At 38.5% G+C, this 72,089-nt stretch overlaps 1 protein-coding gene across 3 annotated transcripts; it reads right to left on the bottom strand.

Annotated features, from left to right (window-relative positions):
- Positions 1-25,758: 25,758 nt before the first annotated feature.
- Positions 25,759-68,851, bottom strand: GABRA4 (gamma-aminobutyric acid type A receptor subunit alpha4). Of its 3 annotated transcripts, XM_035324826.1 has the most exons (9): positions 68,467-68,851; positions 68,254-68,372; positions 58,815-58,882; positions 56,087-56,307; positions 55,902-55,984; positions 53,990-54,133; positions 52,463-52,615; positions 47,060-47,319; positions 25,759-31,577 (listed from the first exon to the last, which is right to left on the bottom strand). In XM_035324826.1, exons 1-9 carry the CDS (start codon positions 68,547-68,549, stop codon positions 31,044-31,046), a joined length of 1,665 nt encoding a protein of 554 aa, XP_035180717.1. In that variant the 5' UTR covers positions 68,550-68,851; the 3' UTR covers positions 25,759-31,043. The 3 variants fall into 3 exon arrangements, with proteins under 3 accessions (XP_035180717.1, XP_035180720.1, XP_035180719.1); XM_035324829.1 differs by lacking the exons at positions 68,254-68,372; positions 68,467-68,851 and adding an exon at positions 65,876-65,969; XM_035324828.1 differs by lacking the exons at positions 58,815-58,882; positions 68,254-68,372; positions 68,467-68,851 and adding an exon at positions 65,876-66,015.
- Between the last annotated feature and the right edge of the window lie 3,238 nt (positions 68,852-72,089).

Here is a 72,089-nt window from a genome sequence, read left to right as displayed (position 1 = left end):
TTATATATAATTTCAGACAGTTCATCCATAATTTTCAGGCTCCTGAACCTTGAAATAGAAAACTTGCTAAATAGACTGTTCAAAGCTATACTACACTCCATGGTCACGGTTTCACTGTGTACTGAGGAATGAAAAAAGTTTCTAAATAAAGTAAAACTATACAAGGGCATACAATTCTGGAGATATATATATGTATTTAGTTGGTATTCCACTCAGCACTGTATTTTGAAAATTCATAGAGGCGTTGCTAGCTACATTCAAATTTTGTTCAAAAATTTGCAATTTCATCCATTTAAGTTTGGCTATCCTTTAAATATGATAGGCAAAAGCAAGACCATGAAATATCTAAAGTCTGCTGGTAGACACAGATTATTCTTTATCCAAGAGTGTGGTTTTCTTTAAAAGGTCTTATTGGTCTCTACGATCAAGCTGGGTGCTGCCTAACCTAATTTTAGGTGGTTAAGTCCACGTTGTATCTAGATTCAAACCAGTACTGGTGTCCCTTTTGTGAAGTTACCCATCCTTTACAGTGATGTGCTTGCTCCCAAACTGTTTTAGTTTAGCTTAAGATCCTAAGCAAGGAATATTTAAAGATACTACGAGGTGAGTGTTTTACATTGAACATTCAAGCTGAAATTGGCCCAACCACTTCCATGGCACTGACAAAAAAAGCAGCTAGAAGATGGGAGCTCTGAGACAATTTCCCTTTGAAGAAGACAACTGATTTCCAGGAGAAATCAAGGAGAAATACTGCATCTACCAACAGCAGCCTCCTGCCTGGTTTTCAGTTGAGCATTTCATTTGAAGAGCACTTGACTTAGCTATGTAAATTTTCAGGTAAGCTTGAAATACACTCAGCAACTGCACAGCATGCTGAGCCACTGGCTATCCCCAAGAGGGGAAGTGAAATGGAAACAATCAATGTGGTGTAGCTTACGGTTTCACTGAAGTACCAGACTCTTCCACAGATGCTGTGGATATGAAGACCTTGCAAAAACTCAGAAGTCTCTATTAATATATTAAAAAAAAAAAAAAAATCAGTGAAAAGTAGGAGAGGAATTTTTTTTTTTTCTTTCAGCAGCAGAAAGCTGTATTAAGGGCAACAGGATTATCACGGCTGGCATCAAAGAAGCATTCATATACTACATTGTTTTTTGTTTTCCTTTTATTCTCCATTCTCACTTTTCTTCAACCCCTTCCATAAGAAAAATGATCCACACCATTTTCAAGCATGGATTGTGATGCCCACAAAAGCTATCTTTATGGTAACAATTTTCAATGTCTCTTTCACTAGCTCAGTTCTGCATCTGCCTTGAAAAATCTCACCCTTTTCTGTTTTGATGCTTGAAGGATGATCCATTGCCATGATGACAAGGTTACACTCATCTGGAATTGCAGAAACATGAACATATCCATTGCTTAACAAGATGTTTGGAAAAAAAATAAATAAATAATATTCAACTTAAAAATCTAATGTTGACTCAGGTTTAGATGAAGTAGTTTTTCAGTGCATACACTACATGAGCTTGATTGTAGTCCTCCCTTGCATAAACATTAGAGGGTGAAAGCAGATGGCTGTCGTTGGGAAGTGTGGTTATCTTTCTGGGCCTTGTGGCAGAACAAAATCTCAGGTCTAGCAGCCTCATCTTATTGCATTTGATAAGCAATTGCCTTCATAGAGCAGGGAGATGAGCTGCAACCTGGTGAATATCACAGTGTTCTAGCAGTAGTTATACATCACAGCACAGTATCCTACTATTCCAGCCTCATGATGCTTCCAGTCCTCCTAATTTACAGTGGACAGAAGAAAGCCCAAGCCTTCAAAAGTTAGAAAGTGCATTCACAGTGGCAGAGGACCAGCATGTGGTGTGTTGATTAACAACCTTCCTCCCCATGCACCCTTTCACGTTCAGAAAAGTTGAGTTTTGTTTTTTTTTTTCTCAGTTCCTTTCAACTTCTTATTAGCTGGGGATCAGATCAGGGATTTTAGTGAGCAGCAGCTATCATGGTATATTTTAATATCTTTTTACAAGTCAGTAATTGCATTTATTCCACCCTCACCACCAAATCTAGGAGTTATTTTGCTCCTTTTGTTGAAAATGAATACAAAAAGGTGTGAAAAATAAAATGCCATTTTAAATTTACTTTGGATGATATAATGTTCAAGATACAAAGATACTGAGGCTGGTATCTGGATTGTACAGTTTAAACAAATAGACATGAACAAATCCTGAAATACTTGTGAGAAAAAAACACTGTTCAAACATGTGGAAGAAAAAGAAAAAAAAAAAAGAAGAAGAAGAAGAAAGGGATCAGCAAGGTTTAGAAACCCTAACATAGCTGAACATGTGTAATTTCATTTTTCTCTAATCTGTATATTTTATCAAATTCTAATCTATGTTATCTCCAGGCTAAGAGAATGAAAAATCAGATGAGAAAAAAAATGAAACATACTTTTTTTTTTTTTTTTTTTTTTCTCTGTAGGCTTTCTAGAAAGTCTTTTAGTAAGGCTCTGAGTTTAAATGGTTGGAAAAAAAAGCCTTGATTTAAAAATCCAAAGGATCTTGGAAAATGTGTGGAGAGAAAAATATGGTTTAATCTTCAGGTAATGTTAATCTTGAGCAGTTACAGCTCGAGTAGTGTTGCTCACTGTATGAAGGATTTTTAATTGCCAAGGGGGTTCATTCAAACTTTTAGTGTTCTTTATTGTTTCAATGCTTTGTGCCTGTGAAGGGAATTACCCCCACCACCCCAGAGACTCCCCACCTCAGTTTTGTTTCCTGGTTATTTCTCTGTAAGTCTTTTAGGGTTCTCTTCAATAATTGGATTGTCACACATATCATAATATTGCTTAGAAACACTGCCTGAAAAGCCTTTATTCCCTGCATGTGAAAAAAAGCAATAAACATACCTGGAAGACAGGTGCAGTGGCCAACATCAAGAAAAGCAAAGGCTTCAGCACAGACCTTAGTAACAACTACTGCATGTGCAAAGGTTGCACGTGGCCCTTATTTGGCTGACCTGCCACTGAATACTGGGATTGCCAATTGAAAGAGCTAAGTGTTTCAGCAAAGGTTTTAGAGATCTGGGAGATTTAGGAAAAAGTAAGAGGAAAGTAAGAATAATTAAAAAAAAAAAAATGTTTGGGAAAAAAAAAAAAAAGAAAAAAAAAAAGAATTTAAATGGGAAATCCTAGCTTGGAAAAGGAAGAGTACTGTTGACTGACCACATGCTCCAAAAGAAGTACTAAGAAATAAACTGGCTTTTCAGTTGACTGTGGTATGCAATCACTGTTTGTAAGTACCAATAATACGTTAGCTAAATAGACATCATCAGCAAACTGACACTGAATCCCAAGGACAAATCTTTTTCCTCTCCAGACAGTTTTTCTTTGCAGAAATTAATGTCTTATTACAGTAACTCCCTTTGGAATAAAAATGTGCATCATTAAAATCATTTAAAAAGCCCAAACTTTGGATTCTGAAAATGCTTGGTTCCTTGGTGCTCAAGGTTTCATTTTTTCTTCTTACTTCTGCTTTGGGATTGAGAAGATCTTAGTATAGATATGAGAAATGTGAGATTTAGTTTGTGGGAACTGAAATTCTACGAAATCATGTTCTGAGAAGAGTTCAACAAGTTCATCACCTGCAGTCACACCTTATTTGGGCATTAATCATGATTTTGATGACTGCAAACTGTTGACTGTAAGTATTCCCTGAACAATTCAAGTGTGTCCTCTTTGTCACACAGGTTAATAGTAAGTGAGGCACTGACTGTTTTAGTAATCTTCATTCACGTTGTGCAGAATTTCCACAACTGGGGAAGGAAGACCTTTAGCACAAGGAAAAGAGAAGACAAGTAAACTTAGGTGAAAATGAGAAGTATTTTTCATAAGAACATTTTTTCCTACCTTTTGGCAGTGTTTTCAACAATCACCTGCAATTGAGCTATTTGAAAAATGGCAAATTAAAGATAACACATTACAGTTATAGTGGGTTACTGCTTAAATAAATGTGAATGACCACTGGGAACCATTACTGTGTGTAAAATCACCTTATTCCTGCTGCTCTTTATAGCAATAATCTAGATGGACTGTTGATTCACAAACAGCTTAATGAATATACAACATTTCTACAGAGGGATCCATTAATCTAGATGCATTGTCTTTACTGGCAAATAATTTGGTAGGTATGGGCTAGAGCTACAGAGAGACTTATAAACTAATTGTCCTTCTCACTTTATTCTAGAGCATTTGCTTAGTCTGTGGGTAAAAAGGGGTTCCCTGTGCCCCAGACCAGACTTGGATCTAACACATTTCACCTCCCAAGAGGCTGCTCTGAGGTGGCTCTCAGTCCCTCTACCTGACACAGTGATATCAGCCTGCCCACCTTTACCCATCAGACTCAATGAAGTGACTCTCATTTGGCCCCTCTCGGAAAGCAAAGAAGGAATTCAAAATCATCCCACTCCAAAATATCCCAGAGCAATTTCTCCCCACACACACCAAATTATTGGATCCAGGCAGCAGTGATTAAACATTTCTTTTATAGCTTCACAATATGGTTATGAATAAAAAGAAAATGGCAAACACCTTTGAAGTCTTTTCCTGTCTTTTCTCTTAGCACTTGCAGTATTTCACAGCTCAGCAACTAATTAGCATCGTGCTGACAAACAGTGCTGTGAGTCACTGCTAAGAGACAGGGATGGGGAGAAGGCTTCACCCTGGTCAAGACACACACACGCCCCTTCCTCTGCAGCCTGACCACTGGCCAGGGAAAGGGAGGAATCTGACGCAGAAAAAGCATCGTGATTTCTGATTTATTGTCAAGCCACTGCCATGATCACAGCTCTCTCACTGTTTCTCTCCTGTCTTTTGCAATACTTTGCAAGCATGATTTTGGAACCGAAATGATTAAACAACGTAATTAGACATTTATTTTAACTCTGTGGGCCAACGTGTTGGCTGAGGCTTTGCAAATGACGAAAACTGCAGCTGCCATGTTCAGCTTTGGGAGCAGCTCAGCTGCACTGTGTGTCATCACTTCCCATCCTGCTCTCTTGTTTTAATTAGACTCTCTTGCAGGCAACAAATCAGACTGATATTCTTCCTAAGCGCTGCAAGTACCCAGAGCAAACTGTGAATACTAAGGGAAAAACAAAGAGACAAACTAGATGTTTGCGCTCTTTAAGATACCAGAGCTTTGCAAACACAGCCAAAGCCATCAAAATAGCCATGTTCAGAGGGAGATGGCATACTATCACTGTAGTGTTACTCCAGAGTTATTAGGGATAGATACTGCTGGGCTCTCTGTGAGAACAGGTGTGGGTTATCTGAGGCTCCTGGACCAGGTTCTACCTCCACGTTTCTTCCCACTGGCAGGATAATGCCAGTGCATGAGCTATGGTACCTGCCAGGAAAGAAGGGAATAGCAGTAGGGATGTCTTACCCATGCTTCCTTCCATTCAGCACAGTAAGTATCTCAGCTACTTGAATTAAAAATCCCCAAACATCTCACTTTTCACCAAAAGCAAGGACCATATCAATTCCCTATAATGTCAACACAAGAAAGCCATTTGACCTTCTTTAGATGGGACAGGGCCTCTAGAACCTTCAAAAGAAACAGTCCTTGATTTTATTCACCTCCTTCCGCCCCCTAAAATCCCCCCCTAAATTCAAACCCTTAAACCTCTCTTTCTGCTGCAAGCTCCTCCTCTTCTTGAAGAGGAAGCCTTTTAAACTCCTGAGATCTTCCCCACCACCTTTCTGGCAGAACAATCTGAGTAATACATAAATGTCATATTATAGAGTGCCCTTCTTGCGTTTTCTGCTCTCATAACCTGTACTTTCTCCTACTCCCCAGCATGCAAAATGCAACAGAGCATTCTGTGCATGGCTGATCCCCAGAAGGGACTGGGTGGAAGAAACAGCTGTAATAAGTAACAGAAAATAAATATAACTCAGTGCAGAGGGAAAGGCTCAAGCATGCCAGGGCCTTGCATGGCATCTTGGGGTGAAGTCTTGACTACCAGCAATTGCTGATCAGCTGCAGATGTGACCTCAGTGTAGCAGGGAGGAAGGGGCGACACACAGACTCAAAAAAAAAAAAAAAAAAAAAAAAGTATATGAGTATCACAGTACTTGGTTAAACTGCAATACCTGTTTTAATAACAATATACCAATACTGCCAAAGATTCAAGGCACAGACCCCATCACTTATATATATCTGAATGGAACAAATCCAGATATCAAATACATTATCATTCCATGCCAGACTGCAGCACTTATTTATAGCTATGTTATCTAATTATTTAAAGTATTCTAACAGCTACTTTGTTTCAGAAAAACACTTCCAGACGTGATATGAAAAGATCCTTTGCAGCATTCATTCTTTGAAAGAGGTAGAGAAATGTCTCATTTATCTGTTATCTTCTCGTGTTTGTAACTCGGCTAAGAAAGGCACCTTTTCACAAATTAGATTGTTTTGCATGAAGAACTGAACCATTCATACTCTGTATGAGCCATATAGTTACAAGTTAATTACTGAGTAAACTGCACTTTTGAAGGATGATTACAGATGAGACCCTGGGTGTTCATATAGCAAAAGGCTTTAATTTGAAACGATCTTGGTTGGGGAAAACAGCAGAGCAGTAGCTTTACTCCTGAGGATATGGAGACAAGCTGTTGTACTCAGGTAGGTATGCACTGTGACAGGGGAATAGGAAATAAGAGCTAATGAAGATTAGCAAAATACAGTCTATGGGATGTCAGCACCTACTTTTACTGAGTACGGGGCTGCTCATGGGAGTAATATCAATTGCATGATCCTGGCCTTGAAATTGTTAATATTCTAATATAATCTCAATAGAGCATAGGAAGTTGAATAACTATAAATCATTTGACCTGGGGCTGCATGGATCCACAGCTGAATTTGCCATTCTGGATATCCATACAACCTCCTTAGGTGAAGGCAAACAAAATAATTATTCAAGCATTGGGCCAGACTAATACCAACTGCAGTAACATACACTGCTTGAACAACTGCCTGTTGACACACTGAAAAACATATGCGTGTTTGCCAAGGCAGGCAGCTCCTAGGGATTGTGCTTTTCCCTGAATAGCTATCAGCTTGCAGCATGTATCTGCTTTACAAAAAGAGGTTTAAGAAAATGGATTGAACTGCAAACAAAAATAGTACCAAGAGCAGGCAGAGCTCAAACAGCTGCATTGCAGTAGAAGTTTGCTTTGAACATCGTGACAGAAAAAGCTATCCAGCGCATGTTTTCAACAAGAATGCCAGGATGTTGCTAGTTCTTGTACTCCCACTGACTGGGATGACAGAGCAATGAATGTAATTGTCAGGCAGAAAGAAAAAAGCGGATAACACTGCTGAGGTACTTCAAACAAGGGAACATAAAGATTTCTATGATCAGCTTGCATCTGACTAGACGAGAGATGGTACATGGCATGGCGAAGGGGAAGAAAGATCACAGTTACAGGAGCACCAGAGACATACACAGAGCACTGACAGACACACAGGATAAGAGAGATGAAGGCTGGAGTGACACCGCAGAACAGAAAAGTACTGCACAGTAGTGAACATTAAGAGTGAGGAATATCTTACAGAAGAAAAGACAAACAACATAATAACACAAAAGTAGTGAACAACCCATACGGTCTTCGGGTGAAAGTCTAGGGTTCCATGTGTACCTTTCCAAGCACGACTGAGAATGGGGCCCTGTTACAGCTAGATGGAAGGAATCAGTGTTAAGGTGATTATGCTACTTCTGGCCCCAGGGTCTATCAGATCTCTCAGCAGGCATCCCCCACTAATGAAATCAAGCCTGCTGAAAGAGCTTACAGTTTTTTTGTCTTTTTTGAAATGAAGGCTGCAAAGTCAAGTTAACAGCTCTTGATGTGCTGGAAACTACTGATTTGAGCTAAAGGTTAGATGTACTGAAAAAGAGGTAGGCGGGCCCCACAACAGGGCTTATCCAACCCAATTTTTCCCAGCATAATGGTACTCAGCAACCCTCAAAACCTGGAGATGCTCAAATCCCTTTGACAGCCCCCCAGAATCCACAGTGGTACCCTCCTACTCTTCTGTGTGTTTACTTCAACGTATGTAGTTAAAAATCTATCTCCCACCCAAGTCTCAAGAAATCAGCCATTCCTTCACCAACATCTTGAAAAGAGTCTGTTTAAAAAAGGTTTCATCATTTGCATAATTCACTCTGGATGAGATACATTTCAAAGAAGGTAACGTTCACAGGATAAGTGCCAGAAGGAACTCTTCCAGTAACAGACCACCATTTCAGCAGGCAGATGATGTCCCAGAAGAGCTTTCAGCTCAGGTACAACATGCTCCTAGCACAATTATGTAGTTTCTCAATTGGAGGTGGAGCACATACAAGCAATGATCCCTTCCTGTTCAAATCTAAATAGGTATATCTGTATAATTTTATTACTTACAGCCTCTAAAATATTTTGAATTTGTAAATTATCATGCTCTCATTTGTTTTTTAAATCTCCATTTGATTTTTCTGCTGGAAACACAGAAATGAGAAAAACTAATTTTAAACAAGCTGTTCTTATGGAGCTCAACATCCTTTTTTATTATTGGTTTTATTAGAGAACCTGAATTCTCTGCAATTTTTTCTGACCCGTTAGCTTCCTAAAAATTAATGGACCTACTTTATTCATTTCCTTTCCTTCTTACCCTTGTCCAGTTAGTAAATCCTTTTAACAACTGATTAGATTTTGCCAATCAAATTCATTATTATTCTTATCTTTTTTTATGCTGGTTTTTATAATGCTTTAATTCTTCCAAATGTCATCTTTATTTTCTGCCTGTGACTGAAGGTCCGTCCCTTCCTTCCAACTTTGTGTGGTACTTCATGAAGCCACACTACTTACTTCTTTCTTGTTTCATAAAGATGTCACAGCACTCTTAATGATGCTTTCTCCATTATCTTCACCTACAATTTTTAACTCTCAGAAACTATACATGAAGTTCTTCTAATCCGCAGACTGATATTTCAGTCCTTGCCAATGGATAGATACTTTATTCTAATGACTATACTCATATATATTTTTTCAATACGACTCTCCTCTTCTATTGTTCTATTTTTTTTTTTGTTTTGTTTATTTCTCCATCTCCATACTGGTTTAATACAACATTGTAAAGTATTTTTATCTTGACATTATTTACTTAGCACAAACCCTTCTATTTGTTTTAATTCCCTTTCAATAATTAATTCATATTGACTGCTTGTAATTCTCTTTTCCCACTCATCTTCTAACCTCCAAGGTACTTTGCTTAAATCCTCAGGCCTTCTTTGACCATATGAGTGCATACTCTACATACTTCCCCAAATCCTTTCTTTTTTTTTTTTTCACTTAAAAATATCTGGAGACCTTTTCCACGATATTTTGGATCCCAAATCCCTGATCTTTCTCTCTTTCCTCATTATCTTCAAATCATTTTCTGAGCTTCTTAATTCAGTTTTGTCTTCAGCTCAGTTTTCTTCACTCATTGTCTCTCAGTTTATTTTGCAAATTGAACATCTTAATTATAGGCCTACTTTTGTTCTCACAAAACCTAAAGAGAACTGATATGTTAATTCAGTCCAAGGATGTTTTCTATCACCAGATCTTTTATTGTGTTTTCAGTGCGTACCACACTAGCTCTTTATAGAAAGGTATGCCCAATGACAGAAGCAATGAAATACTATTAGGAAATAGGAAGAGGGAAGACCAAAGAACAGATGATTATATGCAAACATCTATCTAATATAATCAACTTTTGGTATCTATTAAGAAGATTTGGCACCTAACCCTAAATAAAGACAACACAGACAACCCTAAATAATACTTCTTATAATAATAAACACAATACTGACAATAAATAAATAAAAATTATGTTTGTATAGCAGTTAAATATGTTTCCAAGAAAATATGATGCTAATTCACCTAACCTCTTCTTGTCCCTTACCCCAGTATATAGTGATGTCAGTAGGCAATTTATAGCCATGACCTAAGCACACCATAGCTGTCTTTTCTGAGCTGACAGGGTCCAGGCTTATTCCACAGTCCCAGACGTTCATACTATTCACATTCATTTTTGACTGTAACACACTGATTCACAGTTAATGCATCTGCAAGTTGTGCTTCTTTGACATCAAGTCTGCCTTACATCACAGCCCTCTCTGTCACCCTACTGCTGGCAATCATTCAGAAAGTTGTGCAGCTGGCAAAATGAGAAGAGCAGGAACTTTTTTAGCTACCTCTTTAGAAGAGAATGGAGGACATCATCTCAATTACCTATATAAGTGATACTGTACCAGTCACACCGCTCTCCACTATGTCACACATATTTATTCAATGAAGTAAAGCTACGCTGCAGCACAGTTAAAAACTATAGGCAATGTTTAGAGCATCATAGTATAAGAAAAGCTTTTTCAAAAAATAACTTTTGATAATAAACAAAATACTCTTTTGGTCTTTTGGTGTACAAATCATATTACCTTTCTATTTTTACCTAAGAAAACTGAACTGACAGACACAGAGTCTGAACATGATTAGATAATGACTAGACAAATAACCCACCAGTCACCAAGTCACACTGTGCAACAGACACTGTAGCAGCAGTCCTTGTAACAAAGATGTAAACAGTAAAGAAAGATAAGAAGCTATATCAAAAATAAAATAAAACAACTAAATTTTGTTATAGTTGTTTTCTAAAATAAAGAAAATAAAACTGATTTTTCCTTAAGAATGAACCTTAAGAATGAAAGATCAATTTTTCCTTAAGAATGAAAGATCACCTAATCCAGGCTTAGGTCTTAGGCAGGATCAAGAACACTAGAACATTTCTAATACAGGTTATTTAAGAAGAAAAGCTGATGCCGAAAACTGCCCAAAGTCCACAGAGGTTCCTATGCTGGAACACAATACCATCCAGCAGGTTTTTCCCAAGTCAAAGGTCTCCCTCACTGTATGAATATCAACTCGTGAGTTTGAGCCACTGTAAAAAAAGTAGAAGAACAAAAGCTAATATGCATACAGAAGATCAAGGGAGATTTAAAGTCATGATAACAAAAACGTGCTTAAAATCACTGAAGTGCACAATGGGGTGGATTGGTGCACACACCACATTCCTGAAGTGGGGCACAGTATTATCACCACTTGAATATTTATTTTTTCCCCAGCCATAGAGACACTGACCATCTTCTCAGTTTTAAGGCCTAACATAGATAAATTTTGAGGGAAAAACATGCATTTGCACCTCACTCAGGCTCAGGCTGCTTCCAAGTTGGAGGGGTTTCTATCTTGCCTCTGGATGTAAAGAATCATGAGGATTGGATACCTTGGAAAACTGGGGCACTTCTTGAAAATGAGATGTTCTGGACTGCAGCGCACTTCCAGCTATCTTCCAAGCTTTTCTACTTGGAGATGACAGACCCTTGGACAAGCCACGAGAAATCAGGAAGGCCCCATGGAATCCCAGCCTTCATCAATGCTGGCATCCACACAAGGCCCTAATGGGATCAGAGCTACTCCACATGGTCTTTCCAATGTCAGAAGGACTTCCACTGCTCAGCAGGAACCTCACCAACAGGCACACTATCAGCGAGCTTTGGGCTCTTTGACACTATAAGCAAAGAGCTGTGAATCCTTTAGAAGATGACAAATATCAAAAAGTAATTTAAATCAGGGTAAGAGTCTGCTTTCAGTTCTGTCCTTGAAGTAACTTGTTTGCTACAGCTACACCTTTTCAATAGTAGCATCCTCACTTTTTAAGTTGTCAGTAGGAGTACAACTTATTTGTTCTCAGCTTTTAAAATGCCTCACATCAGGGATGTTATACAAGGACTGTCTTTATTGGTGACTGCTCAACCAGGAAGTCCCAAAATGAAGAAAGGTATCAAGCTTTTTTTCCTATAATAACTCGAAGTCAACAGCATTTAGGATTAGCTTTTTTTATCCCTTAACATTTCCTGTTCAAGAATCGGGAAAGCTGTTCTCTTTATGTAATTGTTTCCTTAAATTGCTGTTTTCAATTTGCATAATGTATCATTTAAGTAAAGGTAAAGAAGCATTTCATCTTGATAATTTCTGCCAGAGCTGAGATTGCAAAATTGCTTCTTGTTAGAAGGAAATTTTTAAAAAATGCAATCACTGCAACTTTCCAGATGGGAACTAACATATTTTCAGTGTGCTGCAATAGTGTGTTATAGCTATTCAATTCAGACTATGAAATGTTAGCTCCAGCTGAGGTAACTTTTATAGTCCCAGTTCTTTACATTTTATCACATTTCTTGCCATTTCATGGTGGTTGTTGGTTGGTTTGCTTTTTGGTTTTGCCTTTTTTTTTTTTTTTTTATTTTTTTTATTTCCTTGGCTCTTAATTTTATCTTGGATATAGAAAATACTCTAAAAATGTGACTTTCCAAGATATGCTATTTCTCCATTGCTAATTTGCCATTAAAACTGATTTTTTTTTTTCCAGCTTCACCTAAGAATGAAATTATTTAGCCAGAATGCCATTAGACATTTATAGTCCTTACCTCTTCCAAGACATTTTCCATTGTTAAATTCTTGTTCATTACTAATAACAAATATTGATACCTGCAGTACCAAGCATACTGGATATGTTGGATCTATTCAGAAATCCAGAGCTACAAAACACAGAATTCTTCCTAAAAATAAAAAGTTTACACCTGATGTGAAATTAGACTACTTTCACCTTCTATGGAATTAGTCTTTCATTGCCAGAAATATCACTGTCATTATATTGAACAGTATCAGGGAGTTCAAAAATCTGGCAAGTGATCTATAATTATATATTTTTTGTATGGGTTTATTTTCAAATTTATCTGAGGTTCTGACTCAGCCAAGCATATAAGATATTTTTTCTGTTTAAAGTCCATGCCTACATGCCTAAACTTTGGTTCAGTCCTGCTCAATACCAGCCATAACCTTCAACTATTAAAAAATTAAAAAAAAATAAATAAAAAAAAATCAGTACATTACAAGCAACAAAAAACATACCGATGATACTGGCTTACACACAATCCTATTCCTTGACTCTAAACAAACTACAACTCTAGTCCATGGCTATCTACCAGAAAGGAAGAAAACACCATTACTCAAGCTGAAGCTCTTCACCTGGGTATGACTATATCAGGAATCATTCTTGTTTACCTGATATCTCCTCATGATCTCTTCGCACCTCAAGGTGGGCAGGATACAGAGTCGTATTGTCTCTGTAGAGCTGTCCAAAGACTTGTGCAAATGGTCAACAGAGTAGAACAATTGTGCTTAATTCAGGTGTCTTCCTGTTACTACATTTTGAATGTTATCTTTCTCCACCACTTTCTCTATCACCAGCACTATAAATGTGAGTGTGCAAGGTGATGCAACCCTTCACTTGAAATTCTTTCATTAGAATTAATTAAAACATGGCATGCACTTCCCTACCAGTGGCTATTTTACCAATATATTTTTATCAGAACTGAACAAAACTCCTTTTTTTTTTTCTCACAGAAAATTTGAAAACCTTGGTTTTGATTATATATAAACCTATTTCAGTGTTTTTCTGTTTCTAGGTAAACTTCTTTAATGCAGAAGAAACCTAAACATTATAATGGACATTATATAAACATTATAATCTGTAATAATTTCATTTTGATACCATCTTTCTTGGTCAAAGCAAGCTCTATGAAACATCCAAGATCTAAACTCCAGTGGTTCCCTTACATTTAATGACAATAACATGGACTCAGGAGACCTGCAAGAAGATCTGCAAGAAGACAGTGATATCAACCACCTGGACACAGGGGCCAGAAGGATTGCCTGTTTGCTGTCAGACCTGAAAGACTCTGAGTGCAGAGCATATCCAGAATGCATATGCTTCAGCCATGTGGCTGATGATTCATGGAGCTATCACTTTATCTCAGTCCCGGTGGAATAATTTGAGTTACGTCTGAGGTGATTTATTTGTATGCTACCATTTGGATGTGATCACAGGCTGTGAAGATCACATGTGATGGCACCAGCAGGATCATTTATATGTGATGCCTGAGATGCTAAATGGCTTTACTGAGGAATGCCTTACGGTTATTTCCTAGACAAAAATAAATAAATAAACATTTGCAAAAGAACAAATTGCAGTACTACACATCATTTCATATTGAAATACAGTTATTAAAGCCACCCTATGTCATTAATAGTAGTTAAGTTTGCCCTTCAGCTAGAACTGTTATAACCCTGTGGGATAGTCCTATGTAGGTACTTTTTAAAAAGTCTCCTTTCAACAAGCACAGTTTGCATAATCCCTCCATACATTCACAATTCAATTCAAAGAAGCTCTTTTGCTGCTTTTACCCCCTTAATGACTAGGTAAAATTACTGTCCGTTAATTAAGGAACATGAGGAGTCTTCTGTGCCCTGCTGTAGCCTGGTGCACCTATGCTACTGGGCTAAACCTGCCCAGGACTTTTGCCTGTTGCTGAGATCAGCTGCCATGAGACTGAGTAACACCATTAACTTCTCTTGCCTTCCAGTGAAGGAAGGTATTGAGAAAGCTCCCATCAGTAACTCCTTAACTGTGTCCTGGAACCACCTGGTTAACTGGGGCGAGCCAAAACCACTCCAGAAACTAAGTTAGGCATTAAATTTTTAGTACAGATGTAATCAGAAAGAAACAAAATCAAGAAAGAAACAAATCTATGCCTTTGTTTTGCTGTCCAAAAACCGTACTGCAAAGTGTAACTACTGTACTGGAGGATGCCAACAAAAGCTCTTAAGTGAATATGTAAGTTGGGTTTTTCTCTTCCACACCAGGTATCTGAGAGAGGTTTATATAGCTGCCTGAACAACTTATGAATAAAGTCATTTTTGACAAAATAAACATTAAAAAAATGTTCTTGAATTTATTCATAACTCTGAAAACTCTTCATAAATGATATTTACTTCACAGACAATTTCAGTCCTGATTAACTAGAGCATCCTTCTTCAGGAGAGCACTTGAACACACCCTCAAGTCCCATTGAAGTCAATTATTAGGTTAGTTGAGGGAATCAGTTATGAAGAGAGATCTAGGAGGAACATTGGACAAAAGAAAGAAGGAATTGAAAAGCAGAGCAGGAAAGAAATAGAAAGAGTACGTGGAACAAAGGCTAAGAACAAAAAAAAATTTGGTGGGGGGGTCTTTGAGATTAAACCTCTTGGCCTTGTACTACTATACTTTTTGTACTTTGTCTATGGTGGGACTCTGCACCTTATTTTTCAGTAGCTCTAGCACAAAAATATCTTCTGTACTTTTCTCTTTTCTTCATGACTCCCATAAAGTGTTTTTTTTTTATTCTATGCAAGTTTCCCTATAAAATCTTTAAATAAACATGTTAATAACACAATACAAATCTATTTGTGACCTGAATTAACTCCTTGTGAATGCACCTAATTTAAAGACATTAATGTGATATGTATTAACTGAATATTGAGAAAAGGAAATGATATCTACTAGGGAAATACAGCAGCAATGCATTTGCAAGGACATAACAAGTACTCTTGGTGAAGATCCATGACACCAAATTAAGCACATGATTAAGTAATGATTTGGTTGATTTGCTCAATTTAACACACCCTGATCCTATGATAATGGAAGTAAGATATGCTCGCATTATATAATTTACTCAATGAATTTGACTTTCATGTGAACAAAGTAATAATAAATCATGCTGCATGAAACAAGGCCATTTCACCCAAGGGAACACTCAGACATTCCCACAGCTCTTGCTTTGAGCACCTGCAACCTATCACTGCCACAGAACATTTCTGCCCATCTGATCGAATAATCAGACCACAGCATAGGCTGGGACAGAGGCTAGATACCTAACCAAGGATCTAGTTTGGAGCTCAGTGCAAGTCTTCACATACACAATTTAAACATTTTAACAAGACCTGTATTCCACAACATACTTGTGAGAAAAAAAAAAAAAAAAAAAAAAAAAAGACAAAATTAGTGACACCAAAACCAATGTTGCCAACTGCATTTGTTCAGAGAATTGTGTTAGTCCTGCACAGCTCTTGCAGATTTGTCTCTGACAAAAGCAGATCTCTCCTCTTCCTGAGAGCATTTATATAAGTCCATTGTTTTTCCATTCCCACCAAGCACTTCAGTAACTACGGCATGTACTTGCTGGCTAAGTGTTCAAGATGTACATACAGAATGTCAACAGAAATTTCTGTGTCTAAGTTTTGATGTACCTAATTACTAGGCTTTGCCTACAGATGACTTGGAGAGAAATTTGGACAATACGTTAAGACTGGCTATTTCCAAGCCTTCCTCAGCAGACAGACATGTATTTCACCAGATTTCAGAATCTGCTAACCACTTTCTCTCCCCATCACCACCTGCAATAGCAATTTGGTCATTTATGCTCATGTGATTTTTATTCATCATGACACAAAGAAGCCTAATAACTCATATTTTAAAGTGCAGCTCATTGAAAACAACCTATAAAAATAAGGGCAAAATAAACCACACTTTAAAAAAAAAAAAGAAAAAAAAAAAAGAAAAAAAAATGAAAAAAGAAAAAGCAGATACAGTGATTTGCAAGTGGTCACAAGTTTTGTATCACTAAAAGCAAACAATAAGTAAACATTTTCATAAGCATCAATACTGACAACTTAGCTAATCTAGTTAAGTGGATATTATTATGTAGCCGCCTGGTCCAATTACATTAAATCCTTTATAATAGGCTGGGTAAAAGGACAACATTTACTGAAATTTTAGCAGATAATAAAAGAGTAAAGGATCTAACTGTCTAGGGTGCAATCAATTCATTTTACTACAGGAAGACTAGATAAAAGTCAAGTGAATGAAAATTGCAATTTAAGAATAAGTAAAATCCATTAAGAACACTGGGAATTTGGGCTTTCACATGAAATTGTAGGAATTGACATCTAAAAATCTGCATCCCTATGTTTCTCAGCTAAGTATTCCTGTCAGGAATTAGGTTTTCAAGATACGCGAAATCTTTCTGAGGTTCACAGTTTCTACTGCATAGCCTGACAGCACCTTAAAAAATAATAAAAATAATAATAAAAAAAAAATCACTGAAGCCACTTGCTCTTGCAAGTTTGCCTGTACCTGTGCGACTCAGCCACTGCCAAAAAGATGACTCTGAAACACTCATACCTTCTGCATGGCTGCAGGTATTAGATCAGCAGAAGGCTCAGTGTTTTCCTTTATTCCTCCCCTTGGCCAAGACCCTCCGATCAGAGCTACACACTTTCAAAAGCAGTCAGTACTGTAACAACCTTCAGAAAGCACGGCAGGAGGCACCTTATCAAAGCTGAAGATGCTGATAGGATCCCAGGCTCTTGAAAACACAGAATAAGAGGCTCCTAGTTAGAAAAGTGGAGCAGACATGCCATTCCTTACTTGTAAAGCTACATTTATGAACAGTTATGATCTTTTCTCAAATTCACAGATAAAAGTTATCAGATTTGCTCTGCAAAAGTGATACTTATTTCAATGTTATATGCTGAAGTGAAAGCATACTAAAAAGTGGTTTTAGGGCTAATTCCAGAAGGAGCAACTCACAGACAACAGAGTGCTTGAAGAGGCTGTGAGCCACATGGAGAGCATGGAATCAGACCTCCTCCCACGTGCTGGTCAGGGTCCTGCTTCTGCAGCCCCAAGGAATCCCACTTTCCCAACCTGCAGCTCTCAATGTACCAAGAGCCTACACACACCATCTCCAAGGCACCACACTGCTTCATAGCCCACGATGAATCACATAATAAAGGTGCAATGATGTTTAGAAGAGCTGGAAATTTAGAGAAACCACAAGCACAATTGCATGGAGAAAAAATAAAAAATAATAAAAAAAATGCTGCATTGCAGTAGCAAAAATTATTTGTTATTATGACTATTATTATTATTAGGAAAAAGATAGTGCTCCTGTATCTAGTTCTATGTCTATACAACCTACGTAAGGCTTAACCCTGAAGGTTACCTTTTCAGTTGATTTCAGTCTACTTCTTATATTGAAATAGGCCATAAGCTGCTTTTATCAGCTGCTATCTTAACAGCATTGAGGGCTGAATCCAGCAATATACACAGGAACTCTAGGCCCACGTTCCTCATACAACGTTACCTGATTCCTGGCTCCCTGTGTGTGTTCCTCAAACAAGGGATCCAGAAACACTGTGAAAAATGTATTTGAATCACACACCTTTGCTCATTCATGATCCAGGATAAACTCCTAAAGCAAAACACTTTCCAGTATGCTTCAAGGGACCCCATGAGCTTCTCCTTTGCTGTAACAGACTAGTGGTTATGGTTAATCCATGGAAGCTGGGAACATGCATCAACATGCACATTGTAAATTGGGCAGGAGTCTTTGAAGGTCTTTTATGGACAAGACCTCTAACCATTAGCCTATAAAGAAAAGGACATAAGAAGTACCTCTGTCTGCAATCAGTTAAAGGAAGACAAAAAAGAAAAAAAAAAAAAAAGTAGATACAACACTGGGAAGAACCAAGTTGTTCATGCTGTTTTGGCATGCTCTCTTAATGTTGTGCATGACACTTCAGAGTGAGGAGCTCTTTATTCAGCTTCTTGTCTTGTCATATGAAAAAGAGAATACTTCAATACATTTTTAATGAATTTTCTGTAGTTAGAAGTGAAATTTTCTCAGCTCAGAAAGTAAAAATCTCCACAGACCAAGCAGAAAATGTCATATAGGAAACATAGCCAAAATTTAAATAAATACCACGGAATAAGCTTGGATACATTTCCCATCTTAGAACGCCTTTGGCATCTTGTTCCAGCAGTTTCATGCCTGCTGGTTTTCCAGAGAGATTCCTTTCAAAACATCCCTCAGGGCAGCGGTGTAATTCCAGTCCAAAAGCTTTCATCAGCGTTAAAGCCAGCTCAGCAATACAGGGAAGTCCTCCACTCCTCTTAAAGGCTACACTTCAGCCTCACTTTCCAACAAAGTGAACCTTATACAATATTATTAAATAATTTCTCAATGTCTTGCTGGCTTTACCACATCAGCTCCTGTCTTCATCACCTAGTAACATCCAGCTGCAACCAGCTCTTTCCTGCTCTCACACTAGGATGGCTCCTGCACTCCCCCCTGAACTTCTCCAGACTACTCAGCTGTGCTCTCTTCCTTGGTGAAGTCAATACAACTGCCTGTCTCTCTGATTCTTCCTCACATAAGCTATGAAAAGCCACGTGGTTCACATCTGCCCTATTCCCAGGCATTCATTCACTTATATCTGCAGCTGTTGTCTGGTTGGTGTCTTGGACAACTCTGGTCATCTCACATGAGCTAACACGCTGAGCTGGTTTTACTTTTATATTGCAGGTCAGAGTTTGCTCAATAGATGAAGTGATATTCAAGATCTGAGACCAGGAAATTTATTATGTTAATGGCATACTTACACATCTCTTCTTCAGGACTGTTCCAACAAAGCATCCCAGAACACGTCTGTGAGACCAAGTCCTGCAGAAAGGAAGGAGGAAAAGAGCAGAGAAGAGTAGCAGGCAAAAAAACAGAGCCTGACTCCCCCAACTTAGTCCCAAGCTGTGGTTTTTCCTTTATGAGGATTGGGTTCTACGTACAAAAGTAGAACATTTTAATGGGAATTGAGAGCACCCACTTCCAGCTCAGCCTCAGGTGTTTCACAGGCCTGTAGACAGACCACTCGCATAGTAAACCCAGGCTCAACTCCCTTCTTCAAACCAGACCAAAAACTTAGAAGTCTCACATGCCTGCCTATCAGGAATGGACCCCAGTGCTCTCAAGAAACATGAATCACACTCTAGCCATGCACTTGTAGGCATTCACAGCTGTGAATAACTAATTTAGGAGGTGCTTTAAACCAGCCCAGAGGAAAGTTCCCAATTGCTTTCAGGCTGCATACTGAATTCCTTTTACACTGTCAGGAGCTAGAGCTCTGATTTGCATAAGATCTGATCCCATCACCCTCTGAAGCCAGCAGCAACTTTCCAGGGATGCTAAACAGGCCTTAGAAGTAGCCTGACAGCAGAATCACCTGCCAAATCAATACAAGTGCCATTAATAAAACATGTGATGTGGGGTAGCATCATGCCTAGCATTAGCATTAAACGGCAGCAGCAGCCCAAACAACAAGTTTATGCATCAGGCTTAAAAAGTACACCCACAGAAGCCAGGAGAAAGGGATGCAGAATATCCCAAATCTAAGAAATAACTGTGGTTGTCAAACACAGCAGATTTCTTGGTGTCAAAATCTGTCCCTGAAGCAAGCAGCAATTACAGCACTTTGCAGCACTGTAAGCCATTCTGACAGCTCTCATCTCAGCCTGCAAAAATAGATTTGATGTTCCTGACCACCCTTAAGCAAAAGCAATAAGGGTGCCCCAACTCTCTGCCCTGCACAGGCCACTGCACATACTGAAATGATTTCTCCATACATCTTTCTCCCTACACATATTTATTGCTAGGTATTTTTCAACCCTCACTGAAACACAGTTTCTGCAAGTCTACGTCTGCCTTCTGATGCATGGGAGCTGTATCAGGCCCAAGCACAGAATATTAGAAAAATCACTTTAGGTCGTGTAATGAAGCAGAGCAGCTGACAACTGGATTGCTGGCAGGTAAGACAAGGAGTAAGGGCTGTTAGAGCACCTCACAGAAAGAAAGGAGAGAAAAAGAGGGCACCACTACCATGAGTATTATTTGTTTCTGTTGCTGTGAGAGAGGCAAGGTAATTTGTTTAGCTCTCAGTTGATTAACCCGGTGAGATATCTTGACAACAATACATCAGTAAATTGGTGTGCCATCCTAAGAAATTATACAACAAATTATCATTCATCCTATTACTGATGAAACCCATCCCTTTATCTGTCCATTAGGTTGACTGACACATTAACTAACATCAACATCCCAGCACTAGCTGCGGGAGGATCTGTACGAAAGAAGTTTGATATGGCTTCTCCTCTTCCTGCTGCAGGCCACAATTAGAAAGACAACTGTTTAAGAACTCTCACAATTGTATTTTATTTGACATCAGCAATATACACTGGAGTATAATAGGAACAATTTTTGCACAATCTTTCTTGCAAGATGGATTTATTTTCCAAATACATAGATGTTCATTATACAGGAAGGTAACAGTTAAGCTGCACAATAGCAAAACAAGTTGACAGCTACCAAACCACCTTTTCAGGGTTTTTTTTTAGTATAGTCAGGTGACCAGCATTTAATATATGCATTCAAATAATTTAGTTAACCTCTGATTCTTCCAATCTTCCAGCCACATTGTTCCATGCAACAAAAATGTGCACAAAGAATAATGTAAAAGAACTCAACTCCAAGGCTTCCCTTGTTTTGATTTCCTTTCTGTTTTTCCCCAGGTATGGATCAATACAAAGGGATACACATCAGAATTTGGCATGGCACAAACTCTGGCAACATGCATCTAGGACAGTCACATATTGCAGAAGTAATAAATTATTGAAAGAAAAGTTAGGGGATTTGGGTCTTCCCTAAGTGGGTGTTAAAGAAGCATCTCTACTATGCTGCTTTAGTGGGTATTTTCTGCATGCCACAGATTTTACAGAAAACAAATAAAATACTTCAAAAAGCTTCATATTTTTCACTGGGAATATTTCTTACAATGGTCAAAGATTAAATGCAAATGCTTTGGTTGCAATGGACAGGGCTTCACAGGAAAAGAGTTTACAGTTCATTAAAATACCAGTAAATAATGGCTTTTTTCATTTTTTTTTTTTTTTTTCAACTTAAAAATGATAGACAGCTATAGCACCTGCTGTAGCCACAGTAGAAATTCCCCTTTTCTTTTGGTTCCTCAGCTGGTACAGCCATTACATTTTGAATTATTTACCAGCACAGAAATTAACACTTCCCAGCCTGCCCCCCTGGCCAACAGGATTTGAGAATGCAGGAGAACGTGTGGCCCCACATTGTTTATTAGATTAACAAATTTTAGCAGCGAGGAGGAGGAGTCTTCAAGGCAACGCTTCCCAACAAACCCCACAGCTCTCCCTCCCCATGTTCATGGTCTCCCCGGTGTTCTGGAGCATCCTGGCAGCTACTGGTCCCCTGCTCATACCCAAACTCAGCAAAATGCGTAACAGTCTCTAGGCTCAGCTGTTCTTCCCCAGCACAGGGATACCTTCTCCTGCTGAACAGACAGCTTTACCAGGACTAAGTTCAGACCTATTAGACCCCAGTCCCCACTCAGCAAGGCCATTACTGGCTGTGTTTGCTGCCTTCCCCAAATTTGCGAAAGAGCCTGTGATCTCCACGTGTGAAGAATCTTATTTTTTAAAAACATAAATAAGACAGCAGGTGGACAGCAGGGGGGAGTCAGCTCAGTTATTTTCTTCACAAATACACAGCATAATGGGGAATTTAAAAAAAGTAAGAGTCAAAGAGAAAGCAACTTTTGCAATGTTTAAGCTACAGGACAACTGATGGGGCAAAATAACTATGCCTTTAAAAACTGGAGATGCTATTTTGCTTTTGAGGAAGCCCATGTGCTGCTAGCATGGGCTTCAGAAGCAGAGCTTGTACAGCTGGACTTTTTTTTCCTAAGCCACTGCAGGACCAGGAAAACAAGTACAGAAACCATGGATATGTACCAAGCAGCTGCACTAGGCATGCCCATTTTCATGTCAGCCCCACTACTCTCCATATCAGATCATTTAGCAGATGTGCAAGGAGAAGACGAGTGCAGGACGCCTTGAGCCTCCTCTGGGATGTTCAGTGCTGTTAAAGACAGTATCAGCTGTGCTGAGCTGAATTAGGAGCTTCAGCTCCAGTCTGCCCTATTGGTTACTCCAAGACAGCATTTTCCATCCTGCCCCCCGTACTCTGAGGGCCCCAATTCACCACAGTATGGCTTGGAGGTACAGCAAGATGGGTGCATCTCAGCTGGCAGTCACTGATAGCTCAAATCCTTCTAGTCTTCCAGCCACAGCATCAGAAACCTTAGGACAGATTAAGTGTGCTGATCTGCAGGCAGGATTTGCAGCTGGTGTTGAATTCCACATCACACTCAGCCTATGCCTAAGCTACCCGCTTAGGAAGGAGTTTAGGGGGCACTTTCATTGGTGGCTTAAGCCAGCATAAGATCTGCATCATCTCTAAAAGAGGAAGTTTCACTCTCCTTCATCCCTTTTCTGACCACAGGTTCCTACCTTTCCCCACATCAGCAACATCAGAGCTCTCAAGCAGCCAAATAATGGGTTACAAACTCATCTTTTCCTTTCATAGGATCCATGCTATACATGTGCCAAGGATATACATTTGGATTGGATATACATTTTCCAACTACTATAAATGCAGCCACAGCCCACAAGCTGTTGTACTGACCGCATGATCAGAAATGCTCAGCACTATAAAGCTTCCCATGAATTTAGGTATATGAAGTCTTTAGATTTTCTAGGGAGGTGACACTTCCAAAAACTGGCTGTCACTGTAATGAAAGCTTTTGTTGTGATTTTTTTCCCCTCCTTCTGTAATTGAGTTAAACCAGAGGCAGGAATCTCTCTATTTGGTCTCTTAAACATAAATCAAGTTAAACAGTAGAAGTTTCAAATTGCTTCATTACTGAAAATGAAATATTTGGAGTCCCCAAAAGATAAAGAATGTTATTGTTTTCATTTTTGGTTGAGAAATTTTCTAAATCAGAGTGAAGCAGGAATATTTAATAAAACTCAATCTTTTTCCCTTACTATTCTGCTTCTTAATTCTTCCTGGCTATGAAAATATGCATTTTAATGAAAACAACTTCAATGGAACATAAATGTATCTAAGAAAATATTAGCAACTTGTTTTCTTTATTACTTTCTCATTTTACTTATAATAAAGAAATAATTATTTCTAAGCTGTTTCCTGCCAGATGCTGCTCTAGTACCTCTAATAGGACATATCTTAAAATAACTGCTTGGTAGCAAGAAACTAAATTTTTCATCCTTGCTGATGTTTTCCCTTCTCTTCCTTTTCTCTCTCTTTAAAAAACTTGATTGACTCAAGCTCTTTCATAAATTCTGGCCTTCATGCATTTTTTGTCCATTATCTGTCATTGATGCAATTGGCAAAATCACCTTTGTAGAGGAAAAAAAACGACCACATAGGGCACCTAAGGTTCAAGGAAGGCTGTGAGCCTCTGCTTTAATGCCAGAGGAGGCAGAGGTGGTTTCCACAGCTGTGGTTTCACAATAACTTGAATCTACCCCAAAATATAATCCCAGCCTCCTCACCACCTCCTTTGTACCAGCACTAGCACAGTGAGACAGATCAGAGAACTGATTCAGCTGCTTGCTAACCCAGCCAAAAGACAAGACCAAAAAGAAAAAAAAAAAAAAGACAAAAAAAAAAGACAAACTTGCTTTTAGCTAGACAAGCTATTTCAGCCAGCTCACCATGACCACACAAGTACTTCTCACCACACAACACAGACAGGAAGAAGGCAGGAGCACAGTTAGATAGTTTTATGGTAGGGAAATAATGTAATAATGTGGTCTGTCTGGTGCAGACTGCTTCAGAGGCTGGTAGTACATAAGCTAGTGCCCATCCATGATCCCTTCAAATATGGCTCGTGTACTCAAGGCCTGGATTAAGCAGCAGTGGATTCATCTCCACTATGAATTTGGTACTGGCATTGAACTGCAAAGGCATCCTTCTACATTATAAAAGGCTGCCTTAACATAATTCTACAGGAACTCTGGTTACCCAAAACTCCTCCAATCTCCACCACCAGTCCGGTGCTAGAAAGCGTTGTCTGAAGTTAATAAAAAATGAAATGCATGTACATACAGAAAAACTGATTTAAAGTATATTATGATGTATATTACTCATTTGATGACCTGGTGAAGTCTACCACGGAGATTTTCAACCTTGCAACTGTAAAACAGACTGTGAAGTTACTGTATAGTAAGGAGGTTCAAAAACTACTAAGAAAGTGCTTTGAAAGCACTTTAATGACACACTCATACATGTTCTTGAGTTCAGAGTCCTCCATACTCATGCATCTTTACTTACCATGGAGATGAGCCACCAGCACAAGATGACAAGGCAAGACAAATCAGTACTTAATTTTGCAATGAATTGAACTCACAAGTCCAGCTGAGTGCTTCATACAGTCACATGCTTCTTCTCCCAATCTCCAGCTAAGATTTTTCGAAGGAGTAAAACATATTCCCATATAAAGATTATTTCTTTAAATGCTTATTTATGCCAACGAACCATCTATGTGGATACAACATTCACTAAAACAGACCACAAATGGTGAAGTAGATCAACAACGGCAAGAGCAACTCAGGTCTCTGTTCCACTTGAGGGTTAATTCAGTAGTACAATATTATTTTTTTTCCCATCAGGATCTTTTTCCTTGAAAATGCAGATGTGAAGAAGATAATAATAATAATAATAAATCCTTACCTCACATGGTGCTTTGCATCCAGAAAGGTACTCTTTCAAAATAAGATTGCTTGCAAGTGTATCTTGAGCCTGCTTCCGTTACAATTCAGAGAATTCATATTATTTGAATGTTTTTATATATATGTATCCAGGCTGTGATCACATAAGTATTTTTAAATACTAAAATTATGCTACTATTTAAAGAGATCATTTTATAGCTGATGGGAGTTTGGATGCTTTTTCTAAAAAGGGAGTCTCCAAGGCTTTTTTTTTCTTTTTTTTTTCTTTTTTTTTTTTTCCCCCCCTCTCTGTTATTTTTATTTTAAAGATGGCATGACACTCTTGGTTTCTCAGGAAAGAAGGAAAGAAAATAGATTTATGACCAGAAAACATAGTGAACTGCAGTGGATAGTAACTGGTTTGCTTTGAAGTAAGCTCTTTCTGGTGAAATAATATAAAAAAGAATAAGGAAGTGTAAGAGAGATCTGTAGATGCATTAAGTTATGGAATAGAGGGTAAAACTAATCAATTCTGAAAAGGATACCTACCACATTTTCAAACCCACATGAAAATAAAGTATGGTTTACAAGTTCTATCGATCTTACAATAATTGTTTTTTCATTCCCTCCAGTTAAGAACAAAGTAATTAACATTAGCAAAGAGAGAGCTTTTCTGAATGCTCTGAACTTCTCACTACTCACACTTGCTTAGAATGTGCCAAAAATTTACTTTCAAAATTTGAGGTACTCAGAACATGCTGAAACTGCACAACCACACTCATATTCACCAAAAAAAGCTACAACTTGTTTCTGAGTAGAGACCTACAAATGAAGACTATAAAAATTAGTGTGTATCAGACTCTTCCAAAATGATGCACTTTTCCTTCCAGGAGAACAAGTAGGCCCAATTTCCCTTCCACTGAACCATCTGGTTTTACCCATTGGATTTGCACTAAGAAATTTTATTTATGCAATTCTGCTCCTCCAACTTTTTAATGTACTAATTTATGTTTGTCAGACCATCCATAGAAGCACATCCCATCCTCCACCTTCCACTGACCTTTTGCAAACTTACTGCCACATATCTCTGCTGTTCTCTAATACTTCTAAAACTTTGATCATCCTTGGCTTTATCCATGTCATCATTAAATGTTACATGTCACCTAGCTTTCTCAACAATGTATTGGACATTTTTCTTAATCGATGATTTTAACTTCAGAATTAAACAAATCCAAAAGCAGTGTTTTTCAGTTGTCTGTATTGTAATTTATAACTTTATTAGCCATACAACAGCTATCCATTTTAGTGGAAGCTATTGGGATTTGGGGACAGAGTGTGCTACAGAAGAAACAACGCTAAAATTCTCCTAGAAAATCTCCTGCAGCATCTACAAGAAAGTGTCCCAGGTGGCCAGTATGTCTCTTACACAACCCGTGTATGTGTTCTTTTCTTCTGCTTTGGCCTTCGCCTCCATTTCCAACAGCACAAAGTACATACACTGTACATACATGTTCTGACACAACATACATTAAACTTCACTACCTCATAAGGTGCACTGTGTCAGAATGACATACAGGAGGTATGCAAGAAAATTGAAGGAAAAAATATTCTGCATTTATTAAAAACAGCTAGTTCATTTTTCTCTGGAAATAACTGGTTAAATCATATTACATATAGTTAATTGGCTTTCCCATTTTCTTTTTTTCCAACTCCATCCCAAGTCATAAAAATGATGAGATGCCCAAGACTATGCTTGAACTCCCTGTAATCAGTAACTTTTAGCTCCTGTTAACAGAAGAGCTCTAGTCACATTCCTTATTAAATTATTTGCTACTTTCATTCAAATATCATATGGTCTACTTGCCTGATTGCAAAGTAATGTAGACTGGATGGCTTAATTTACAAAATCTGCTTTTTAATTAAAAACACGTGGGAGAAGAAATGCAGAACACCTCAGAAATGTGCCACTGACATCCATTCAATGGAGACAAGTCCCTTCTGTAGGGACAAAGACAGACTCCAGTTCTACTGCTGAGCTCTGAGAGGGCTGGGGTCTAGGTTTGCCTCTTTACCTGACTTGATCACTTTAGAAATTGCAGTGAAAATTCTTAATAGCAGGCTGAGATAAATTTGACCTTACACAGTTTGGCCTTACAGTTTACCATGAAATACACGTCAACTCCTGTGAAGACAATCTTCTTGAACCGAGTTTTAAATCAGTTTTCTCAAATGACTGCATCACTGGTTGGGGCTGCATCACTGAAATCTGTGGGAGTTTTGCTATTGGTAACAATGTCTCCGAGGAAACAGCAGTTAGTGGAGACTGATCTCTGCTTCCTGGTAAGGTTTTTTGGCTCTCTATACAATTTTCTTTCCTGGTTATAAAGATGACTATCTGAAGCGATTGGCTAGTTTTAAACGACTGTGCTACTGTCAAAAAAAAAAAAAAAAAAAAAAGTTCAACAAAGCCAATATTAAAAAAAAAATAAAAATCCTGTAAAGCTCATCTCACTCAAAACCATCGCTAGTAACCTATCTGGTCACTGAAATGATACCTGCAACACTCTCCCTTATGATTTTAGTTACCAGTGTTGAACATTTGGCCCTCTATATTTAGCATATTCCTGCCTTGCTTTTTTTTTGTGCTTCTAAATTACACAGCATTCAGAACCAGACAGTATTTCTGAGTATACTGCAGGCTGTTTACTGTTTCTGATCACTCAAAAAGGAGATTAAATATGATGAAAAAAACACTGTTAACAATAACCTCCTATCTACATTGTCCTTATGTGCTTTAGAAAGCTAGTTATGATAATTTCTTCATACACAGGAACACAATAATGTAGCACAGTACAATAAATTAGTCCTAGACTCAATGAGAATTTTTATATCTCATTTTGAATATTAACATGCAAGTGTTGGAAGGTAATTCAGAAATATATTGACAGATTAAAAACATTTGTTCTGAGATATGATTAAAAATTTCTTATAGCATGGAAGCATAGAAATTAATAATTGGAATTCTATTAATTTTTGCAATCCTTTTCTCCTCCTTATAAGTCTTCAATATGAAACAGGACATGCAAATGAATTCAAGTAGCACATTTAGATTGACCTTGGTCAAATAGGCTGAACCAGTTGATCCTACTGAACAATGCACCGAAAAAGCTGATTATATGAGCAGTATAGGGGGATGGGTGGAAAGGAAGAGACAGCTATGCCTCACGAATCGTTTAAAGCTCTGTCTGATTTGCATCAGAGAGAAAAGCAAAGAATAACTTCAGTAACTTCTGGAGCAAACACTAGGTTCTCAACACATACAAAGCCATTGTTCTTTATAGTAGGAAATATATATCTCTTGTGCAATTATAATCAGCAATTGGCAAAGGATTAGTTTTGTTTCTTCTGGCTTCACAAAACAAACAAATGATCTCTTGTAGAATATCTTCTATTCTGACAATCTGCAATAGTGTGACTTAATTAGAGAAGAAACAGTCACAGGTCCTAGTGATACCTCCAAAGATGCAAGCTACTGCAGCTAGACAACCTGCACGGGTTCTCCATTTCTGGTTCTGTGCTATGTCATGTGTAATGGTTTTCCAAGAAGTATTGTAATCTCAAGCTTCTTCTAGATAAAAATCGCAAAAAGGAAAGGGCCATGCCGAGCCTCTTGAGAATATCACTTAAGTAAACAAAAAAGATTAACGTAACTGCTTATATTACTACATCTTAATAAAGTCATGTAAGACATCCCAAATCCTATGCATCCTATCATAAACATTCTAATGCTATACATGAAGTAGTAGCCTGGAATCCATACAACATGCTATAAGACATTTCTTACATTCTCCCAAGTTCTGTAAGCTAGTAGGTCAGATTCACAGCTATGAAATAGCTATAAGATTTGGATAGAAAGAGGCACAGAGATATGGTCACTGTACAGTGATTCTTGTCCCAGCTCAGTTTAGGGCAGTCTCATACATGACCTCAATCACCCCAGCAGCTTGTGATTTCCATCAGTCTCTCAGTCACTTGACCACTACTTGGGCAGAGAACCCCACAACACTCACTTTATCTACCCCCCAGAATAAAACTTTGACAATGGGCTATCAATCTGCTACACAAATTAACTGAAGATAAGAATTAGCCTACTTGAAGGAGAATCAGCTGCTTCCTGACCCCTCAAAGGCACGGCAAGATCACAGATGAGAATTTGATTTTTCATTTGTACAGAAATGGTAGCCATTTGTCTAGCCAGATGGATCTATGCAAACATGTTTAGATTTATTGCCAGCATATCTTCTACCCGATCTGGTAAAAAGAACAATGCAGGTAACATTTTTATCACGTTTAAACTGTTCACATTTTTGTTGTTTTAATAAAGACAGGTAATTTCCTGCTTGCATACTGAGCCGATAAAGAAAGCACCTATCTATGCCATAGCATAAAAAAATTGACCATAAATATACCTTGTGTTCCGCCCTGCTTCGCCAAGAAGCATTCTTTTCTTATTTATGTCACAGCATTCCTTCACAAAAGGGTGTCTTGCATTCACTCAAAGATGTGCCATAGCCACACTCATCAAAGCACTGGAAAATGTGTTTTGCTCGATTCTGAAGCTACTTCAAAATTTGTTGAAAATTTAACTTGAAACAAAGATTATATAAAAGAGGGGGAAGAAAGATGTGTTCAAAGGAAATCAGAGGAGTGTGACTGAAAAATATGGAAAAATAAACAAACAAAAAACAACAAACTCAAAAGCATCCAAAGGAAAGAACAAAATTCAAACAGTTGAACACTGTGGGCCTGGTTGCCTTCTACCACAACAGACGTAATTTAGGAATAAATCCACTCAAGCTGGTCAGCAAAGTTTAGAAGAATCACATTTAAAATCACCTTACCAAACAAAAAACTCCAATTTTGAGAATTACATCAGATTTCAGATTTTATAAGGTTAATTCATTCCTATTTTAAGTGAGAATTTCCCAGGTCGCAATGCAAAATAATGCTTAGTAAAAATATATGGAGCTCTACAACTCCTTTGCATAACTTTTCTGGAGTTGCACTCTCCCAGGCTGGACTCCGTTTTCTTGTTCCACTGCTCATTTTTCCCCCATTCTGCCAATTTTAATCTAGCAGGGAAAGTCCTTTTCTAGCAAGTACTGTCAAAACATTCAGGACATAGGCCTTGCACTCAAAGAATGCAATGCTGTGTCCAGACAGCAGTGCTAAGTGCCGCAGGGTTCTGTGGTAATCAGCATGCATAATTCCTAGCAGTCAAGATGTGTTCCACTGCACAGTTGTGCACCTCTGCCTTTGATTTTTTCCCTCTGCATGTTCCTCCCAAAGGCAAGCAGTCTGTCTGAAGAGAGTGATGGTTTACTGCTAGCTGAAGGGAGGAAGACAATTCTGTTACCTATTACTCTGGAAGGACTTAACTAATTATCCCCAGTAACTCCAGCCTTTACAATGGGAAAGTAGCACACAGCTTTTATAAATAAGAATTATTGACTTTTTTAAATAGTTTCAAAAGAAGAAACTCTGCATCAAATGTGAGTATAATTTAGGAACTACTACATAGCAGCAAAACTACATTAGACTTTCTGATTTTTCCATGGTATCCTTGGATAGATACACCACCCAGTAGACCATGTTAAATGCTCCAAAGGTAACAGGAAATAAAATGCGTGCATATTTGTCTATCTTACTAGTGCCAGAGTGGGAGGCAGGGGGAGCAGGTGGTGTGACAGCCGATGGTTTTGCAGATGCTCCTAACGTATTAGGTGTGGTGGTCTGAATCTGCTCCAGTCTAGATCCAAGCAAGTGCTGAATGGAAGGGGATCCAGCTGTGGCATGCTGGGATACAAATCCAGTTAAAATCGGGGTAGAAGGAGGAGCTGGAGGGGTAGCTCTTGCAGAAGATAATGTCTCTGATGCATTGATGCGTGTGAAAGGGTTGGGACTTGATGCAGAAAGAGAGTGGGGTGTAATGTCAGAAGACCCCTGAGCTACAGAGGGAGTCTGAATGGAGCTGTGCCTTGTGTCAATTCGGCTCCCACCATCAGCTTCTGACTGTACTGTGGCATTCGTTCTTTTCCTCACATTTGAATTGGCATCTGTACTCTGCAAAGTTACAAAAAAAAAAAATACTAGTCATTCTTAAAACAAACACTTAAACAGAAGCAATGAAAACTTTATAGTCAAGTATTAACTGAAAAAATACTCACAAATATCAATAGTAGCTTGATCCTGAAGCAAAAAAATACCACATGCTCATGGAAATAGATTTAATAGAATATAAAGGGATAAACAAGAATTCCTTTTACCTGTGGCTGTAATACCAAGGTGAACATATCCAACACTTCACACTCCATGTGATGTGGTACCTATGTAAACTTAGTATAACATGAGGCTAAGCATTCTGGGGTTGGGATTTTTTCAGGCTCACCACCAAATAAAATTGCCTGATGCTTGCTTATTTCTCTGATAATATACAAATATTCTAAAACTGACTTACCAGCCACGATGGTTTACTTCTGCTTTTCATCTCTGTAAAAGTAACTACCATGTATTAGGAATTCTAGTTTACCTTAGATAGTAAATACTATTAAAATTCTAGTATTTACCAAATCAAGTTACCCCTTTCTTGTTCCTTTAAAAAAAAAAAAAAAAAGTCAATGCTTTTTCACATCAACCACAGGCAATAAATTATCCAGCTGCAACTGAACCAGTGAATAAATCAGTCTTTCATCAACTACTCCTTTCCATTAATTAACTAAGAAAAGTGGTGAATTCTCCATTACTCGATGTCTTCAGGCAAGTCCGGATGTCATTCTGAAAGATATATTTAAGCCAAATAGTACTTATTAGGCTAGATGAGAAACAAAAATACAGATAAGGATGTACAGATGGCAAATCCAGCAGGTTTTAATATTTTACTGACTTCTGAGACTGGGACTCAGGCTCTGTCCATCTTCTCTGTTTTTAAGAGGAAGCCTAACATCTCCTGAACCTCCTTCAGGAAGGGTACCTGAAAAGTAGTCTTTTAAACCACCAGCTCTGCACTTTTTTAAAATATGTGAATATATTTTGCACAAAGGCCCACTGTTTTTCAAGAAACAGGGATTTAATCACAAGTAGGGTATACATGCTCAACAGTAGCAGTGCAAGTGTAAATACAGACAGGACTAAACAATCCCTTATTATGCATCAAATACCTCAGGCTGATGTGTCTTTGGCTCCATTACTTCCCTTTTCCCCAGACCAAAGAACCCCGCCAAAGATCACAGCACAGCAAAGAGAGAAAGCAGGCAGCAACCCCTCCTCCTTCCTTCATCCAACAACGATTCTCTCCACCGAGTGCCAGAGCAGTAACAGAGAATAACTGGGGTATTATTCAAAGTACTAGTGCCTTGAACAGTGAGAAGAGTGACAACCATGTCTGTCTGCTGCATCAGTTGTGCTTAGCTATTTTGCTTAGGAAAACAGAGAAACAGGAGCTGAAAAATATCTGAAAATAAATAATACAAAATAATAATAAATCACTTGACATGTGCAGCACTCACATTATGACCAGAATGCTGGTCCCAAATTCTGTTCATTGCAGTACACATCAATCACTGGCAATACTGCTGGCTTGAATATGTGTGAAGCTGTCACATATACAGTCATGAATAGCAGCCAGTTCACGGCTGATGTATTTGCCAGCTCATGGTTGATATATTAAAGAATCCCTCTTAGGTTTCACAGTTTTCTTTCCTGCATAGAAGTGTGTCAATACATTTTCTTTATTTTTATGCATCTGCAATCCAAAGAAGCAGAGGACTGGAATTATTGCATAAGCACCAGAGGAAACGTATATTTCCTGAAAGAAACACTAATTGTACTGTTTGAAAGAGAAGCCTGAGTCACTATTTGGGAAGCGCAGAAGTACACACAGGTGTGCAATTTGGATACTTTCACACTAGGGTTATCAGTGACCCAGGAATAGTAAAGCAGCTTTTTGAGACTGCTAAATTTAAATTCTAAAATACAATCAGGTCAGGAGTGTTTGCTATACAGTTGGTAATACCTGACACAGTGTTGCATATTACTCGAAGGCTTGCAAAGGTAAGTAGATGTAAGTCATTGATGCTCACTGCCAAAAGTGACAGCTCTGTGCTACAGTGGGGCTGGAACTAGAGTCACTCAGAAGAGGTGAGTTTATGTGCCGTGCACAGATCCTTGGACAACCTGGTTTTGTTTAGCCCTTTCCAGCCCACGGGCTGGGACAGGGGTTATGAAGTAGACCTGCCCTGTAGCTTGGACATGATGTGTCACCTGTTTTCAACAGCCACCTCAGTGTCCTTCCCTTCTGTGCATCAACTACAGACACTTATATGACAGACAGGTAAAAGCCAGGCTCCTTTACATGCTGAAGTCACCTCTGTTTCTTTTGTGGGTGTTTGCTTCCATCAATAGAAATACACAATACCTCCTCTTCCCCTGCCACTCCAGCTGTCATCCAAATAACCAAACAGGACTAGTTGCTATTTAACCCACTACTCATGTCCCGTTACAGTGTTTGGTCAAGAATAAAGTTATATATATACACCATTTCAAAAGTTCAAAATGTGTAACTTTATAATTCTAGTGAATATTCTTTTCTTGACACTAGTACACAAAAATTCCAGTACTTCAGGAACCTAACATTTAGAGAAACCCAGTTTCTGCCTAAGTACATGTAGATGTACTAATGTGCATGTGGAACCAGAATAGACAACCTCCTAAGATATCACAACATAGCACTGCATAATAAGCCTACAAAATAAGGGTGCATTCCTTGTTAATTCTCTGAAAATCACCTTCCAAGTGCTCAGAAACACCATTTCTAATTTCTGTGCTCTAACTTGCTCCACAGTTAACATATCACTGAAAAAGAGTTGTTCTTGTTTGATGTCATAATTTGGATTTGTGTTCTTGAATTGAACCTTGTCCTTGAAATGTACTGGAATAAGCACATTGTAGGAAGAAAGATATTACATTACACATGGAAAGGCAGGAGCTTTGACCATTGCTGGAATAGCTAGTTAAGCAATAATTTTCTCTCTAGCAGTGCTGGAAGCAACTTAAACATTGGAGACAGAAAATCTCCTGAGGAGATGCTTAGCTCCAATACCTCACACACCCCTGAAGCCCTTTCTAAGGGGAGCACGTTCCAGCTCCTCCTGTCCCCAGTAGGATTTGCAGAATCAGCATGCACTGAAGAAACAAAAAATGGAGCAGTGGGGAAGGCTGACCACCTCTCACCAGCACAGCTGTGAGTGGTGAGCACCTAGCTCAGTGCCCAGCCAAGGCTGAGCAGGATGCAAGCTGATTCCCAGGGTGGCCTTACCAGTACAGTGCCCACTAGCTCTCTTCACAAATCGTTTCCTTGCACATGCCTTATTCAACACTACCTCATGACAATAGCTCATTCTCCTCCTTCAACTCTCAAGTATCTCTCCTTTTTCTTTTCTCCAGTTGAAAAATTTCTAACAAAAATTCTTGTTATTGGTTTGTGGTGGTGCAGCCCCACAATCACAGTATACATGTGACCCTATGTGACCCTTTATCAAATGTTATCAATATCCTTCATTTCTTCCAACGTTAATTTACTCCTTCTGTGTACTGATGACATCTCACAACCCCATATCACCTGAAGATTTCATCATTCTACTACTGCCTTGTGTCAAGGTCACTAATAAAAATGTTAAAGAAGGCTGATCCCACAGCCAAGTATTAAAGAACCAAATTCCGTTGACATCACAAAAGTCAGATTAATCACTACATTACAAAACATACTAAAATGCTACATTTGCTTTGTATTAAGGAAAACATTCACAGATATTTCAGTTATGGTGCATATCCCTAGTAAAAGAATATTGTGATAAAGATAATCTGAAAAACAAAAATGATATATGTGATGTAAAACGCTCGCTGCTTCCTAAAAATATTTTACTTTTGTTTGTTTGCTTGCTTTATATAACAGTTAGAAACACAAAACTACTGCCAATTGGTAGCTTTTAGTTCAGAGGCATCAGAACAAGAAATAGAACATGAAAATCAAATGGAAGCCAAATTAAATGCAACCCAAGAAACGAAGGGAAAGACTCCTTTCCAAGGGCAAGTCAGGCAAACACTCAATTATCCTGAAACAACACAGAGCTGCTGTGCTACTCCAGATGGGGCTCCCCAGGAAACACTGAGTCCACATTTTTTTACATTCTCACTCTGGATTCAGAAAGGAATTGATTTTCTGGAGACACTTGGGTGAGATTTTTGGGAGCCATTTAACATGCTGTAGCTCAGAAATGCAAAATGGGAGTCTGGAAGCTCTCATAAAATGCAACATATCACAGCATACAACACCAGCCTTACTATGTTTGATAAAGATTGTCCTTTTATAAAACAGGCCTACTTAATGCTTATGGCAAGTGACACCTCACCCTTCCTTTGAAACAGCCTGTCATTCTGACCTTTCCAACCAGCTCCACAATTCACAACCACTAGCAAACCACAAGTTGCAGGTACTTTGCTTTACTGTATCCTACCTCGAGATACCGTCTTTCATAAGAGATTCATAACCGCTCTTCCTTTCTGTCCAAACAAACACTTCATTAGTCCATAAAAGTATATATAAAGAGATTTAAGGAGTACTCACCCTGTGTGTTAGCATACTCAGACCATAGAGGCAGGGGGACATGGAACAGGACAGGAGGTTCAAATTCTGTCAGACAGGGAAATAACTCAGTCTGTTCATATCTCCCAGCTCTCCAACATGGGACAAAGCTCAACCTCCTTATTTGTTGAAAACACTAGGGCAGCTTAGTTGTACATAGCAGTTCCTGAAGCTCAAGCTTACACATCTGAAGCCCAGAGACGTGCAAATTAAAGGCCTCTATCTGGCTGGGACTTGGCATCCTGGATTTGAGATTTCAAAATTGCTTCCTCAGAGACCTCCATCTCCTGAGGAATCAGGGACATACACAGGACCGAGATCCCACCAACTTTCTGGACAGTGTGCTACAACATCCAAGTTCTTTAGGTAGCTGTGTACTAAAACTAAAGAATCAAGCACAAACCTCACTGCAGCTTGCAACAAAGAGGTGTGATCATATGATTTACAGCTTAGAGCAGAGTATGTCAGATTTTTGCCAAGATGTAGCCTTCTAAGATACCAATGCAAGAGCATGTCACAGAAGTGACTGGTAATCCCCAGCACTTCAGCTAAGAATTGTTTTAGCTCAGGGGTTTGGTTGCTTTTACCTGCCCCAAATAATAATATTAGACATATCCTAATTTATGTGAGGTGATAACAGATTTCCACCAAATTTGATATTAACCCCATTAATATGGAACCAGATCTGAAATAAAATAATCTAAGCCCCACCATTCCACTGATCATTATATCATGATCAATGAAACAACATGCAGTATTGCAAACAACTTTTGAAATATTTACTCTATTAAAAAGCAGAAAGATCTTGCTTTAATTTTAAGCAATACATACTATTTTGCAGTTGTTGTTTTTTCTTTAAAACAATTGTAACTGAAATTAGGAAAAATACGTTCAGTATGAATTCTTCCTATAGGGAGAATCTTCCTAGAGAGTCCTGATGCAAGATGTCTTTTTTGCTAGTCCCAGAGCAGAAAGTCCATTTTATTTGGCATAAAGATAGGATAACTAAACAAACCTCCTTGTAGGCATGTGTAAAATGTGGTAATTAATGCTGCTTCCTTCCCTTGACAAGTGGATTCACAAGCAATTGACTGAATAATAAAGTGAAGGATGCTGTTAGCATTCTTTAAAATAAATCTATATAGATCTATTGTTATATACTATGGCAGAATCATGGAGCAAGACTGATGGTAAACATCTGTGATAAAATGTATAGACAAAAAGCCTCCTATCACAATAAATAAATAAATAAAATCCACTCACTGATCATTTCCTTTTACATTTAAGCTCAGCTTCGATGGATACTGCTATATACTACCACACAAGAATGAGTCAGTCTAACCTCTTCAGTATTTAACAAGGTTGGCACACTACAAACAGCTGCTCACATAATGTGGAAACCCTGAAACATTCTCTAAGCCTATATAAGCCTTGACTTTATCCAAAAAATAAAGTACTGCATTGTTTTGTATGTATTGCCAGTTTTTCGACAAGCAAGCCAACTTTGCACTTCAGTGAAGTCAGATTGCAAATTTAGCATGAACTGAAGTAGTCTGCAGCAGCTGAGCTGAGACTCATGGGAATGGGATCATCAGCACAGTGATACACAATACTGACAAACTTAGTCAGCTTGTTACAGAACAAAGAGAGGTGGTAACAGCCACAGTACATCTTTGCTATGATAAGGCCAACCTAGAATCTGTAAAACAAACAAGAACACTATTTAGAAGTCACATGCCAAGTTCTTGGGGGAACACAATAATGATAAAAGCAAATGCCAAGATATCAAGCAACTTTATCCTATGATTGTATTTAATAACATGAACACAAAGAACGGTGAAAGCTGTGAGAATTTTTTGTCTTGGTACAGCACTGTACAGAGTTAGCTCATTCATACTTCTCAACAGCAACTTCCTATATCCTATTTGTGCTCTACATAGCAACTTTCAATTATTCCCTGCAGTTTTAAATTTGTTCGTAATTTATACTATAGATACATCCTGTTGGGATTGGAGTCCAAAATAAAGCAGGTCCTACTGGCCAGCCTAACACAGATGCAGTAGTACTTGACATCAAAATCTTCTTCGCAGGCCTCTGGCCACTAGGGGACACAGCCATCACCAAGTGCTGATGAGCAGGTACACAATGAAACTAGGGCCATGCATTTGCAATGTAACGCAGAGCTGCTATTCTGATCAGCCCCAGCACACTGTGGAAAACAGTTCAGCAGTCCTGGGGTTAGATACATGGACTCTTCAGTAACTCTTCACAGCCTCATCCTACTACAGACTCTCAGAGGAACATTATGCAAGGTCCCAGGGCTGCTTTTACACCATTTGTTTACTGAAACAGGGAGCTCAGCGGTGCATGCCAATGCATTTTCTAGACCCTTAGCATATCTTTGACGCAGAATTTCACTGAAATGGTGTCTCTTTGGGACACAGACAGTACAATATTTAAAGCAGTATCTTCTACCTTCTCAAGGATAAATTCACAATGGAATTTATGAGTGACAACATCACCATCCGCTACCAGTCCTAAGTATCCAATGCCTAGAAGCAGCAGAGAGCTAACACTTTGACATCCAGAAAGCAGCTGTCAAAGCTGGGGAGAAACGCTCTAGGTAAGAGCAGAGTTGAAATTATATGCCTTTAGGTTAGCAGTCATCAAACTCTATCCAGCACTCGTCTGAGGCTAGATATCTAAGTCACTCTATGAAAAGATATATACAAAAAGACTGTGACCCTCTCTATAGTAGCCCAGCACCCAGGATGGGAACCTGTGTTTGGTGAAATATGATGACTTCTGAAATCTGCCCGGACTGTGGCAGGGATATCAGCCTAGGTCTCCCACCCCTCAAGTGCTTACCCACCAGGCTACTGGATATCCCACAAAAGGTGGTTCTCATTTCCTTCCTATAGATGTTGCATTCTGCATGTTTCAATCTCACCCTCCCATGAGCACTGAAAGCCCAGACAAGCTGACCCCTGAATCAGTTCCTCTCATTCTCCCCAGCCCTATATAAATTATTTAACAGAACAAGAACAGCTTCAACAAGAGCTTAGCAAACATCCCATGCACTACCTAGTAGTATTCTGATTACTAAAACAGTTTTCTGAGACGGATCACGCAGGACACATGCCTGCTCAGACTCCAAGATGAAGCACAGTAGGTATTTCTCCCACCTAAGATTCATGGCAAATGCCTACCCAGGGAAATTTAGTAATTAAGCTTTTTAGGTGCCTAATCACCATTTGGGGCACTTAATGTCCTCAGATTAAAAAAATAAAATAAAATAAAAATTGATGAATATGGTACCATGATCAGAGCAGTTTTAAAGTCACACAGAAGAGAATTATTTATTAGAATAATCAAGCATAAAATTAAGAGATTACTATAATGGAATGGAAAGTGAACAGTAAACAAACATCTTTATGCCTCAATATTGATCTTGCAAGACTAAGATTAGAATCTTTTGTGATAGCATTATTAAACCTTTAATATGACACAGGTAAGTTAATATATTGGAAGATCAGTGATCTGCTATACAAAAGCACAGATTTCCAAAACTGAGGGATCTCTGTTAATTCATAGAAATACTCATACAAAATAAATAAATAAATAAATAAATAAATAAATGGAAAGCTTAAAGCAACCAAGAGTCTGGCATTACATACTGTTTATCTGCAATATGAATATTGTTTGTGTGGTAATTAAGTAATATTTTCCTATTAAACTATACTACAGTGTTTTTTATCTTTTCCATTCCTTCCTAAGAAAACAGTCTGTTCTTTTGGGAGGACATTACATAGCCTGCCAAATTCACACCATTTGACATTTACCAGGGAAGTAGCATGTTGTCATCAGTGTAAATAATGCTGCTTGTCCCAATTCCCACTGAGTCACCATATTGCCATGCTGCTAGCAAATGCACAACTTGGAGGATAAATCTACCATGTTTTACTATTATGTTGCAGAGCCAGTCAATCAAAATTTTACTGGAATAGTACTATAGATTTTGTTTTGCTTTACAGAGCCCTGGAATACGATCAAGTAAAAGCTCCACCTGCCACAAAACACAATGAATTCCAGTTTATAGCTTTAGCAGTGCAAAGAGCAACACAGATTGCCCAGGGAGAAAAAGCGAGGGGAGGTAACCTACAACAGCCAGTCCACCACCGTGCTGCTGACTCTATGATCTGAATCATGCAAGAGGAGGAAAGGTAAGAAGAGTATTCTATCCTAGATCATGCAGTTGCATGTGCCTACAAGTGCGTGATGTGGAAGAAAAGCAAATTCAAAGTTAGAGAGGCATAAATAAGAAAACTACAAGGAGCTTGTTTCCAAAAAACATGAAGTCAGACAAGACCATGCCAAATAAACACATCCACCTGTATGGTAGTCAGTAGCCATTAAAAGTTAAAAGCACACACACATATGTTGTCTTAAAGACTGTCTTTATATCATGACAAAAATGAAAGAACTGAAAACAAATCTATAGGGAAAAAATCTACTAGGATAGGTCATATGCTAACCAATTGTAGAGGCACTCTGTAAGACATCTACAAAAGGAAGAAGAATGGGTGATTAGAAACCAAAGAACATTATTTTCTGTATCTTTCAATTTTTGGTGACCTTAAAACTGTACTTAAATTTGCTTCATTACTTTGCTGAAAATGCTTTGAACAGTCCTCATGAACTTTCCCAAGCTTCTCAATGTTTATTTCTTCTGACTCCAATTTTACCAGAGTAAAAATGAAGTCAGCTAGAAATCTCACACACAGCAGTGAAACTCAACTGCAATTTGGTGCCACTGGGCTTACCAGTATTGAAAACTCTTTGTGAAGGAGAAACAAAACTAAAGTTTAAATCACACACAGAAAACATTTTAAGCAGAAAATATGAAGAGGCTTGAGTTCACAGGCATCACTTCATACCAGTCATCATGGGGAAACCTATAAACACCCTGAGATTTTGTATAATGCTGAACAAACTGAAAACCCTCCCCCTGACATCATAAAGGTCTATTCTGACTTGGTGTTTCTGAAATAGTTTTTCTGATTTTTTTTTCCAAGTACTTATGTTTATTTATACAAAATAAAAGAAGAAAAAATGAAGGAAGTTGGAATTAGGTCAATACAAGACTTTTCTTACTGCCTAGAATAGATATTAGCACAAAACTAACTTTTATTATTAAACAGAAACTTGTATTGTTTATTCAAATGATGAAACCTTAAAGAGTCTCTCTTGTCAGGGGACCAGCACAATGATTGAGAAAGGCACTTATGGTGTTTGTTTGTTTGTTTTTTAATTAAAACAGTAGGTTTTAGTATTTTCTAGAATAACGACAGATTGACATTACTGAGCTATACTTTAGTTTCCAAAATAAAAGCCTTATCCAAATTAAGTCTTCCAGTAACTACAGTAAACACTGTCAAGTCTTTGAGCATCAGACAAATAACAGCAGAGCATATCCCTCATATTCCCTTGCCAACAATTGTGGTAGTTCATTATAATACTTAGAGAAAATTGAAGAGTGAGCAATTACCATATTTCCAAGTAAGGTTTGGAGGAGGTAGCACTCCAGCAGGATTTCTTGTTTAGTTATAAATCAATTACAATCCTGCCTTTTGTGCACATTAGTAAAAAAAATAAAAAAATAAAAAATAAATCCACTTTTTTTTAAGAAAATCTCATTCCACAACTTTGCATTCCAACTGTTCTGTTATTTTTATCAACACCCAGCTATTTTTTACCTTAATTATAACTGAATTCTGGAATTCAGTGGAGCTTACATCACATTTAAGTTGGATCAGAACCTAACCCCATACCTAACACTATATTGTGTAGCTTTAGTAATTACTCTGCTCACTTAGCTAAGAGAAATGTTTTTACTTCCACTGTCAATTTATTCCACAACTGAAACGTATCAAAGGTATAGCAGTATCAGATTCTTAGAAAGAGATCAGAGCTTTTAATTAACACTTTAATTTATGCTGTTTAGAAAGATATACCATATAAAATATTAAGAAAAACATTTATAATTGTTGAACTCACATTCACACCCCAATCATTGTGTTGTTTGAGCATATATTTAGCTTTACATGTTGTCAGTAGTTCCAGTTCCTGGATAGGACTACCTAAGTCTAACAAACAAAATTAAAAAACAAAAGCAATTTAAAAACAAAAACAAACAAACAAACAAAAAAAAAAACAACACTTTTGCACCTGAGCATTACAGGTAGTAAAATATTTTAAAGACCACTTTGTTTGGATACCTGAAGGTAGAATAGATCCAAAGTTCACACTAAATCACTGCAGCATTACTCCAGGTAGCCACTCTCCTATCTTTCAAATAGCATTCAGTATGTGTACGTTATGACTCTAAATCATTGACAGCAAAAGTGTTGACTAATGGAGCTAAAGCAGCAGAAAATTGTTGACATGTCAAAGAAATTATTCACACAGCACAGTGGTACCCCTTCTTAAGGTCCTATCATTTGCATTTGCATGAACTCCAAACAGCTCTTGAGCTTGAAGTCATTTATGAGGATCTGTGATTTAAATACCACCACCTTACAAATAATCCATAACACCTTAGGCAGTGAAGAAAATGAAACAGAAAAATAAAATAAAATAAAATAAAATAAAATAAAATAAAATAAAATAAAATAAAATAAAATAAAATAAAATAAAATAAAATGTTATCTACTGACATGCTGTTCCATCTCCAAGACTATTTAAGTCATGCATCCTCATGAGGAGGTCAATAAACAGAGCATCCCTTTGTGGTCCAAGTACCCCATTTAGATGTGGCTGCTCCTCAGATAACTCCCTCTGCATATGTGAAAAATGGGTTTAGTTGCACTTCTCTGCTTGCTGGGAGAGTGGAAACTATTATTCTATTAGCCTCACAGTAACAAGGAACATGACAGTGTCGCTTGTAAACTTACAGGTACACATCACACTATGGATGCTCCAGTTAGGATAGGAGTGCATCTATGCAGCACTAAAGAGCTTAACCCCTGAGTTCCTCCATTAAATGCTAAATGGCTAACTCAAGATAGTGTGACACTTAACCAGCTTCAGAAAATGGGAAGAAAGTTCAGGAATTAAAATCTACTTGTTATCAAGCTTGAAGAAATTATTCCATTCAAAAGGTTTGTTTGAGTCTGACCTGTTTTTTCAAGTTTCCCACTCTTGTAACAAACAGCTGAGGCTGAAGCTCATGCTAACAGTGTTTAAAAGCCTGTTTTTGAAGAATATTTTTCAGTAACATTCTTCGTCTCCAAAATTGGATAGGTCTTTAAAAATAAACTTCATAAGAATACAGTGAAAAGGAAATAGTGCAGAAGCATAAAAATAGATTAATGAGTCCAATAACAACCTATAAATCATTCATTTCCATCACATACTGACTTGCAACAACACTTCTGCTTTTACTAAAGAAAGGAGTTCAGAATGCTTCAGGACAGTTTGATTCCTTCCAACCTGAAAGCAATTTAACTTGGTCCCCAGACAAGGAAATCACAGGAGACCATAGCGTAAGTCATCTTTCTTAGCTTAGACAGACTTCAGCACTATCTCACTGGGGCTGACAAAAGGGATGAAGGAGACTGTCCCTTGTGAACTCAAGGCAGATCTCAAATAAGCTTGGGTCCTACTCATGTGATGACAACTGCAGATATACACTCCTCCTTATGGAAATACATTAGTTTGTATCAGAAAGATATATTCTACAAGAAGAAAGTTAAAATGGAGGGAACAGATAAAAAATGAGTACAACAGCATGGCTAAAATGATATCAAATGATAGAGGAGCACACATTTCATCTGCAGGCGCTACAAAAGCTGTCTGCTCCCTCCTACCTACACCAACCCAGTAAATTAGCTTCACACAAGGAATTTTGGTTGGATTTAAACACAGTTCAGATTACTTAGCCTCCAAGATTCTTTTAATGCTTAGTGTAACTGAAAAATTGATCAGTTATATCCACTGTATGGCTCAAAGAAGTCATACAATTACACAAGAGAATAATTCTGCAAAGCTTAATTTTGTGAGAGTGGCAAATCTACCAGATCAGGCAAAGCACATTAAAATAAATAAATAAATGAATAAATAAAAGTTTGAAATACAACATTTGCTTGAGGTCTGGTAACTGTGCTGCTAACAACAGAATTTCTAGAAGATTAGTGGCAACGTAAAACAAACTTTAAAAATATGTATTTTACCTGGGTCAAAAAATCAAAACCTACCATTTAGCTATGAATATAAATGTGTGGCATTTATGTTAAGAAATAATGCTTAGAGGTTATATGCTGCAGGCTATTGTCCTGCATTCTTTACGTACCACAGATTTGCAGTGAACCTGGGATTGTGTGATCTCTGGTAATACAGTGCTGATTAGACAGTATACATAGAGAAAAATCAGATTTATAAGAAGACATAAGAAGATTCGAGATTATCCTTTTAGACCTAGAACTAAAAATTTTAAGGAGAAGGACTGTATTACATGTCAGGTTGACATAACAGTCACATTTGCTTCTAGTGACCTTCTGTGCAGCAAGACACAAGAACAGAAATCCTCCTCTAGTCATTGAAGGGACTGCATGATAGCTAAGCCCTTTTAACATATCTGTGAGCTCACCCTCCTGGAAGAGCAAAGACTCAAGTTTTAGCACAGGCATGACTAGAGAAAACACCATAAGAATAACAGTTCCAGACACTATCATCATTATCACTGTCACACATACTCACAACATTAATGCATAACCCTTCAAAACAATAGATTGCTCCCTTGAGTGCTTTTAAGATCCCCAAACCTGTAAGCAGAATACTACATCTATCTCAGAGATATTAATTTAACAACAGAATAGAACTGTTCCTATCTCAGTTTACCTAGTTTTAAAGTTTGGTGAATCTGCACGTGGTCTGTTGTTGTTGCTGTTGTGAAATCTTGTATGTTTGTTTTAAAATAGTTTCTCCAAAAGATTTGTGTAAATGTTGAAGTACGTTACAAGATGGACACGTGGCAATTCTGAACATGAATCAAAATCAATATTTTAAAACTCCATCATTACTACCTGATAAAACTATTTCTCCTTGTGTTTTAATCAGATCTTATAAATAAATCTAGTATTAAATGATTATGCAATTTATTTTCCTACAGACTCAAGTAAAACTTCACTGTTTCCAAAAGCAATATTTATTACCACTCCCCAGAGTGCATGAGATGCTATACTAAACTGCACGCTGTACCACCAAGAAGATTAGCTAGATAAATTAATGGCACTAATACCTCTATGTACAAAGAGAACCACATGCTACTATAAGCATACTGTTTCTTGTTCCTGACTCTTACTAGCAGTGAACAGAGTGATGTGTAATAAACTCTTCAGGAGCACATCCATCCTTTTAAGTAGAACTGGGAGCTAGCAGAACAACACAGCCAGAAGACTGAAAACAATAATGATGTATGTATGGTAGGAGAGCAAAGAAGAGGAAGAAAAATGGAAGTGGGTGGACAGCAAATGAGGAGTGATATCAAATGGATTGGGTGGGAAGGCAAAAAGAGCAAATGAATAAGGAAGGAGACAAATGAGATGTGAAAAGAGACAGAAGACAAAATTACCAAGAGTAAGTCTAAAACAGTAGCTCTTAAATCATGGCTCAGTCAAAGGAAATTACAAAGTCAGCCTGACAGGAAGAGTAAATTACGATGTTGCTGTCAGTGTCTTACTTCTCGGTGTTGTCAAGAGAGCTAGCCATGACTGAGAATTACTGGTCTACCATATGGCCAGTATAAGTGCTGCAATGACTTTGCTAGCCAGGTGTCTATTGAACAGGAGGAGGAACGCAGCAGCTAGTGAAGACAGAGAAACCAGCAAAGAGAGGAAAGGAGAATTACTCATGAGCTCAGCTGGAAGCAAGATCAGGCCCTCATTAACTGGTCGGCACACTAAGATAACTACCACACGTCACACAATCTGACACACTAAGATAGCCGAAAAGCATTCTGCTAAACAGAGCCCCAAAGCCTTTTCAGTTAGGTGAGCTCCTATGCAAAGATACATAAGTTACATAAAAATAGCATCTATGGTGGACACAAAAGCTTCATCCAGCATTCTTCAAAAAATCCTGAAATTGTAACTGATGAAGAACAAAAACTCTATATGCAATGAGAGAATAACAGTGATGGTGAGGGAAATTCTCTGAGGTGCAACTGCAATGTTTTAGCAAATTTTAATTCTTTAGAGGCATTATCCACAGAAGGGAACATGCTGTCCAAATAACCTGTAATATCTTGGTCTGTATCATCCCTCCAAGCAAAATCAATACACAAAGGGAAAGAAAGTTTCCTAAATATATGCATCCCCTTTGACCCTCATCAAAACACAACTGAATATAGAAGAAATGGCAGATATGGACAGACACAACCTCTTCCTCTCCTCCAAGTTAATCCAATCTCCAATAGTGAAAGTAAAAGTTAAATAAAGCTTAACAAGATTTTGTCATTGAATGTGCACTAGTCTTCCACAATGTTGACTTATTCTGCATGCAGGGGGAGAAACTCATCTGCCAGACACACACCACACTGAATCCGGACTCAAGAATGAGGCAAATACTTTTTTATGACTGCTCTGGAGAGGGAGGTGCACACCTTCAGGGTAGCTGTCCCTGAGGGAATCTGAAATATAATCTGTTGTTTTACAGTCTTGAGCAGGAGATACAATTGGGCCCAGATGGAGAAGACCTGCTGGGACACATCAAGAACTTTTCTCACTGTCTCCTCTACTTGTGTTGGGAGGGTGCTCAGAGGGAACCTGGGAGGAAGTTAAAGGCCTGGTTTTGCTGAGAAACACTACCCAAAAAAATGAAAAAATAATTTCATAAATTGAAAACATACCGTGACTGTCTCTTCTGTACTTTTTTCTCTTTGTATAGGAGCAACTGGAAATTCAAGGAGGGATTTTACTGTCTTCCTTTTGGCTCTTTCCATTTGAATGTTAGTAAAATAGTTGACAGCAGCAAACTCAATAAGAGCAGAGAACACAAAGGCAAAGCAGACCGCTATGAACCAGTCCATGGCAGTAGCATAGGATACTTTTGGCAGTGAGTGTCTTGCACTGATGCTCAGTGTCGTCATTGTCAACACCGTGGTTATTCCTTCAAAGAAACAGAACAAAAGCACTGTTGAATCCAAGAAAACGAGAGAGAATAAAAACAGGCAAATGGCTTCTAACAAAGAATTTTAAAGCACTTAGGAGTCATTTAAATTACTTTGCATCTGCAAAACCCATTATCATGAATAAAAATGTAGTTACATTGTAAGATACAGAAGTCCCTTTGCAGTGTTCCACTCATGATCTCAACAGTAAATGGAAGATAAATCTCTATGTTCAGTGAAAAAATATATTACTATAATTAAAAATAACACTAGAGATTTTCACATTTAAATCGATACAGGAAACATGGTATAAGATAACCCATCTATCTTTTCTCAGCACTGCAAAATGACGTACCATGTAATTCTACTGCCATAAGCAAGATACAGATTTTGCTGTCAGACAGTGCTCCCCATATTTGCTTAATAAAACAGTTTTAAGAAACTCCAAGGTTCTGCACTCAGAGATTCACCTTCCATAAAAATGAAATGTTGTGTAACACAGAGAAGAAATAATTGACAAGTGGAGTAAAGACAACTCATTTCTCAGCTGGATTAAGAAAACAGGGCTAAATCTTCCTCTGCTGCTTGTGAATACTGCATTAGATTTAAGTCACAGCAACTACCACGTACATACGAGTAGTAATTATACACACACAACAGTTAACCAGCATGGAAAGCCATGACTTTGTGACTTCAGTTGAACATCTACAGCTTACAAGCAGAAAATGTGGAAGCCTTAATTTCTTTTTTTTTTTTTTTTTTTTTAATGTTAAGTTCTTTGGAATCTCCATCAACAATTTATTTTCTAAATATTTGAACATAATTTAAGTTGCTTAATAGAGGAACACTGTGCTCCTCAGACTGCAACAAAAACATTTTTCCTGTAACAGTTTTAGAAAGCTAACTATTACCCTGTGTCTGGTCCTCTAATCCCACTTGCAATCCAGATGCCATTAAATCGTGGCAAATTATTTTGGTGCTAAGGAAAACTATAATATTCTGTGAACAACTCTGTTAATTAGCAAGCCATCACCTAATCTTTTAAACCCTTCTGCTACTACTCAACCGATGAAATTTAATTAGGATTTCATCTTCTGAAAGAACAACTTCAATTAAAGTGTACATGCATGAACACTGAGCTCAAATATGACCACTTCATGATAATACTTCAAGTGCAAATGCTAGCTGTGTACAACCAATAAATGAACTTTTTTTTCTTTCATCTAAAATATTCCAAGAATAGTTAAAACATTAAGAAACCTATATTTTTCAAATATAAAATACCATGTAAAGAGTGAACACTGCTCAAGTCCTACCATGATAACCACAAGGAAGACTGAATGCAAATGTATACTTCTTTACTCTTATGAAAAGAACAGTTGTACCCATTTTAATTCAAGAGGAAATGTATATACTGGGAAAAAAATCAAAATAATTAAGAGCCTGTTTTCCAACAGGATCTTCACACACCCTCTTTCCTAAATGGGCATATCCCATCTGGGGATCAGGGGAACCTAATATGAAAAAGCTTCATCTGCACACTGACACACAGAGAACAGAATACAATTTAAAAAGTCTCTCCTAATTAAATAAATAAATAAATAAATAATTTTAAAAAAGACAAGAAAAGAGCAGCAGTTAGTTCATAAATGCACATAGAATATCTCGGAGCAAACTCAGCAGGATAAAAAACACAGATGCAAGCTCACAAAACCTTCTTCAGTGGGAAGGTGTTGAAAAACACACCACTGAAAATGTTTAATGCTGAGAAAAAAATTATAGAAAGTTATTTTATCCTGGAAGAGTCACATCCCTGCTTACCCTATCCTACCCAATTCGACTTTTGTTCTCTTTGAGCTAAAGATTGTCTGAATTGTCTTCTTAAAAAGGCATTTACTTAACAGATAAAAGAATAGGATGAAGTGAACTGACTAGCCAATAATTCACCAAATGTAAGGAGGAAAGGGCAGGCCTTGACAGTGTTGCACAGTTTACTGCCTCAGTCTTTATCAGTTTTTCCCCTATGAAACCATTCTGATGAGAGACTTGCAGTTGTCTCTGCAACTGCCCTTGGATATGTGCCATAGTTATTTATAGGGTGGCAAATTATGTTCTGGTAAAAAATATTATACATACACATGAACTGTAGTTATCCAGAGCTAAATACTTGCAAGCTTCTGATTAGAAATGCACTTAATCCAATATAAATATATTAAGAGTATTTTAATATAAAAATAATTTTTAAAATGTGTTTGAAAAAGAAAATTACCTCTGTCTTTCCTCTAAGAAATACCAGTCCTCCACAAACATCCCATTTAGGGGTCTAAATCCCTGACTGCAGAAATCAAAACCTATGTACCTTAATTAAGATTTATTTTACTATTATAATTAAGAATTCTGAGACCAGAGCATAAAGTCTTTTTATAAAGTGCAAATCACTACCCCATGTGTAATTCCATATGCATAAACAGGTCTGGCTAATATGCTATAAAGCAATGCAATGTTCTCACAGGTTTCTCTGGTTCATAGGAAAACTAAAACTGTTAGTAAACTGGACCCACAACTGAAAGGGCGAATTTAACTTCCTGAGATAGCTAATATTCACTGAAGTTCAAAGCATACTGGGATGTCTCTATGACGATGTTGTGTTGGTGTCACAACTGATGGGATTTTTCAGAAAATGGGTAGCAACAGTACTGGTTACATAACCAGTACAAAACCATACTGGTTACACAGTAGTACATAAGCTACCATGTTTTAATGAAAACCTTTAACAAAAGCCTTAGCTGAAAAAGCCTGTAAGTCTGGCAGGGAGAACAAAGAAAACAGTTTATAATGTTTAATTGATGATGGGAAAAATATAGCATCCTTACTGAATATGGGTCTTACAGCCATCACTTTTGCTCCTGCATTACTGATTCTAACTGGTTCAGATGAACTGGGGGTTGTGACAGCTCTCCCAACTCAACCATTCCTGTTCCTGTTCACTTTCAACATTGCTACCCAGCCTTTGTAGATTGTGGAGGTCTCAGGCTCTCACAAAGGAAACTGAAGGACATATGCTACAGCTCTTTGCCTACCTTATCACACTACTCAGTATTCACATGCTGAAACTGGAATAAATGTGTGTCAGATGGTGGTAGTTTGCCCAGTCAAATGACTGAACACACAGATGAGTGACTAGAATTTACTTGTAAGTCCAATCCCATGTCCAGGTAAGTGCTCCTCATACATTAGAATATCTCCATTTTGTTTTCTGCAATGCTTGTATGACAGCAAGAGGTCACACACTATCTGAGAAAAAGCGCGCTGGAAGACAGTTCCCAATGAGCTGCCTCTATACGAGGGATGATCAGCAATAGCAGTTCACCACTAAATAAACCATTCAGTTATAATACACCTGGTCTGTAAGCAAAAGACTAAGCATCCCCGTCTCCTATTCAAATGGTGTATTACAGCTACTTTTCGGGGGGGAGCTTTAAAAAAGATGTTTACTGGATCCTATCTCCCAGACACGCACTGTTAACCTGCTAAACATTCAGAATATATTGCAAAACCAAATCATTACATCTTTGTTCCACATGAAAAGCATCCTTAGTGCATCATGTTCATCACAGTGCATCTTTTCCATAGTAACAGACATCTTGACAGGCAGGAACTCCCTAGATTGTTCCTTGTCTGTCCTTCCTCTGTTAACTTTGCCAAGTTCTCTCTAAACATTCAGAAAAGACCTTTCGGTTAGCCTCTTCTGACAGTTCCTCTAGAAAGTCAGTACCATAGCAGATATTCTGGCTTCATTCCTCTCTCTTGCCTGCAACATTTTTATCTTCTCTTAAGAATACCTTTACAAAAGAAGGTTCCCTTCTGACTTTTGTCAGAAAACTACAAAAAATTCCCATACTTTAAGTCACTTGCTTTCAAAGCATTTTTAAGAGACTTAATTGTAACTTAGTGATGTCCAAACTTTATTATTATTTGTTCTCAGCTTTACATATGGATATAATGACACATATGGCATACTGCTGTATGATTTCTACATTTTCAATTGTCACATTTTGTCTATAAATACAAAATCTACCTTTCCAGTTCATGGCACTACTCCCTTCAAAAAGGGCTACTGTTCAACATTACTGCGAAGACATTTGAAGCAATATATTTGTTTGCCTAATATAATGCTCAAGTTGAGAGCTACTGGAGATCTTACTAGCTTCACAGCTTGTTTTTCCTATAACTAATGATTAACCTTGTCTAATTTGCGATACCAAAGAATGTTCAGACTCTACTTACATGTTTGAATGAGCCAGCATGTAGAAACATTAATTCTTATCACTCTTGCCAGCATTTATCTATAGCAAGGCTTTTTGTAGAACATTCTTTTCCTGATCAGTCCTGCTTTCAGCTATAGTATATCATAAAATCAAGACACTGCTCTATGAAGACTGCTTTTTAAATGTTTTTATCCTACTCCTTTGTTAGGAATCATACTTCCATTCAATTTATTATGCTTTGTCTTCCATAGAAGCTTTTTTATTTTTTATTTTCAGTGTTCACTGCAGCATCACATTCAAACTCTATTTTGATTAGTTCAATTTTAGTATCTTGCAATATTTTTTCCTTTTGAATTCATTTCCATAATGGCAATGGCAGACAGGAGAGAAGATCACTAAACTTGAAATTACAGTAACAGGATCTAAGCCTTGCTCATAGTAAGCTTCCACTGATGACACAGATATCTAGTTAGACATCTGCACATTTCACACATTACTAATCAAATTCTTTTTAAAGGATTTTAGAAGGCATGAGTTCAAGTAATTACTCTACTATTCACTGTAGGACAAAACTGCTCTGGATACAGAGCAAGGTCTTGACTAGATTAGCCTGGGCCAGGTCTTCCCAGCTTGCTCCCCCATGCAGCTAGAATCCCCACCAATGTACACACACTATCCTTCTGAATAAATATTCCATGCTTCTTTTCCCATTCCAAGGTTTCACATACTACTCTCTTCATATACTGATAGCAAAAATTATTTTGAATTTACCTTATTCCCTTGCTTCTGCACTCATACAGGGGCAGTATGCCCTGTGCACTAAGAAGGCCTATTCTAGAGAAAGTCATTACAAGTGAAAAAGAGAAATAGTTACCAAACACGGTTCTAGCTGGAACAGATTCCTTATTTATCCAAAATGAAACTTGAGAAAGGATGACGGTCATAATGCATGGGATATATGTCTGAATCATAAAATAACCCATTTTCCGTCTGAGGTGGAAGTAAACTGTCATAACAATATATTCACCTAAAAAAAAAAAAAAAAGAAATATATTTTTCTGACTGCACATGAAATTTATGTGTTGCAGAGTAACTGTTTCAGGCTATCAACTAGGATGATTGGTTAAGATGATGCTAATCACAACACTTAACATGTATAAGAAGATATCTGCCTTACAAGACAAGAACAAAGGTAAGTTTTAACCAAAAAATCCTGGAAACAGCAGGTCCTTACAGTATTATCCTGAAGCTGCTTTCAAAAATACTACATATTAATACTACATACTAACACTGCATAGTGTAAGCATGATTTAAAATATTTTTGGCTGAAGAAGACAGTTTCAAGACACATGTACCTACCACAGTATCCAGAACATGGTGGTACCCATCTGCTAAATAAAACAATTATAACAATAATGCATATAAAATGATATGGAAGCATCTCAGCTTTTTACTGTATTTATACACCAGCATCACTGTGATAAAGAAACATGCAAAAATTATTAAAAATGGCTTAAGTTTAGATAAAGTATCATTATTAATATTAAACAAAATAGATATCTTTTCAGCTTAAACTGAATAAAGTATCTAAATAGAAGTACTACAGAAAAAGCATTTGGGGGACAGTAAGGAAACCAGGTCATTAACTCATAATAATCAATACACTAACAGGTCAATTTCTAGTGCACTTCAAAACACTTTTATCTTACAAAAAACATCCTTAGAGCAATACATCACATATATTTGCTTTGTTTCATTTTGACCATCTCACAACACCCAAACTTGCTGATGTTTAGAAAATGATTCCAATTTTTAAAAATATTTTGGGAATATGCTTGCTTTATCAGCAAACTGCTCATCAGTGATACTTCACTCATTTAGGATGCCTGTAGTTGCCATTTGCCTTATTTCTTACAGCATAAATCAGCAGAAGTATCTATTGTGACTAATGCATTTGTGCCTATCCTTATCTAACTAGAGGGTTTTTATGGTTTTAATAACCCATTCTGTATGCTCTACTTTTATCCCGAGCTGTTTGTACCGCCAAACAAAGGAAGTCTTTTGCACATAATGTGGATACAGTGCTGAGAAATTACTTCCTCACCCAGGCATCCTCTTGACTCTTCAAACTGCATTTTAAGCAGTGATTAAATACTCATTTTGTCCCTTGGAGTAATGATCTCATTCCAGTTTTCTGAAAGACCTTCGCAATCTACGGTAATGAATCTGCAAATGTAAATCTGAAGGACAGAAACCTAATTCAGATTTATGTTCTCAGCCCTCAATATATACCTTATGACATTCAGTAGAATATCTTACAAGAAAGAAAGAAAAAAAAGCCTAGGGCAGTATTACAGGGTTAGTTTTACCTCAAATTAACTCTTGCTGACAAGATTCCTACCTGTAATAGATTTAATGGTTTCAGTGGATACCGTATGCCCAAGCAGGTCATACTGAACTAAACTGGAAGACTCCTCAGGAACTTCCACTGACTTCTCAGGTCCTTTTGTCCAGGTATAAATCATTTCACTCTTTGGATATGCATCTACAACACAGCACCAGTTTGCATAAATAGGAAACTTCTAATACCTTACCAGGACCCCAGCCCAAACCTACTGAAATTGAACAGCAAGACTCACAGTAACAACTTCAGAAGATAACCTCCATGTGAAGTTACCCCAAAAAACCACCCTCACATGAGAATAAATTGGAGCTGAAGTCATAAGTCAAGTGTCACACATAAATTAACTTTACATTTGAACATGAAGTCTGAACACTGCACTTTCTGGATCAGCCCTCACTGAGTGTGTAAAGATTATCTTTAAATTTTTATAAATTTCTATCTAAAAATTTATTATTAAAATATATGGGTATCTAAAAAAGAGCGTGATAAAGAGGACACATTTTGGAGACTGGGTGCAAATTTCTTTACAGGAAATATGATTAAACTAAAGTCAGAAGTTTAAGGGTATTTTTTGCCAGAAACCACAGGTCAGTAAAAGATTCACAGTAGCCCAGAAATAAGCACTCCCAAAGAAACATTCTAACATTTAACACAAAAAACATAACTTAGGGCTAGCATTCAATCCCTACACAGCCCAAACTCCTGTTAAAATTAAATTAAACCAGTCTTGCATTTGAAATTGCTAGTCTTATTTAAAGTTTCACTGAAGAAGACACCAGATTAGTGCGAAGCACAATTTCTGCTCACCGATGATTCTGCCTGAAGAAATATGCTGGTGGAAAAGTCCCTACTATTGAAGTTCCCCTAGTACACATCTGATAACAAAGCCAATTCTAGAAGGACGAGGTTTCCAGTCTCACCATAACTGGGAAGAAAAGCCTTATCAGAGATGTATCTCTAACATCCTCATTTTGCTTGACTGACTACCCAGCTGTATAAGCTCAATGTATGCTAGGGAACAACTCTAAGTAGCTTCCAGCCATTTCTAACTTCAAAATTAAGGGGTCAAGGAAAACAGATTAATGTCCAGACACTGACTACATCCCAGTGTAAAGCAGCAGCAACCAGGGACACTTAGAAGATCAACAAGATAGATAATGGAGCACATCAACTGTCCCCAGGTGGTCACAACAATCTCTGATGTGGATTAAAATGAGGGAATCATAACTGCCTCCCTGTGTTGCATGCAATATGTCCCAAAACATTCTTTCTAGCAAAAGTCAGGTGTAGATTTTTTGGATAACCTTCAGACCTTAAAGTAGAAAAGGACAGTCACCTGCATTAAGATTCCTCTCACTTACTCTCACCAGTCTAAAAACTATCTAGCATAAACTTGTCATGCAGACTCCCTCATATAGGCCAGGAGATAGGAGATAAGACAAACATAACTAAGATCAAATCTTCACACTTAATGTACAAATCTATTTTAGGATGTCAGCTTGACACCACTGACTGTAGAGAAAGCCAAATAACCAACTGCCCTAGGCACCTTTTACCTGACTGCTGTAAGTTGAGATGGATCCCACCCTCTGTCTTCTCCAGAGAATTTCTCACTTCACTGAGTGTTCAATTCATCCCTAGGAACCAAGAAAAACTACATATTTCAAGAAACAGTATAGCCAGAAGAGTGGGGTTTAATGTAATAGCTGAATCGCTGCCTGCTTTTCAGTTCTCTGTCTGGGTTTGATTTTTCAGGTCCTAAATAAAATTTTCAAGGAACTTAACAGGAGTTTTGTCTGCATAAGGATTGCATATCAAGACTAATATTCAGAAAGTTTAGTAATTGATCAAAATCTATTTCTACTATTTAAATTCTGTAGTTACAAGAAATTTCATAATTGCAACTTACAACTCCCAAATTTGAGAGGACAAGCATGACCATCCATGGGAAAATCCACTAATCTCATGGGACACTCTGCACTTATTGTAAGCCTATAATGGAACAAATTAAATAGTCTCTGGTTGCCATTTTGTCTAGGCAGCATAACTTTTGCATACAGTAATTGTAAAAAGCCAAACAAACAAGCTAGATACCTCATTGTGTACAGGATGGTGCCATTTCTCATTATTCTGAAGAGTTTATTTGGGGCTGTCATATTATGTGCAACAGACTTTTTCCCATTCCTGAAGAAAGTGTCAGGAGTCCACACCTTCGAAACCATCAAGTTGTTAAGTCTTAAAATTTCAATAGGACCATCATATTTTAATCTTTTGTCTACCCATGTTTGACGGAAGAAGACATCCATTGTATACTCCTGTATTAAATTGTAGAAAAACAAATATCATATTTTGCATATATGTTTCCTGGAATTAAAAATAAATAAATAAATAAATAGAAATCCCCCAGGAGCTAATAAATTAGTTGTAAAGAAAATGCTAAGTCCACTACACAGATATTTCCACCAATTAAAGAGTGTTGTGTACTTCTTAACAGCTTAATTTCCCACATTAGTCATATCAATAAATTGCTACACATATTTAATCATTAAGAAATAATTAATCTAATTAGATTGCAGGAAACAGGCAATTTAACTTGTAGTCAAGCATATAACTGCAAACAAAATGATCTGTGACAATAATTGTCAACAGTTTTTTAAAGAAAATATAGCCAGCAGCAAAATAAATAAATAAATAAATCCATGGATAAATTAAAATATCAGGACAAACAATTACCTCCACTTTAAAGCCATGAAAGGAAATTTAATTTCAACTGATCAAAAGCAAGCTTTTAAAGAACAATAGTGAAATATTTCCTTTGTCATGTCACAAGATGTATCTAATAAACCACACACAGTGTTGCATAAATACACGTTTATTTTTTACTACAAAACTACCCTGCTAACTTCCCCAGAAAAGCCATTCAAATGTTCCAAATAAAACAACTGCAGAATTGCAGACACAAGTACATCATGAGAAATCACATGCGAATTAATTGACAGAGGAATACATTTCTCATCTTGGAAAGCTTAAGCATTTCACACACCCACAAATACACATATATATATATATATTGTGGCATTGGAAAAGGTAACACAGGAAGCTTGAAGTCCTTTCTTACTTATAGCTGCAATTTTGTGTTAAGTCAAATAATGTTTTTATTTCAAACCTTTCCGCATGCTATTAGCATTAAAACTACTTGTTTGGTCATATCTATTCATGTAAGCAAGGATACATATCTCTACAAGTGTAATACATCCTAGAATTAGGTTTGCTGCCTTTTGCATGGCTGCAATGTCCAGTAAGGTTTATAATGAATCTACCAGGTCTCTCTTCTATTGTCATTTCCTGCTGGTGACTTCATAGCTTATAGTAGCAGTTTCTCTTATCAGCTTCTACGTGACACATTTTGTAAAATGAGATTTCAATTCCTTTCATTACACTGGGTACCAAAGTAGTCCAGTTCTTCTAAAAAGACATTCCGATAGATCACCCCCTTTACTGAGACTATCTCACACTTTGCTCTTCCAATTAGTTTTATGAACGCAGCCATATACATACCACATTGGGTCACTAATGGATACACTAACTAAAAATCATTCCAAAACCAATTCCTGGATCCCTGGAATTGCCTTCTAATCAATCCCTAACGACAAAAGGGGAAATATCTGCCGTAAACTCTCCTCTTGCTGGTTCCTTACCGACTTTCAGTTCTTGTTTTCACTCCTGCCTTCTGCAACATAACTAATAATTTCCATGTGGCAGCATGTCAAATGCTTCACCAAAGACTGAGAGATCATGTGTAGCCACCGATTTAGAGGTGAGGCTCACATTACTAGATTTCCTTGGGACCAGATTCTTGTACCCCTTGTCACACTGAACAGCATCATACATAACAATCGTTGAAGGTGTAAGATGCAGTTCAACATGAGACTGGTACAGGAACCTAGTCCTTGAAAAAATATCTTGTAGTCACATACCTCTCCCCAGCGTAGAACCAAATCAGGTGCACCAGAAAGTGCAGGCTAGAACCGCATAGGAAGAAAGCTATTGCCCTGAAACTGCCTTTCCCTTAAACAAGGTATGTACAGACATATAATGCACATATGTCTCTGTTACTTCCATGTGATTTCTTGGATGTTTTATAAAAAAAGAGAAACTGTCGCATGATTTAAGAGAATACTGCTGGATTATAGAAGTTGATGAGAGTTATGCTAGATTTGACCTCAAGTGGATGCAGATGCCTTTCAGGCACAAATAACAGTACGTGCAAATGTAGTGTTTGTCTTCTGTGAGTATTTCATGCATGTCATTTTGACATTCAATTTCTGCAGACACTTATGAAAACTCCTGTCAGTCAAACATTTACTGAAAGTGATGCTAAAAGGGGCACAAAGATTGACAAAGGGAATTCATCTGAAATGAAAATGTCAACAAGTATTTGTGAAATGATGTCATTATTATTCACCTGAGAATAACACACATTTCAGAAAGGGAAAGGCAATTTCAAAGAGATTACATATTTTCCCCACAGTATGTTTACTGAGATGCTCCCTGCAAGGCCTGATTCCGCCTCTACACCACAAAAAATCCGCTTTAAATCCTGTGAAGTGATTTCTTTAAACCAGTCAAAAACCAGTGCAAGCGTGACCAGAATCAGGCCTGCTGTATCTAATTATAAGCTATAAATTAAACTGCTCCTAATCCTGTATACTTTGCATGACTGACAGAGCAGCACAGAGACATGACTTAAGCATCCACTCCTGACTGCAGTTAATGGTTTCTCAGAAATAGGAAACAGCATTTTAATTACAGAAATACATACCATTTCTACATCAGAAACAGGTCCAAAACTGGTGACATATATATCTGTTTTGACTTCAGTAACAGGACCTAATATATGAAAAGGAAGTGAGCAAGAAAATGTGAATTTTGCAGGTCAACAGTTCTCATAAGTGATCCTGGCATGTCAACAGTTATAGCTTTGAGGGTTCTGTGGACAAGCAAGAGCAAAATGCAAATACAGGTCATTTCAGCTAAGTCTCTAATAACAAGCACTGCTCAACTATCTTTACCACATAAGTAAGCCAAAAGCAGTATTTCCATGAAAATCCCCATTTAGGAAACCAACTTAGACTTAACAGGTAAGAAAACAGGTACCGATAAATTAAAACCCTTATGGAAAACACCATGCTGATAAACAAGCACCTCATTTAAATAATCCACATTCCCCAAGGTATCCATTGCTACCATTCAGTCTTACTGGTAATAAGTGGGTATAGGTATTGGCATGCCATGCACTAGGCAATTTACTATTGCAGGATAAAGAATTGCAACCATATCGAGAGAAGTACTTAAGTGGCTTAATACTGACAAACAGAAGATTTAGGAATCTCAGCATTTTGGAGTGGCTGAACCTCGGTCCACATGTTATTTCAAAGCCTGTCTTGAAAGAGCTAGTGATATTTATGACAGTGCAGCAGAGGTCTTGAACACTCACAGCTGGGAATAGCAAACAACCATTAGAAAAAGAAGCTTCATCTCAACGTTATCATCTCCTTTACTACAGGACAAAGCACCTTGAAATGTAAAATGGGCACCATTCCACATTGCTTTTAATGGGAGTTTTAGGGTTTCCATTAACCTAAAAAGACATGCAGAATTTAGGTCCGTTCCCAACGTAAAAGGCTAGAAAACTGCTAATTATTACCAGTTATGACGATGATTCTGGGATTAAAACATTAGCTAATGGTTTAACTCAGGTAATGAACTTACATCATAAATTAAAAATATATATATAAAAAATCTACTGATGTTCCTACCAAACAATATCTGTTTGAAAAAAAACTCACAACCACAGTTCCTACATTCCTGCAACTCAAATTTCTGAAGAGGTTAAGTGGTTCAAGTCTCTTAATTCAGGGTTTATCATAGTATTTGGAATCTAAATATGAAGAGAGGAAAAACTTAAGACTGTTTGAAGCAGAAGAATATGTGCCTCTTGGAAAGAAAAAAAAAATCACTGTTCACAGAAATCACTTAGAATCAAATGTTAAAAGGAGAAAAAGATAAGCAACTGGAAAACAGGAAACCCATATTTCTTGCACCTAGAACAAGTGTCAAACTGTGAACAAAAAGTAAAATAAAACCATGCAAAATTATTTCACTAAACAGTTTGCAAGTTATGTAGAGAAGAACAGCTAAGATTTTTTCAGCTAAATGTCAAAAAACAGACTCCTTGCTGGAAGTTAACAGTTTCACAGAAGGACATTTTTTCAAGATAAAATCTTAAGAAAATTCACCCTACAACAGTTGGTAGCTCAGTGGTCCCTGGAAAGTTGGATCCTTCAGCATAACTGTCTTGAAGAGGTTTTAAGAAGCATTTCCCAAGTTCCAGATAACACAATTTTATACCACTCTGCTCTTCTAAATGTGTCAAATGGAAGCTGCTCCCCGTTCAACAAGTAATTATGTGTTCATCAGGGCACAGGGCACAGTATCCACGAGTGGTTAGACCACTCATTTCACTGCCAACGTAGTCCAATGAAATTTCCAGAATATAATTATTTCTGGAGAGCTCCAAGAGATCCAAGAAAAAATCATGCAAGAGCTGTCAAAATACTGGAAGTGAAGACTTTCACCTGCAGCATTAAAAAAATAGGTGAGAAAAACCCAATCATACTTGCACATAGAAACACAGGCGATCCAAATGTATCTGATTTCCCATAATCACCAGACTGTCATTTATCTAGGGTAAACTACTTTGGGTTTAAATACATATATACACACAAAATATTTCTTTATTTCATCTAACAAAGTTGAAATGTTTTTGAAATCCAAGTTTTATAGAAATTAAAAAGAGATATTGCTGCACACTGTCCTAGGGGGAAAATACAGAAATAAGTCTTTGTTACCCAACAATAAGAAAATACTAAAAGTCATATTCCTAAAAACAAAACAAAACCACCTTTTACTGGTTTTCTTTATAATATCTTCATTTCTTTACCTCACAGAACACTGTAATTTCATAACTTTTGAATTGAACAAAGAGGCAGATTTTTCCCATAGGCATGAGCTGGTTTTCCTCAGACATTGATTTCTTCTGTTTTATTAAACGAACACAGCTTCACAAGCAATAAGCGTTCAGTCTTTTTGCAAGTTTATTTTTTGGAGTTTCTTGGAAAGATGAAGAGATCTAAGACCAGGAAAGTAATCTGAAAATCAGCAAGCTTATGATTTACTACAACTATAAACTCAATAGGAGCAACATAGAACTAAAACTATGCTAAAGTTTTGTCTAATAGCAACTGCTATTCTGCTCTTAAACCTTTAATTACTAGTAGCACTCATGAGACAGAAGGAAGGAGGACATACAGTTAAGAAACCACAAAATAAGGTTGAAATTAAAGTTTACTTATGATTGAATGCCTGGCATGACGGTAGTGCAATGATGAAATACATGTTAAAATTTACATTTTTAGGCCACTAGACAATGTCAGAGTAATGATGATCTACAAACATGTTACATATCATAACAGAACAAATACATCCACCTAGTACTGATATGCAAATCCCTGTTTTGCATCCCAAACCGTGGTAAGCATTAAGATGTTTGGTAGGAGAGAAGACAATTGCAAGGGACAGTGGAGACTGATCATCTCTCTAATGCTTTTCCCAAAGTTGTAGTCCCATCATACTTCACGTCTTTCATCTACATCGTCAGTCCACAACTGTTAAGGCCAAACACTGGATTTTCAACCACATCACAGTACTCAATGCCAACCTAGGAGCACCTATGGAGACATCATATTCTCCTTGCAGGAGAAAACATAACTCCAGTACGTAACAATAGCGGGGGTAGCAAGAGTGAGTCATGCCTTTTTCTTTTTTCCTAATTATTACTAATCATGGGAATTCCTGTCAACGAGGAGGTGATTTGTAGTCACCTAACCTACTTTTACTGGTGATTTAAGCAGCCCTCTGAAACGAGCATGTTGCACCACTTAATCAACTCGGGCTGTGCAAGCAGAAGATCCTATTAGAAATCTTCACCTTCTACTACTGGCAATAAAATGCAGGGAGTTGTAATAAGGCCAATTAATTTTAAATATGACCATTTGGGTTTATCCTTCAATGGATGTTCAGAAAGCATCTAATCACCATAAATCTTCAGGAACACTGAAGAACTATTTATAACATACTGGTGTGTATTTTTATGTCAATGAAATAGGAGGAGAGTCCTACACACTGCAGTGGGAACGGTTAAGTCTGAATCACCGCTTGCAAGATAATATATTTTAAAGAAGCTCAGGCAGGATTAAAAGCAACCCCTGCAAAAAAAGTCAGAATAGTTCAGCGTTCAGTGGAGATGCTGCATGTGGGCTGCAGAAGTGATGCCAGGCCCTAACCCTGTGAACAGGAACATAAGACAGCTCTCCCATGCATTGCATGCCAACATGGGTTGAACTGCAGCACAGCTCACAGAGAAAGTCTTTGGGCTCCATTATCCCCTCGTCTCCATAGGCAACTGTCACTGCAGAGATCTCCACTGTATGTAAACAGTCAAATCCTGCACAGGCTCTCCGTACATTGCAAATTTTGCCATCAAGAGTCACGCTGCCAAGCAGGAACATTAGCAAACAAGTCTGTACAAAGGTGTCGACACACAAACTACAGTTTAGATGTTAAGTGCAGCTATTGCCACTGCTATGAGATCAGTCCCAGGATACATACACTACGTTGAAATTACATTACATCAGTTCCTACAGCTACATCTAAAACGGGGGAGGAGGAAGTAGTTGCTACAGATTTTTTTATTTTTTTTTAAAGAACTACATGTGAAAGACTTGGTGCTTTTTCTAAATTCTTGCTGGCTGCTTATGATTGCTATCTTTCAATTAAAAAAAAAAAAGATTATATGAAGCATGTTCTTTGTTTAATTCTACAGCAGAGGTCACCTGCTATATGTGAAAGTTCTGTTGGGAACTCAGAACAACTAGGTAGGGCACTTCTGAAAACAAATGTGGAATTCAAGCACTTGTGCTACATTCTTTATTCAAAGATGAATACAACAAATGAAACAGCACACAGTAACTTTTATATTCACCCATCAGCATGTCTGAACCCTGAAAAGGAAAAAAAAAAAAAAAAAAACATACCTCCAGAAATGAGACTACTCTGTTTCTTTGCCTGTTCAGCAGTTACTCTCTGCTGAGACAGCCAACAAGGCTGACACTCGTGCCAGTTCCCATGATGTGGACACCTGTCTGCTAAGGACTGGACCAAGAATATCAGCTAATTTTATGCAGGTCACTAAACAGACAGATGGTAATGACTTCAAGCATTACAAACCTGGGCCAAATTCAGATCAGGCAACTACAGGTATATAACACCATATCCTGTTAACAAGCCTTTGAGTCATCTGCTCTCACCTGCTGAGGAAAATTGGACATGTGCCTGAGGAAAAAAATGATCATCTTCACTTTACAGTGCTCATGTCCAGTATCTTTGCAACATTAATATATATATATTACAGAATCTATTATGCTGAACAATGGAACCTTGAAAGTATGCATGAGTTTGGTTTTTTTTTTAGTAAGAGCAGATAATCATGTATATATATATTTCTATTCTCTAAAAAGAAAAAGATGTCCTTGCTCTTTAAACTTATTCTGCATTTATTTCTTGACTACACTCACTCCTTTTGCCTTGACAGGAAATGAAACTCTTCAGTAACAATGTTCATAAGCTGAACATTACACAGCCTAGTAGGGGCAGAGAGGCTGTCCCATATTTTTCTTAGGTGTGATGATAGCCAACATATTTAATTCCACCAGGTACTCAGCTGAACTTTCACAGACACAAGATCATGAGAAAGAGTAAGAAAAGAGGAAGGAAAGAAAAAGGAAAATGAACTAATGTGGTTCTGTCCTTCTACTCATGAGCCAGCATGCATGGCAACTTGTGAACAGAAAGGTGGAGAGCTATCACCACTTCATTAGCTGATAGTAAGACTTACACTTTGTGCCAGAGTGCACCTCACACAAATAAACAGACCCAAGAGGAGAGATTGCTCCAGCCTTCCCTGACTGATGGGCAACCACACCACAAGGAGACAGGAACATGCTGTGGGCAATACTGTCAGCCTCAGAAGGGACTTTTAAGACCTAACATCAGTGGGTTTCTCAGTCAACCTAAGAGCCTTGAGCAGCAGGCAAGCCATACAACACCTTTTTTCTTTGGTCTGAACAAAAAGCAAGATGGCCAAAATCAAAGGCATGCCTAGCAGAAAAAATTATTAGTATTAGCAAATAGATGGGAATACAGAGTGTTGCTCTTCCTCTCACTTCAGTCATCTCATTTCTTCTTGCTTTGCTAAGTACAGGCTTAAGTGTGATGAGTTAGCATGTCATGAAAGTTTTAAAAAATATTGTAACTTTGCAAAGTTATAAGCTTGTAATAAAATATATATATAATAAAATGTGATCCTTCCCCTGTACTCAGCACTGGTGAGACCACACCTTGAGTACTGCATCCAGTTCTGGGCTCTCCAGGACATGAGAGATGTGGACGTACATAGAGAGAGTTTAGCAGAGATCCACCAAGATGCTGAAGAGACTGAAGCTCCTCTCTGTGAGGAGAGGCTGAGAGCTGAGACTGCTCAGCCTGGATAAGGGGAGGCTCAAAGGGATCTCATCACTGTGTGTAAATACCTGAAGGGATGGTGCAAAGAGGAGGGAGCCAGGCTCTTCTCAGTGGTGCCCAGTGCCAGGACAAGAGGCAGTGGGCATAAACTGCAACACCAGCAGTTCCCTCAGAACATCAGGAAGCACTTCTGTGCTGTGAGGCTAACTGAGCACAGGTTGCCCAGGGAGGTTAGGGAGTCTCCCTTCTTGGAGATCCTTAAAAGCTGCCTGGACGTTATCCTGGGCACCCTGCTTGAGCAGGGAGATGGGACTCCAGAGGTCCCTTCCAGCCTTAACCATTCTGTGGTTCTTTAATCCAGCACAGGTTTAAACAGATCTGTCAGGCCCTGACAGGAGTTCCTCAGGTAAGGTCTAAAACCACAGAAGTGTTAAAATGGCAAATCAGATTCAGGCCTTTTATGTCAAGTGAATAATGCTCCTGTCAAAATGTCATCTGGAGTTCTACAACCATTTTGAAACTAATCACCCGTGGAAAAGTAACAGATTTTTGGAGAAAATCAAGGTTTTGCAATTTTCTAGAGGGTCTGCCTTTGTTGTGTGTCATACATAAACTTTTAAAAAGCAGGTGAAAACTGGAGTCAGGGCATAAGTTGAAATGGTTTTCCTTCAAAGTTTTATAGCTGGATAAAAACAGCACTTGGGTAACACCTGAAGTTTTACAGCAAATAATGCTTTTAATTAATCACACCACTTCTGTGACTTCTGTAAACACACTGCGCTTATAATCTGTTAGATTACCAAGTGGTTTTGATTGGGAAATCCAAGCTGCATCCTGATATTCAGAATAATGGCAAAATGGCACACACAGAGTAGTGACTTAGTTTCCACTACACTATTTTAAAACATCACACAGCATTACTTTTTTCTTCAGTCCCTAAATACTTTCCCACCACTGAAATTCAAAACTGTTATGCATTTAATGTCTTCCTGAGAGCACTTTTTTTGTTGTTTTTTCCCTGCACAAAACTGCCTGTTCTCCTTTGCTTAATTAAGCTTCTGGCCAAAATCTTTTTCTTTCTCTGTTGCTCCTGTTAAGGGTTTAAAGATTCCCACACCCCAAAGTTGAGGGGAGCTTCCACTTAAAGAGTCATTAATAACTTTCTTCATGAACTCTTCTGGTTTTATTTATTCCACTAGCAAACCTTGCAACTATTAGTAAGTAACAGCAACTCTTTTTTACCTGTTTCATAAAGCAACTTTGTAATGCACACTGTCCATCAAGTGACATTGGGGAACCTCGTTCTTCTGTTTGCCCTCAACATAGGCCATGCTCCTACATAAGATGTACCAGGGCAAGCTTCCTTATTCTCCACTAAGGTTGAAAACCCTCCTGAGAGACCACAACTATGTTTCTAAGTACGCTCAGGTGATTTCATTTCTCCTTTATAGCCACCAACAATTGTGCTAATTAGTGGTAGAGAATTTGTATCCAGTTTTAGGAAACCTTCAAAATCTAATGTTTTCTACTTTGCTCTATGTGCAAAAATCTTCATAAATTGTTATTTGTGGAATATAACTCTGGAATATGCCGGCAAAATTCAGAATTTGGCTAGCTCCCCAAGTCTGATTTTAAACATCGCTTTTGCCAGAATTAGAAATGTTTTCATCAATTTGAAGTTTAAAATCAGCATCGGTCAAACCTCTGTGAGGCCTTTTGTTCTTAAAATAAAACCTTCATTTCATTTTGAGCCACGTGCAATCTAGATGGTGAATCAGCTTCAAGAATAAAACAAAAATAAATATTCTGCTGCTCATCAGAAAGTGACACAGCTTTAGCATTACTGAGGCACACTATACTTTCCATTTCTAAATATTCCCACCCCCTATGACATTTGTTTGCTACGCTCTATAATAACAAGTGACCCACTTCCAGTATGTGAGTTCCATTTGGCATAAAGATTTATCAGCAAAAAATACAGAATATAGGGAAAACAAAATTTGGATAGTATACCTTTTAATGTTTTATCCACACATCTTGTTATGTCAAAATGTCAGATCTGACCACTTAGAGAAATTTACTTTTATGCTGGTTTCAGTTTTTAGTTAAAAGCTGTTCTTGTCAAATCAGGTGAAGATAACTTGCTGCAATGAGCTAGGGTGCTAGGCTCTGTTTAAAAAAAATTAAGTATTTTTTTCTATGTTTTACTTAGAAGTTCAAAACTCAAAGATGCGTGGTTTAGATATTATAAGGAAGAAGCAAGAAACAATAAAACATAAATTTTGTGAAATATACACCCAGAAGTGCTTTCCTCAGGCTGAAATCTGAAGGTTTTATCTCCCTGTACCATTTACTTCAATGCTGCAGTTATGAAAGTTCAAGGAGATAGAAGGAACTTTTCCTTCTTGATAGCATTTTGCTGAAAGACTACTTTTGCAAAATATCTGCAAAGGACAACTGTATCGAAATAAAAATCAGCATAAACTATATGTCACATCACATATTTAGTAGTTGTTTAATTTTGGAAATCTGATAATGCTCATAAAGCATCTTTGCTAGATGACTAATTAGTTGGCATTCAACCTAAAATGATACCAAACATAGCACATCTCTTGTACGCATGCAGAAGTGTCTGTAACCTCTCTGCAGAGACCGAATTGGAAAAGGCTACCTGTTCTCAATGACTCCTCTGGGTGCTCCAATAAATTTAGTTTTCTTCTCGCATAACATTTAAGCTGAGCTATGGAAGGCCACATTTATTCAATGTACCCAAAATAATAAAGTGATCAATGATGCTAGTGTTGGCCTTTAATGATCAAGATCGTGCATGTGAGCCCAGTACATAGCATGTGTTGGCATACATGTCACTGTGGATGCATCACGTGTATGAAGAAGGTACTTTCAGGGGAGGAAGAAAGTATTTCGCAACATAAACCTACGCAAGGATCTCATTCAATTCCTTATAGGAGGCAGCCCATAAAATGTTCTTGCTGGCTTATTACATCATGAGACGGGCTGTAGCGTTTCTTTTTAAACCTTAAAAAAAAAAAAACTTTTAAATATGTATTTTTATATTGGCATGCCAGATTATGGAATGAATTCCATCCCGATCCCTGTTATTTTCGGTCCCGAGCCCCTACAGGCTATCAGCAAGCCCCACACCGACCGGCGAGCCCGGCTGCTTGCTCAGCAGCACCGAGCTGCCGGGGGCACGGCGGGGGAGCGGGACCCCGCGTCCACACGGCGGGTGCGGGCAGACTCGGCGCTCCGCTCCTGATTCCTGCCCCGCGATTAACTGCTCCTAAATCAGATCTGGACCCGGAGCAGCCGGGCGCTGCTCGTCCCCAACTCGCTGAAGGGAGGGCGTCCACCCCGACCTGACCCAGACCCGGACCCACTTCTGCTAGGACCCCAGCCGTGGCACTTAAAGGGGGGACAAAACCCGCCGGCCCCGGGCTGGGGGACAGCTCTTCCCTTCCCTGCCAAGCCCACACACGCCAGCTCCCCGGTTTCGCTCCGGCACGACGGCAGCACCCCGAGGACCGGCCCTTCTCCCCTCCGCTCCCCGGGGGGCTCAGCGTTGCCCCCGCACCCCCCGCCCGCGGGCACGGCGGCCGTACCCCCGAATCCCGGGCGCAGCCGGTTGTCATAGCCATCCAGGAGGCTGTTCAGGATGCTGGTGAAATTCTCCGGCCACAATTTCTCCTCTTTTTTGCTCTGTCCCGGCGGCCCGCTGAGACTACGAGGCAAAGAGGGAGAGCGGGTGAGAGGAGCCGCCGGGAGCCGGCTCGGCGGCACCGGGCGGGGGTCGCCCCGCCGCCGGGGGTACTCACCACGTCGCCAGGCACAGGCAGTGCAGGAGGGCGATGGAGAGACCCGAGGACATGGCGATGGCTGGCTCCTTGGCAGAAACCATCTTTGCATGCCATACTTCACGCCTGGGCACGTTAAACGCCTTGCTCCGGGGCGGGGGGACGGGGACGGCGGCGGCAGCCCCCCGGCGGCCCTACATGCGCGGCTCCCCCCCGGTTGCCAGGCGGCGGTGGCGGAGGGCAGGGGCGGAGGAGAGGCGACTTTCCCCGCGCCGTTAACTCCCTCGGGGCAACAGGCGCCGGGCCCCACCGCTCCCGCCTCCGCCCCGCTCCGCCCCGCCTCGCTCTTCCCACCCGGGGCCGCCTCAGCACCCTCCAGGCGGCCGGCGAGGCGCGGAGCCCGGCCAGTAGCGGCCTCCCGGGGGAGGGAGGAGCCGGGCCGAGCCGAGCCGAGCCGCGGGGGGAGGCGGATCTCGGTCCTGGCTGCCCTGATGGGGCCGGTGAGCCCTCGGGGTCGTCCGGTGGCGGGGCGCTGAGGTGGGTGTCTGTGATGGAAAGGTGGCAGGGGGAAGGTTTCTCTGCCCTCTGTGTTCTGCTCATGACTGAGGTCTGAAGTCTTCGCTGTCCCGATCCTCTCTTCTCCCTGAGGGGGAAACAAAGCCAAAAGCAGGAGGGAAAGAGAGTAATTGCCCTGTGAGGAGGGTTTGAGAGCAGGAGGGTCCCTCCACATCAGTTGGAGGCATACCAAGCTCTGGGGTGAGGACAGGAAAGAGCCATGACTTCAGGGTTAGAACACACCCGGAATGGATGGGAGTGAGTGGGTTATCCTGGCTTTCGGGAAATAAAATGCTAGAATAAGGGAATGGCTTCACGTTGTGTCTTTTTTTTTTCCTTTCCTATAATTAGGAAGCCAGGTTAAGTGACCCAAATAATTTCCATTATACAAGGTCCAAGGGATTCTCGCATAAATTGCTGTAAAACCCGCTGCAAAGCGTTGCTTTTCTGGCAAAGACCGTTGGGATGGTTGGGGCTTTTGGGGAGAGGGAAGAGAAGGGTACGGGCTATTTTTCCCCCAGTACAACAAGTATTGACAATAAACAACTTGTCCTTCTGATCAGGTGTGCTGCAGAGTTGTTTAGGTTTGGTAGTCAGTGCGTGTGTCAACTTTAATGAAGCCGGTGAAGTTCATTGTTCAGGAGCACATGGAGCAGGTATTGTAATTGACTTCAAGACTACAGCCCTGTCTATGCTGACATGAAAACTACACTACATTATCTCCAAGTACATTACGCTACACTATCTCCAAGCACTGAAATGCCTGACTATCTTCAAAACTACTGGACACTTGAAATCTTCCTGATTGTACTTCAGAGCTTGTTCCATCTAGGGTGCCATTTGCTGATTCCTTTGAAAAACAATTAAAGCTGTGCTTCAAACCCATTTAGTTTGCTGATGCTGTTTATCTTTCAAAAAAAAAAAAAAACACAACTCTGTCTAGGCAGTCAGTTCTGCTTCCAATTTTAAAAGCCCTGTTTAGGCCTCTGCTCTCTGATGTTTTGACAGAAGAAATGCAGGCATTTCCCATCAGCACCCTCCTCTTAGGTATGATCACTCTGTTTTGCATCTTCATTAATAAAGAAAAGGCACTGGGCACTAAGGTGGTCCCCTCTGAGTTCACCATGCCTTCAAGACAGCCTGAAAAATAGGGCTGAATGACCACTTCACCCATAGCACTGCGATATTTAAGCCAAGCCCTGACCAAAGCTAGGCTCAAGGAATTAATTGGCTTTCAGCTACTCCAGCCTTTCCTTCCCTATTTAAATCTTGGCTTTTTTTCTCAAAGTCCTGCTAAATCCCTATCCCCTTACTGCCCTGCTGCAACAATGAATGCTCTGCCGAACCTAACAGAGTGGGCAGCCTGCCTACAGACAGCACACGTGCTCCATGCAGTATTTACAAGCTTAGGCAACTCTGACAGTAGGATGTTACTCCAAGGTCATTTAGCTCTCTTGATGATGCTGTGGGAGCAGCCTGTTTAACTCCAAACACAGGTGGAAACCAACATGCCCGCAAGAGCCCACTGCCCTGGCTCCATTAGCAGTCTGGTCAGGAACTAGAGTGGGATAGATCAGCAGCTCTTCCCGAGTCTAATTTTCCCACATCAGATAAGTTTGCCTGAGTTAATCAGATCCTTCTTATCTATAAACAGATGTAATTTGTTTTTCTGGACTAGTCTTTGTCCCATGTTATTGCATGGACTATGCCAAGGGAATACTTACAACTGGCCTTCAGTAAAGAGAATTGCTAGGTTTACTGTCCCTTGCAAGTAAAAGTAATCCCTTGCTGCAGAACAATGAGATTATCTGCTCTAGGAATATCTCAAAAACTTTTGCTGGTGGAAGCCAAACTCACAAATTTAAATGCAGAGCAATAGATGGCAATTCAGAAATGAGAAGAATTCTTCCGGCTGGTCACAGATACAGAACAAAACACAGCTCTACAGCACTGCCTCTTCTAGCAGCTGCTGTGGATGGAAGCCAGCAACATCCTGGCAGAGCAGGGGACACCCTTGGGTTTAGATGGTTTTATTACCTTTTGCATATGTACAGGCACCTGTGTGAACGGAAGTAGCAAAATTGAGTGGTATTCACCAGTAATAATCTTCCCCAAGTGAATGTCCTGAGAAATGTTATCAGTCACCCCCTCTCAGATCCATGCCTGGAGTCATAGGGAATGTGGATGCTGCAGATCCGGTAGTACCGCTGCAGGTAGAGATCAAAGAAACTCAGTTATTCCCCTCCCGGTGATTTTAGGAACCGATCTGATCTTTACATGATTCCCAGATTCTTTATAACAAAAGAATAATAATACTGGTATCTTCTGTCTTCTCAGTAAGGGTAACAGGTTGAAAGATTTGTGGACATACCATGTCAGGGCACCAGGAAATAAGTACTCATGGCTTCTAAGAAGATGCTCAGATTGTTTTAGGTAAGAAAAGGTAGACATAGTACCCTTCCGTCACACCCTGCCACAGGTTATATTGATGTAGGATCAGGTGTTATTTGGCTGCATTTACTCCGTACAAGTCCTAAAACTAAATGAGAAATCACTTTCTTCAGGTGTAGAAAATGAGACACTTCTCAAAGTTATCAGCAGTTCATATCTTCCTTAGATCCTGCACTATCAAAAATTCACTAAGATTGATACTGAAAACAGTGACTGCTGTCCGCGATCTCTGAATGAGTGCATTATTTGTATGTTGCTGAAACCTTTACAAAACTAGGCTTGAAGGGAACATAAAACACTTCAGAAAGACAGTAAACAGTCCTGTAAGGCAGATATATCACTTTTGAGTACTTGCTTATGCCTTTTGGTATATCCATTGCCCTGGCTACTTTTCAACATATTTGAACTACATCTCGAGAGAATTCCAGATTCTTTTGTAATGTGTTTGTAGCATAGATACATACAAAACCTCCCAGGGTGAGCGTTTGTCACCAGCAGATATATGCTGATTTTAAAAATACTACTTCAAATGGTCTTTGATCACTTCAAAGAATTTCTAGGTTATATCATCTCTAAAATAACTTGATGACTCGAAGAAGGTTTTAGTGGTCATAGTCTGGATTGATGGTCCCTAAATA

Source organism: Oxyura jamaicensis, chromosome 4 (genome assembly GCF_011077185.1).
Source record: "Oxyura jamaicensis isolate SHBP4307 breed ruddy duck chromosome 4, BPBGC_Ojam_1.0, whole genome shotgun sequence".
Lineage (NCBI taxonomy): Eukaryota > Metazoa > Chordata > Aves > Anseriformes > Anatidae > Oxyura > Oxyura jamaicensis.
This window is presented reverse-complemented; position numbering and strand designations above follow the sequence as displayed.

What these genes read in the sequence shown, in the direction of transcription:
- GABRA4 (XM_035324826.1), bottom strand. Translation starts at nt 68,549, where the DNA reads ATGGTTTCTGCCAAGGAGCCAGCCATCGCCATGTCCTCGGGTCTCTCC. An exon ending in CTGTTTCTGATGTAGAAATG is followed by an intron (nt 56,308 to 58,814) that starts GTATGTATTTCT and finishes AATTTAATACAG; the next exon opens with GAGTATACAATGGATGTCTT. An exon ending in AACCATTAAATCTATTACAG is followed by an intron (nt 52,616 to 53,989) that starts GTAGGAATCTTG and finishes TTTTTTTTTTAG; the next exon opens with GTGAATATATTGTTATGACA.